The sequence below is a fragment of the Hyperolius riggenbachi genome, chromosome 9 (assembly GCF_040937935.1).
Source record: "Hyperolius riggenbachi isolate aHypRig1 chromosome 9, aHypRig1.pri, whole genome shotgun sequence".
Classification (NCBI taxonomy): Eukaryota; Metazoa; Chordata; class Amphibia; order Anura; family Hyperoliidae; genus Hyperolius; species Hyperolius riggenbachi.
The window spans coordinates 22,774,809-22,846,897 of NC_090654.1; the positions used below are offsets into that span (position 1 = coordinate 22,774,809).

The 72,089-nt window shown below is 46.9% G+C and overlaps 2 protein-coding genes across 2 annotated transcripts; both read left to right on the forward strand.

The window, feature by feature from the left end:
* The first annotated feature begins 12,993 nt into the window (after window positions 1-12,993).
* On the forward strand, window positions 12,994-19,933 carry MIURF (mitochondrial elongation factor 1 upstream open reading frame). Its single transcript, XM_068252115.1, has 2 exons — window positions 12,994-13,079; window positions 19,685-19,933. The coding sequence occupies exon 2, from the start codon at window positions 19,721-19,723 to the stop codon at window positions 19,931-19,933; it is 213 nt and encodes a 70-aa protein (XP_068108216.1). The 5' UTR covers window positions 12,994-13,079; window positions 19,685-19,720.
* Window positions 19,934-21,019: 1,086 nt separating this feature from the next.
* Window positions 21,020-43,044, forward strand: MIEF1 (mitochondrial elongation factor 1). The gene is made up of 4 exons (XM_068252113.1): window positions 21,020-21,163; window positions 23,306-23,486; window positions 38,645-38,898; window positions 41,934-43,044. The coding sequence occupies exons 1-4, from the start codon at window positions 21,020-21,022 to the stop codon at window positions 42,744-42,746; spliced, it is 1,392 nt and encodes a 463-aa protein (XP_068108214.1). The 3' UTR covers window positions 42,747-43,044.
* Window positions 43,045-72,089: the final 29,045 nt, after the last annotated feature.

Below are 72,089 nucleotides of genomic sequence, written 5' to 3' on the forward strand. Positions count from 1 at the left end.
ATTCAATTGCAGCATGTGTTTAGGGACGCGCAGCCTTTCCCCCCACCTTTTCTTAAAGACCAAACTGGACCATTTTCTGCAACAGAGACAAACAGAGCAATGGACATGTTGATGGATCCTATGTCAGCTATAGCATCCATTCTATGCTGAACATGTCAGCTGAGTCTGCTGTGGTAACAGAATGCAAAGTCCTGCTCTACATGACAATGCATAGAAAATGGACATGTCCAGTATGGTCTCCTACAGCTGTCTCGGGAGCCTCTCATTACTAGGAGAGGCGCTCATTACTATCCAGCTACAGATAGTTGGCACTTGTATTGGCCTGAGGAAGCGGGCTCAGACCTGTGAAACGCATTGCCTGTGCAAAATAAACTTTGTTGTCTTATGAGACTGTCATTATTGAGGTAAGCCATCTCACTTTTTTTCGTTTTTTTTTTTTACTAATTTTAACCTAGTTTTATCCAGATCTCGTCAACTCTTCACCCCTGTTGTGCTATTAACCCCCCATCCCGTAGAGCAGTGGTCCTCAAACTAGGGCCCGCGGGCCGACCGCGGCCCCCGAAGGCTTTTACACTAGCCCCCAAACACAAAATGTATAACTTATAGTTGTGGCCCACTGCACCTTTAAATATCAGCGGCTCGCATATAGAATAGCAGTGCTGGACCCATCCATCCACATACTGTAGAAGCCAGCGAGCAGTCATTCGCTGGCTTCCAATCCAATCCAAGTCTGTATCTGGGTTCCCCTTGTCTCTGTGTCTTTTCATTTAGGGTGATAAGACACCCCTTCCCCCATGTTGGGAAGATGTCAGCGCTGTAGAGTATAAGTACTAAATATATATTGTGTATATATATATATATATATATATATATATATATATATATATAATAGACTAAGTGCCTCAACCTTCAAACAAGAAGAAGAAGTACTTTGCATGAGAAAATTTATGCGTGATCAAACACCAAGTTTAAGGCCTCTTTTCCACGGACTGTTGAGCTGTGTGCTCAGCAAGCAGTTACCAGGCAGCAGTGAGCAGATACCAGGCAGCAACAAGCAGTTACCAGGCAGCAGCAAGCAGATACCAGGCAGCAGCAAGCAGATACCAGGCAGCAGCAAGCAGATACCAGGCAGCAGTGAGCAGATACCAGGCAGCAACAAGCAGTTACCAGGCAGCAGTGAGCAGATACCAGGCAGCAGTGAGCAGATACCAGGCAGCAACAAGCAGTTACCAGGCAGCAGCAAGCAGTTACCAGGCAGCAGCGAGCAGTTACCAGGCAGCAACAAGCAGTTACCAGGCAGCAGCAAGCAGTTACCAGGCAGCAGCAAGCAGTTACCAGGCAGCAGTGAGCAGTTACCAGGCAGCAGTGAGCAGTTACCAGGCAGCAGTGAGCAGTTGTGAGCGTTTGAGAGCCATTTCACTGCCTATTCACAGTCCATGGAAAAGAGGCCTTACCCTAGCAAGTCTGACATTGCAAATCTGGCCTAATTGGCTATTCATGAGGCAATGCTCATGCAAATGCATGCACAAACCAATACCACAAAGCAGTCACCCTGCTACATGCTACATTAGCACTATCCGGCTTAGTGCACACCAGAGCGGTTCGGCAGCGTTTTGCGATCCACTTGCGGCTGCAGATACGCTTGGGTAATGTATTTCAATGGGCTGGTGCACACCAGAGCAGGAGGCGTTTTGCTGAAACACATACTCCGGAGGTGAGGCATTTTTTGGATTGCGGAGGCGTTTCTGCCTCCAATGTAAAGTATAGGAAAAACGCAAACCGCTCTGAAAAACGGCAGTTCAGAGCGGTTTTGCAGGCGTTTTTGTTACAGAAGCTGTTCAGTAACAGCTTTACTGTAACAATATATGAAATCTACTACACCAAAAACGCTTTACAAAACCGCAAAATGCTAGGTGAAATGCTACAGAAAAATAAGAAAAAGCGTTTCAAAATCTGCTAGCATTTTGCGGATCTGCTAGCAGTTTTTGGTGTGCTCCAGGCCTCCAGGAGCGCCACGGGGAGGATTCCCAATGCCCCCTTTTTATACAACTGGGGGGACCGCAGGGTCCCAGGCTCTCTCACTGCCTGGAAACCACAGCGGCACCCCGGAGGGGGAGGCTGGGTGGCGTGGACGACCCCCCCCCCCAAGTGTGGCCAGCGCCGGGGAGAGCCGTCTGCACCCACCTCCCAATATTAAAAACAGGCACTTACCTTAACGTCCATTGCGTTCTGCTACATGCGCATTAATTTGGGGGCACCACATGAGAAAGGAGAGAAGCATGGGTCACCCCGAGCTTTAGAGCTCAGGGCTGGCTCACATACAGCACTCCAGAGGGGGGGGGGGGACAGGCGCACTCACTCCAGGGTTCACACCACCGGAGCAAGCCATCCACCACCTGCCTCCAAAGGATACAAACTGCACAAAATGCTTTCCATGAGAAAATTAATGTGCATGTAGCAGAACCCAATGGAAGTTAAGGTAAGTGGCTGTTTTTAATATTAGGAGGTGGGTGCGGACGGCTCTCCCCAGCGCTGGCCACGCTTGGGGGGGGCGCCACCCAGCCTCCCACTCTGGGGTGCCGCTGTGGTTCCCAGGCAGCGAGAGAGCACTTTGCAGTATTGGTTTTTTGACCCTGCATAGTTTGGCATGCGAAAGCAAATGCATATTTGCATGAGCATTGCCTCATGAATAGCCAATTAGGCCGGATTTGCAAAGCCAGACTTGCTAGGGTTAAAATTGGCGTTTGAGCACGCTTACATTTTCTCATGGAAAGCCTACTTCTTCTTGCTTCAAGGTTGAGGCACGTACTCTATTAGATAGATAGATGCGGCGTATGCTACGACGCGGGTTGGCTAGTGTATATATATATATATATATATATATATATATATATATTCTGGTGTATAAGACTTCTTTTTAACTCTAGAAAATCTTCTGAAAATTCAGGGGTCGTCTTATATGCGAGTGTCATTGATGTCGCGTGATACGCCCTATCCGGGTAACCGCCTCTCAGATCTCGCTGCTGAGGACTGTAGTGAAGCGGCACAGGCGCACATGTGCGAGATCTGAGAGGCATGCCCGCGCCGCAAAATGGGGGGGATGCACGCCGCACCGGAAAAATGGGGGCTGCCGCACCGAAAAATGGGCATGGCCATGAAATTTTATGGGGGTGGAGCTAACATAATGATGTAACAGCAAGGCATAAGAAAGCAGTGTTTACGCCATGATGTGGTCAAACGCGGATTTGCATCATGGGTGTGCAGAAACTGTGCGATACAAAAGTTTCTAAAGTTAGCGCTGCAACATAGATATATTCACTCCTTACAATAAACAAAAGTTTGTCACTGCTGGACACAGTATTGTAAATCACAATATTAGTAATTAAACTTCACCACTCTGCTAAAACATAAGTCCAAAGTTCATCCGATAAAATGACAAACAGTCTCTATATCTGTATGCGCTTCTAGTGGGTGTCAGTTCCACCGTCTTCAAAACTCTCTTGTTATAATAGATAGCGCTCCACCATAAATAGCATATGCAACAAGCCTCTTATAAGTGATTGCACTCACCCCGTCCAATTGACCACTGTGAGACTGGTCAGAGATCGCTCATGTATTATCCTCCCCGATCAACACCTCCATTCCACTGCTCCTTCCTGTTACTGCCAGTTCCAGTAATCAAATGGGATGAGAGAATCTCACATAGTACAGTTCCGTTTGTTTAAAATAAAGTTTAATTATAAAAATGCGATGTGTTGGAACAATTACAGAGCTCAGAGTTTTGGATACGGCTCTCCCCCGTGCCTCTCGGTCAGGCTCGATGGGTCCGCTCCGCTCCCACCGTTCGTCCACACACTTGCAGCTTAAAAGCAAACGCTTGTAACTAATGTCCCCACGCTGTGCGCTCCGTGCTTCTGACAGTCCAAGGTAGCTCCACCTACGCGTTTCGTCACTCCGCGTGACTCATCAGGGGCGCCTGGTGAAACGCAATTTCAGCACAAAACGCAATGTGGGCACATTTCAGCACAAAATAAACGCAATGGGGGCACATTTCAGCACAAAATAAATGCAATGGGGGCACATTTCAGCACAAAACGCAATGTGGTCACATTTCAGCACAAAACGTAATGTGGGCACATTTCAGCACAAAACGCAATGTGGGCACATTACAGCACAAAACGCAATGTGGGCACGTTACAGCACAAAACGCAACGTAGGCACATTACAGCACAAAAATGCAACATGGGCACATTACAGCACAAAACGCAATGTGGGCACATTATAGCACAAAACGCAATGTGGGCACATTTCAGCACAAAACGCAATGTGGGCACATTTCAGCACAAAACGCAATGTGGGCACATTACAGCACAAAACGCAATGTGGGCACATTTCAGCACAAAACGCAATGTGGGCACATTTCAGCACAAAACGCAATGTGGGCACATTACAGCACAAAACGCAATGTGGGCACATTTCAGCACAAAACGCAATGTGGGCACATTACAGCACAAAACACAATGTGGGCACATTACAGCACAAAACACAATGTGGGCACATTACAGCACAAAACACAATGTGGGCACATTACAGCACAAAACGCAATGTGGGCACATTACAGCACAAAATAAACGCAATGGGGGCACATTTCACCTGGAAAAAAAAAACATTTACTCACCTGGCAGAAGTCTTCTCTCGCTCCTGGCCGGCGTGCTGCTCCTGGGACCGTCTTGCTCCTCCTCCTACAGTCCCGCGCTGACAGGCAGAGCAGGGCTATGGCAAGATGGCGCCCGAAGCCCTGCACTGGAGACACAAACAGTCTCCAGTACAGGGCTTCAGCAGCCATCTTACCGTAGCCCTGCTCGCCTGCCGGTGTCGGAACACCGGAAGACTAAGGAGGCTGGAGCGGGGCTGCGGGCAATGAACTGGCACAGCGTCTATAGACGCCGCTGCCAGTTCATGAAGATACAGTGGCCAGAGTCCCGAGGCTGGGACGTCCCGCAGCTAAAAGCGGGACGTTTCCCAGGACCTCATGCTGCCTGGGACAGCGGACCCCGAATCCAGGACGCGTCCCGGGCAATCCGGGACGTCTGGTCACTCAAACTTTAGGGAGAGTTGACCAATCCAACCAGTCAATCCCCTGTATACTGTAATATACTGGGTACCACATACAGTACAGCACCGGTATCTGTTCAAATAGCACCAGTATATGATTTTTTTAAATTTTTATTTGATGTGTGTTGGAAGAGGGGTAGTCTTATACGGCGAGAATGTCCCAAACTCTGTATATTAACTGGAAAAGATGGGGGGTCGTCTTATACACCCAGTCGTCTTATACGCTGGAATATACAGTATATATATATATACACTGTATATATAGCAAATATTGTCTTATGCCTGATTGACTGAAGTTCAAATTTTAAAAAACTAGATGTCGCAATTTTTCTGATTGTGAATTTATACCGATTATGCTATTATGATCTGATCACGTTTTTATGGATTATATCGTAAAACATTACACTGGTTATCTTATCTGTGTTTTATATTGAGGCCAACTCATATTAATACAGTATAAATAAGCTGATAAGAGGATTGTATTAACATTTATTGCTCTACTTGGTTCTGCCGTAATTGACGTGGAGCGGAATGGCACACTTGCCGGTGTGATTTCACAAACGTTTTAGGTGTTTACCGTTCTGTACACTTTCCATACATGATTTTTCATGGTCCATCGCAATTTTTTAAGACAGGAACGCGCAATGCGTGGGAAAAAGGCAGAGAGCTGTCTGATTCTAAATTGTTGCAAATAACACAAAACGTAAACAAGACACAGAACGTTTGTATTGTACTTTAACGCAAAACAGCGGCGCTCGTTCTAATTCACCCGATGGGGAATCGCTTGCGTAGTGTAATCAAATGTTCATAGAGGCGGTACACTGTAACGCTCTGTAACTCTTTGTCTAATGTGAACGGTACCATGAAAGTCAATAGACTTTCACGCCACCTTGCTTGTTGCATCCTATGTGTAAAAGGGCCCTAGGTGTATGGAAGGTGTACTGGTTAAAGGGTACCAGAGATCTCATAATTTAAAGAAGCAATACTTACCTGCGGCTTCCTCCAGCAGCATAAGCACATGTGAGTCCAACGCCATCCTCCCGCGGTGTGCCATTCAGCCGCGATCAGCCCGGGTAATTGCTTAGTCGGGTCCAGTCTGGGTCTTATGCACATACGCAGCCCTCCCACGCATGCTCAGAAGACCCAGACTGACGCTACTATTATTATTATTATTATTTAGTATTTATATAGCGCCGACATATTACGTAGCGCTGTACAGTGTATATATATATATATATATATTGTCTTGTCGCTAACTGTCCCTCAAAGGAGCTCACAATCTAATCCCTACCATTGCCATATGTCTATATTATGTAGTGTAAGTACTGTAGTCTAGGGCCAATTTTTAGGGGGAGCCAATGAACTTATCCGTATGTTTTTGGAATGTGGGAGGAAACCGGAGTGCCCGGAGGAAACCCACGCAGACACGGAGAGAACATACAAACTCTTTGCAGATAGTGCCCTGGCTGGGATTCGAACCAGGGACCCAGCGCTGCAAGGCGAGAGAGCTAACCACTACGCCACTGTGCTACTAAGCAATTACCGGGGCTGATCGCGGCTGAACGGCAGACCGCGGGAGGACGGCGTTGGACTTAATAGCTGCATGGGGCTGGAGGAAGCCCCAGGTAAGTATCAATTCTTTAGATATTTGTATCTCTGGTTTCCTTTAACCCCCTTGCCGTTCCAATTACTGTGGCAAGGGGGCAGCGCGGCACTTTAAAAAAAAAATGTTCTTTTAAATCATGTAGCTAGCCTAGCGCTAGCTACATGATAGCCGCTGATAAGCGGCATCCCCCTACCTACTTCGATCGCCGTTGGCGATCTGCGCAAGCAGGAAATCCCGTTCACATGGCCATGGCGACGGGGCGGGATGACGTCACCGACTTCATGGACATCGGGACGTCAGAGGGAATCCCGATCCACCCCTCAGCGCTGCCTGGCACTGATTGGCCAGGCTGCGCAAGGGGTCTGGGGGGGGCGGGTGGGTCGGCGCAGCGCGACGGGTAGCGGCGAATCGGCGGCTAGTGGCGGCGATCGACTTATGCACGCAGCTAGCAAAGTGCTAGCTGCGTGTAATAAAAAAAAATTGTGAAAATCGGCCCAGCGGGGCCTGAGCAATCCTCCTGCGCAGGTTACCCCGAGCTCAGCTCGGGATAACTGGCAAAGAGTTTAAAGGACACCCGAACCAAAAATAAACTAATGAAATAAACAATTGTATCTATCTTCCGTCTCCTAAAAATGACTTTTTAAGATATTAAAAAGTTTTATTTTATGTTTAAATCTAATTTTTACGTTTTAACTGTTTTATTGTTTTTGCTCAATGACACATTCATTAAAGTATGCCATAGCTAAAATCTATGAACTATTGACGCTTTTTATCTCTTTCCTGCTCTCAGAAGCCATTTTCTTCTAGGAAAGTGTTTTATAGTTGGGATTTCTTATCATTGAGGGTCACACTGTAGTCACTTCCTGTATTAGTCAGCCTCTTACATACCTGATATTTAACTCTTTCAGACAGAGAAAGAAAAAAGGAACACAGCATAGTTATTAGTGTGCTTGGCACTGTACATACTAATGTCTATCTCATCATGTCACTCGTCACTTCGGGTATGCTTTAAGGGCTCTGCCTCTGAAACAGGAGACCAGGGATTGACTCTCGGCTCTTCCTGTTCAGTAAGCCAGCACCTATTCAGTAAGGAGACATTGGGCAATATGCAATGATATGGGGGATTTTTAAAAAACACATCCCTCAAGTGGGATCACACCCATAGCATTACATTAGCAAGAGCTTTTCAAATCAAACGTTCAGATAAGCGCTGCTGGTGGGTCCCAGGCCTACGTGTGCTCCCTGTCAAAGAGAAAGAAGGCCACAGTCTCTCCGCCTACTGCACAGTTTAGGAAGCAGTCGCCAAAGGAGGTAAAGGGTGGAGATACCACTGATGTGGTCAGCAGAAGCCAAGCTCGCAACTTTCCCTCTTTTGATGCATTCCTTATTTCCAAACGTTAATATTAGGGAAACCAAATGATGATATAAAGGACTGGTGTGGTTTGAATTATAAAACTACATCTTATGCGTATGGATTCTTTGTGGTATGCATGACTATAGGTGTGGCAGGGGCGTGTCTGGAGGTGTGGCAGGAGCATGTCTTGAGGTGTGGCAGGGGCGTGTCTGGAGATGTGGCAGGAGCATGTCTGGAGGTGTGGCAGGAGCGTGTCTTGAGGTGTGGCAGGAGCATGTCTGGAGGTGTGGCAGGAGCATGTCTGTAGGTGTGGCAGGAGCGTGTCTGTAGGTGTGGCAGGAGCGTGTCTGGAGGTGTGGCAGGAGCGTGTCTGGAGGTGTGGCAGGAGCATGTCTTGAGGTGTGGCAGGGGCATGTCTGGAGGTGTGGCAGGGGCATGTCTGGAGGTGTGGCAGGGGCGTGTCTGGAGGTGTGGCAGGAGCATGTCTGGAGGTGTGGCAGGAGCATGTCTTGAGGTGTGGCAGGAGCGTGTCTTGAGGTGTGGCAGGAGCATGTCTGGAGGTGTGGCAGGAGCGTGTCTGTAGGTGTGGCAGGAGCGTGTCTGGAGGTGTGGCAGGAGCATGTCTGTAGGTGTGGCAGGAGCATGTCTGGAGGTGTGGCAGAGGTGTGTCTAGACGTGTGGCAGGGGTGTGTTTGGGAGGCATGGTGGGGCGTGTCTAGAGGTGTGGTGGAGCGTGTCTGGAGGTGTGGCAGGGGCGTGTTTGGAGGTGTGGCAGGCAGGGTCGGACTGGGACACTAAGGGCCCACCAAGGAAGTTTCAGCCTGGCCCCCCCCCCTCTCCTCCTCCTCCCCCCTATCCCTTCTCCTCCCCCCCCCCCCCCATTTTGGGCTCACATACACATGTACTCTAGAAATTTTGCATGACTTTATGGTAGGGAATAGATTGTGAGCACTTCTGAGGACAGTCTCCAATAGATATTTAAGCAAAAATAAATGGGGGTCACCTCGCACTGGAACATGGGCGTGGTCATCATTGATGAGTCATGGGCAGACTTAAGGGGAAAAAAAACACAAAATAAGCGGTGTTATTCACAGAGATTAGGTCCGACCAGATACGTTTTAGATAAAATAATCAAGTAGTTACATGCCTCATGATAATTCATCAAGTAGTCAAATGGCAGCAGATTTCCTGACAAAATGCAATCAGATTGGCGGCAGATATCCCCACAAAATGCAATCAGATTGGCAGAAGATATCCCCACAAAATGCAATAAGATTGGTGGCAGATACCCCCACAAAATGCAATCAGGTTGGCAGCAGATACCCCCACAAAATGCAATCAGGTTGGCAGCAGATACCCCCACAAAATGCAATCAGGTTGGCGGCAGATACCCCCACAAAATGCAATCGGGTTGGCAGCAGATTCCCCCACAAAATGCAAGTTCCCCCCAGCTTGAAAGGGGGGGGCAGTGGGCACAGATCGGCAGGGAGGGAGGAAGCCTCCCCCCCTCACCTAGCCCCCCCCCAGTTAGGTAGGCAGCTGCAGGTCTCAGCCCCCCATGCTGGAAGGGGGGGGCAGCGGGCACAGAGCGGCGGGGAGGGGGGGAAGCCCCCCCTTCCGCGCTCCCCCTTGTCCAAAATAGCCAGCAGCGGCAGCGAGCGCAGGAATCACTTACCATCCGAGAGTCAGATCGATACCTCTGGTCTGGCCTCCTGCACTGCACTGTCCAATCACGCTCTCACAGGAAGTACTGCGAGAGCGTGATTGGACAGTCAGTGCAAAAGCCCAGACCAGCGGCACGCAGAGCTATCGATCTGACTCTCGGTCGGTAAGCTATTCCCCGCTGCTGCCGCTGGCTGGCTGCAATTCTGGAGGTGGGGGAGCGCGGAAGCGGGGGCCCCTAGGTGAGGGAGGGGGGAGGCTTCCCCCTCCCCGCCGCTCTGTGTCCACTTTCCCCCCTTCCTGCGCTGTGCCCCCGTCCTTCTCAGCTCTGGGGCCCCCAGGAGGTGGGGTGGCCGGGGCCCACCAATGGGACCATTGGCACTTCGGCGGCTTAGTACGAGCCTGGTGGCAGGGGTGTGTCTTAAGGTGTCTCTCTTACTTATCTCAGAAGGCTGGGAAGGTGTGCAGAAGTACACCTATGGGAGGATGTGACATCACTTGCCAGGCTGATATGTCTGCCAGTGGCAGGGAGTGGTGTGACCATCAAGGCATTGAGGTAAGAGGTAAGCAGTGGATGAGCAAGCGGCTTCTGGCGACAAAAACAATGATGAAAGATAATAATGTTTGTTTGTCGTTTATCTCATTAATGATGCCCATACACATTAGACACCAGCAACATTGCAACCGGTACGATCATCTGACCATTCACATTTGTATTTCTTATAATGGTAGTTAATGGGCAGTTGTACAGGTTGTCCATTGCAGGGATGTGTGCCCGGCGGACATAAAGGGTTAGTTACCCATAATTCCGCGTCCTCCCTGCACTCCAAATAGCTTGCACCGTCCTATTGGACGCGTTGCAAGCCTCATCACCACGCACTTCCTCCTTCCAGTGAGGCTTGCAATGCGTCCAATAGGACGCATGCAAGCTATCTGGTGCACAAGGAGGTGGAAATATAGGTAACTAACCCCTTCACTCCCCGCCGAACACTTGAGTTAATTGATGCTAATTTGAATAATGAATTCGAGTGTTTACACACTCATGATTACTCGTGAGAGCATCCCTGGTCCATTGTTGACAAGGGAATCCTAACAAAGTTGTTACTTCCAAACGTTCATCTGTGTCTCATATATCTTCAGATTGTATCGGTACTAATGCCGTTGGAGCGCTGCCCGTTAATCTAATGGCACCACATGCGTTACAAAGGTAATGTGCGCGTTGCTATGGTAACATCATGTGGAATCACAGATATACCTCGACATCCCGGATCTCTCCTCCTCCACCATGGACAAGGTCTCCGCCTGCCTCACATCCATTTCCTCCTGGATGGTCGCCAGGTTCCTGAAGCTTAATCTGGAAGAGACTGAGCTTCTGATACTACCGCCCCACACAGCTGCACTCCTCCTAGTTATGCATATCATGATCGGAAACTCCTCCTCCATGCCCTTGTCATTTCCCACCTGGACTATTGAAATTCCCTTTTACCATACCTCCCCCTGTACCGGATCGGTGCCCTTCAATCGGTAATGAATGCAGCAGCCAGACTGATCAACTCCTCTCATCCCCTCTACAACGCCCCTCTGTAAAGCTCTCCACTGGCTCCCCATCCTCTTCAGGAAAAATTATGTGCTTGGACTACAGATCAGTGCACAGGACCTGCAGGACCTGCCCGACCTACATCTCCGATCTTGTCCACAGGGACATACCGGCCCGCCCCCTTGGATCTTCCAACGACCTGCGCCTGGTCGCACCGTGCACTTCTCACTCCCGCGTGCAATGGCAGGACTTCACTAGGGCCGCCCCTACTCACTGGAAATCACTCCCTCCAGCCATCAAACTTGCCCCCACCTTAAAATCCTTCAAACAAGCCCTTAAGACTTAACTTTTGAAGCTCACAGTGACAGTACTGGTAAACTTGCCTTGCGCTATCTGCAATTTTGCTGCGCCCACTAATTTGTAAGAAATAGTGGATCCAGCTGGAAAGACTCTCCTAAAGTTGCACACCAGGATCCTCGGACCTCCTTGCTCTGGGGGCTTCAGCTTCAGGCACAGAGTTCGCTTCTGCCACTGCCTCTGTTCGTGCAACTGCATCTGTTCGTGTTTCCGACTGGGTCCCCTACTTATTAATCACTTGAGGATTGCGGTGTTAAACCTCCCTAAAGACCAGGCCATTTTTCATAAATTGGGCCACTGCAGCTTTAAGAGCTTGCTGCAGGGCTGCACAACTCAGCACACAAGTGATTCCATCCCCCTTTTCTCCCCACCAACAGAGATCTCTGTTGGTGGGGTCTATTCGCTCCCCCGGTGTTTATTTTATTTTTTTTACAAATATAATTTTATTTTTTTTTTATAAAAATGCCTATTTTTTAAAAAAAATTCTTTGCCTCCCCCAGTCAGCGTATCACTGCGATCGGCTGTGATAGGCTTCATCCTATCACCGCCGATCGCTTCTGTGTCCCCAGTACAGCGCTGCCTTAAGCTGGCCACTAACGGTCCAATTTCTAGCGAAAAATCGTTCGAGCGATCAGAAATTCTGATCGGACGAAAAATCATTCACTGCACCATCAACTAACCAATCTTTGCTTCCTATCTATCACGACCACCAAGAAAATCCAAATTTTCGTTCGCCGAAAATTCATTTGGGCGACATTTTTTTCACTCGTTCATAATCGATTGTGTCCACCCATGGAGATTATTTACAACCAATCCGATCAGAATTTCTGATCGCTCGAACGATTTTTCGCTAGAAATTGGACTGTTAGTGGCCAGCTTTAGATCGCAGCGTGGGCTGTACAAGTAAAAGTCTCCGAGCGGCGAGACTGAGGGCAGAGCGGAGCTCTGCCTTCCAAGCAGGCGATGCGTGCGCAGCCTGCGCGCAATCTCCTGCTAGCCCCATAGAAGGCCATTTACGCCAATCGTCGTGGAGCGGTCCTGGGGCTGCCGCCGCGTTCACGCCGATTGGCGTGGAGCGGTCGGCAAGAAGTTAAGCAAAGGTTTAGATGACTTTCCAGGGCCAGTTGCGGACGATGTGGAGGAGGACGGTGATGGATCAATCAGTCATTAAAGAGTTACAAATGAGGAAGGAAGAGGGACAGGGGCTTTGGGTTCCTGAAGGGGGACTGTCCCTGTAATAGAGGGACCTTTGGGAGGCTGCTATTAGTAATATACTGAACATGTAATTTGCACAGAGCTGCCTCCAGTCCTCCCGCGCTATCCCAGCACGCACCGCGCCGCAGCCGCTCCCTCCCCCCGCCCCCTCTATGGTCTGCACAGACCGGAAGTCTTATCACACCCCCTATGAGAGCGGAACTGGGACATATTACCGGCGACCCTGAGCGGAGGTAACGTGCGGGGGGAGAGGGGGAGGCTGTAGTGACCCGGAGCGACCCGTCCGGCTGTGCTGCTTCCCCCTTCATGAGTGTGGGGTGGACTACAAGTCCCAGCGGTGCAGTGGGCAGCCATGAGACGGAATGCACAGAGCAGTGGGGGGGGGGGGACCTCGGAGGCTTCAGTTCTGGGCCAGGCAGAGCAGCAGCACCCACCAGGCAACCTAGGCAGGTGCCTGGGGCCCAGTGGGGGTCAAGGGTCCCCCAGCCACCTTCTCTGACCTCGCTCCACTCCAGCCTCCCAAACAGACTACACGGGGGCCCAAAATCTACTGCCTTGCCTAGGGCCCCCATTACATCTTAACCTTTTGCCGACCGCTCCATGCTGATTGGCGTAAACGTGGTGGCAGCCCCAGGACCACTCTACGCTAATTGGAGTGAAGTGCTAGGGATGGAGATTGCAGGGGATCGTGTGTGCCGATGCGTGTGCATCCCCGCTTGAATGATGGAGCTTTGCTATGTTATCAGCCTCCCAGCGTCAATTGCCGCTAGGAGACTGTTAGATGGCGAAACTGCGTCTATTTACATAGTACAGTGATCTATGGCAGAGCTCTACTGGGGACAGCCATGTGACATGGCTGTCCCCCTGAGACACACAGGAGCGATCTGCTGTCATAGGCTGAAGCCTACGACAGCCGATCGAGCTGATTGGCTGGGAAGAGGGAGAGGGAGGGGGTAAAAAAAATAATAAAAAAATAGGGAAATATATTGTAAAAATAAAAACCTAAATTTTTGTCAAAAAAAAAAACACACTGGGGGAGCGATCACGGCCCACCAACAGAAAGCTCTGGTGGTGGGCAGAAAACGGCAGGGGGGGGGGGGTTACTTGTGTGCTGAGTTGTATAGCCCTGCAGTAAGCTCTGAAGCCCAATCTACACGATACGATTCGTTTGCGATTCTATTTACGATCCGATTAAATTTGACTTGTCCGATCGGGATTCAATTTAATTTGCCTCTGCAAAACAATGGCAAATCAAATTGAATCGAATCCCGATCGGACATGTTAGATTTAATCGGATTGTAAATAGAATCGTAATCGTATCGCACAAAGAACCGTATCGAGTAGATGGGGCTTTAAAGATGCAGTGGCCTAATTTGAAAAAATGGCCTGGTCACTAGGGGGGTTTAATACCATGGGCCTTAAGTGGTTAATCTATCTCTGGAGCCAGGGCACTATTAGCATGGGATTTGTATGTCCTTCCTATGTTTGTTCTGAAGCCTCACATTACACACAGAGTTACAGATTGTCCAGCAAGACCATGGAGCATTACTCACAGACAAGGCATGTTGCCTGGCAGGGATCGGCACTCTAACCTTTGTGCAACATTCCACAGATTTGTTAGTAGCCTACAGGCTACCAACCTGTTCTGATGCTATCTGGAGCAGCTGGGGAAAACAATGCTCTCGGTCGCATCGCTGGCTGGGGAGTCGGGGCTGCTGTACACACAGCAGAGGCGGTTGTTCTCACCCACATCAGCTGAGTTTAATCTAGTGTGTGCGCAGGGTTTATAGCACTCATCTCCAAAGTCACAAAAACATACTGATGAGTTATTTAATCCCCACCCAAACAGTTTGGCTTCAGACTATAGAAAGAAAGTTACAGCTATGACAGCATTAGATTGTGAGTTCCTCTGAGGACAGTCAGTGACAAGACTATGTACTCTGTAAAGTGCTGCAGAAGATGTCAGTGCTATATAAATACATAATAATAATAATATGGTAGGACATTAGGCTATGACTATGGTAGGATTAGATTGTGAGCTCCTGAGGACAGTCAGTGACATGACTATGTACTCTGTAATGTGCTGCAGAAGATGTCAGTGCTATATAAATACATAATAATAATAATATGGTAGGACATTAGGCTATGACTATGGTAGGATTAGATTGTGAGCTCCTGAGGACAGTCAGTGACATGACTATGTACTCTGTAATGTGCTGCAGAAGATGTCAGTGCTATATAAATACATAATAATAATAATAATATGGTAGGACATTAGGCTATGACTATGGTAGGATTAGATTGTGAGCTCCTGAGGACAGTCAGTGACATGACTATGTACTCTGTAATGTGCTGCAGAAGATGTCAGTGCTATATAAATACATAATAATAATAATATGGTAGGACATTAGGCTATGACTATGGTAGGATTAGATTGTGAGCTCCTGAGGACAGTCAGTGACATGACTATGTACTCTGTAAAGTGCTGCAGAAGATGTCAGTGCTGTATAAATACATACTAATATGGTAGGACATTAGGCTATGACTGTGGTAGGATTAGACTGTGAGCTCTTCTGAGGACAGTCAAGTGACTTGACTATGTACTCTGTAATGTGCTGCAGAGGATGTCGGTGCTATATAAATACATAATAATATGGTAGGGCATTAGGCTATGGTAGGATTAGATTGTGAACTCCTCTGAGGACAGTCAGTGACATAACTATGTATTCTGTAAAGTGCTGCAGAAGATGTCAGTGCTATATAAATACATAATAATGATAATGTGGTAGGACATTAGGCTATGACTGTGGTAGGATTAGATTGTGAGCTCCTCTGAGGACAGTCAGTGGCATGACTATGTACTCTGTAATGTGCTGCATAGGATGTCTGTGCTATAAATGCATAATAATAAAATGGGACTATGGCATATAGTTTGGTTGAAAAATTTGACACAAGTCCATCAAGTCCAACCAGGAAAAAAAAACAAGTCACCTGCATATATCCCAGGTGATCCAGAGGAAGGCAAAAAAAACTTACAAGGCTTAGGCCTGTTCGCCTTTAAAGTGCACCTGAGGCAAGTCCAGCAAATGGATGTACAGTGGGTTGCAAAAGTATTCGGCCCCCTTGAAGTTTTCCACATTTTGTCACATTACTGCCACAAACATGAATCAATTTTATTGGAATTCCATGTGAAAGACCAATACAAAGTGGTGTACAGGTGAGAAGTGGAATGAAAATCATACATGATTCCAAACATTTTTTACAAATCAATAACTGCAAAGTGGGGTGTGCGTAATTATTCAGCCCCCTGAGTCAATACTTTGTAGAACCACCTTTTGCTGCAATTACAGCTGCCAGTCTTTTAGGGTATGTCTCTACCAGCTTTGCACATCTAGAGACTGAAATCTTTGCCCATTCTTCTTTGCATAACAGCTCCAGCTCAGTCAGATTAGATGGACAGCGTTTGTGAACAGCAGTTTTCAGATCTTGCCACAGATTCTCGATTGGATTTAGATCTGGACTGTGACTGGGCCATTCTAACACATAGATATGTTTTGTTTTAAATCATTCCATTGTTGCCCTGGCTTTATGTTTAGGCTCATTGTCCTGCTGGAAGGTGAACCTCCGCCCCAGTCTCAAGTCTTTTGCAGACTCCAAGAGGTTTTCTTCCAAGTTTGCCCTGTATTTGGCTCCATCCATCTTCCCATCAACTCTGACCAGCTTCCCTGTCCCTGCTGAAGAGATGCACCCCCGAGCATGATGCTGCCACCACCATATTTGACAGTGGGGATGGTGTGTTCAGAGGGATGTGCAGTGCTAGGGCTCGTTTCCACTGTTGCGGTGCGGAATCGCCTGGATTCCACCGCTGATGAAATCGCATGCGGATGCGATTCCCCATGCGTTTTTTGATGCGAATTCGCATAGGTGAGGGTATATGCGATTTTAACCATGTCACTGCCTGTGTGAATTGACATCGGTACCTATGCGAATTCGCAGCAAAAAACTCATGGGGAAAACGCATGCGATTTCCCTATTAAATACATTGCATGCGATTTGCATGCATTCCACTCTCAGGCGAAATCGTTGGCTCTTTTGTGCGTTTTTTCACCGCTGAAAAAAACGCACATCACCAACGCAACAGTAGAAACAGGCCCATTCACTTGCATACCATGTGCGAATCCGCATGCGTTGCACGCATGCGGATTCGCGATAGTGGAAACAAGCCCTTAGTTTTCCGCCACACATAGCGTTTTGTATTTTGGCCAAAAAGTTCCATTTTGGTCTCATCTGACCAGAGCACCTTCTTCCACATGGTTGCTGTGTCCCCACATGGCTTGTGGCAAACTGCAAACAGGACTTCTTATGCTTTCTGTTAACAATGCCTTTCTTCTTGCCACTCTTCCATAAAGGCCAACTTTGTACAGTGCATGACTAATAGTTGTCCTATGGACAGATTCCCCCACCTGAGCTGTAGATCTCTGCAGCTCGTACAGAGTCACCATGGGCCTATTGACTGCATTTCTGATCAGCGCTCTCCTTGTTCGGCCTGTGAGTTTAGGTGGCCGGCCTTGTCTTGGTAGGTTTACAGCTGTGCCATACTCCTTCCATTTCTGAATGATCGCTTTAACAGTGCTCCGTGGGATGTTCAAGGCTTTGGAAATCTTTTTGTAGCCTAAGCCTGCTTTAAATTTCTCAATAACTTGATCCCTGACCTGTCTTGTGTGTTCTTTGGACTTCATGGTGTTGTTGCTCCCAATATTCTCTTAGACAACCTCTGAGGCCATCACAGAGCAGCTGTATTTGTACTGATATTAGATTACACACAGGTGCACTCTATGTAGTCATTAGCACTCATCAGGCAATGTCTATGGGCAACTGACTGCACTCAGACCAAAGGGGGCTGAATAATTACGCACACCCCACTTTGCAGTTATTTATTTGTAAAAAATGTTTGGAATCCTGTATGATTTTCGTTCCACTTCTCACGTGTACACCACTTTGTATTGGTCTTTCATGTGGAATTCCAATAAAATTGATTCATGTTTGTGGCAGTAATGTGACAAAATGTGGAAAACTTCAAGGGGGCCGAATACTTTTGCAACCCACTGTATATTTACCTGGGGCTTCCTCTGTGTCTGTCCAGTCCCATCTGCTCTGCCGCAGTCAGACAGGTAGTACTGTGCACGCGCGGCTCCTTGGTTGAGGTTCTGAGGCTGAGAGCGTTCTGCGCCTGTCTCTCTCCCTGCTGTTCATAAACCTAACCTCCTACTAAGTTTGGGCACATGGAGTGTGGGCCAGTGTTGCCAACTCATCCCTTTAATTACTGACACATATGAATTATACAGGTTTTGTGGCTCGGTAGATGCAGTTAAGGCACGGATTATATGCAAATAGCCCCAGAACCTGTATAACTAAGACGTGTCAGTAATTAAAGGGATGAGTTGGCAACTCTGGTGTGGGCTTATTGGGGGGTGCATAATAAGTAGTAATACTGAGTATCTACTAAGCGATTATTGATGCCCACCTCTAAAGCCCTCGTATACATGTTGGTGTAAACTTGGCAGAGGCTGCCTAGAACCCAGCATGTGTACAGCAGCCCCAAACCCTCTCTGTATTTATCCACTATTGCCAAAACGATGTCCTGAGAGCATTGTTTCCCCCACTTTCCACATCCACTGCATGTCATCCCCGCCCCAAAACGCGTGTATGGGTCCTAAAGTGATCCAAGCAGCATTTTTAGCCACCACAGCCTCTCAAAAACACATTAAAAATGCATGCTAACAATGTGGCTCATTACTAAAAAAATCCATTCTACCTCTTTTTATATTTCAATGTTCGTTGGATGCTTTTATTACCCCATTTCTGCGGCCTGCTGAGTGTCCGCAGAAAGTTTAAGGCCCTGTTCACATCTGAAATTAGCTTAGTGCTACTGTTTTGCCCAAGTGATTTTACTACGATTAGCGCAGTAAAAATTACTGGACACTTCCACGATTCAGAGCGATTGTGATCAGCTCTTTAAGCACTGTACCGCGATTGCTCCAAAATAACGTATTTTGCAATTGTTGCTAATTGCAAACCGGCCACGATCGGCACCAGACGCGTCAGTGAGAACACTGCCATAGGTGAGAATAGCACTAGCGCTTTAAAAAACGCTAGCCCTTTAGCGGGAATCGCCCTAGTGTGAATAGGCCCTAACAGTTTAGAGAATTCACACTTGATTAAATGCATACCTTCCTCTGGATAAATAAGGGCAGAGGGAAGAAGATGGGGAAATGGCAGCTACAGCTATTAGGAATCAGGACAAACTGCTAAAAAAAGCTGCTTGGATCCCAGTAAACGGCCAAACTCCTATTCCCCTTCCCTTTTTTTACTCCCTGCTTGACACTTAACCACAGTGTCCCTCCATCCAACAGGAACTCCTCTCTCGCTCCTAACCTCATGCACAGACCTCATCACCTTTAAGATGCCTAAACCTAACCCTTTCTCCCTCTCTATTGTGCAAACAGGTAGAGGTCGCCCCCTCTACCTGTTTGCACAATATTCTGTTGGACTGAGCGCCTCCCATTCACTAAGTGCTTTTGAACATAAAGAAAAAGAGAAACCCCCATGAAGAGATGGGCTAGTCCAAAACCTGTCAGAATTGTACTAACTACTGTAAGTAACAGCAGCATAGGAGAAAAGTAATTTATAGCACATTTTACTCGTTTTAATGTACTTTGTGTGTTTTCATGCATTTTCAATGTTACAATCTTTTTCACGATAGTGATCTTTTAATGTGGATAATGGCTAGTCCTTTGCAGCAAACCTTCATTACCGTTTCCCCGTGTGCTTTCCGCAGACTGGCAGGCCCAGCCCCTCTCCCATCACCCCTGCCATGGCAGGCTGGTCCCGCGAGGCAGTCCTGACGCTGTACCGTATGTTGCTACGGGAGGGACGCAAGCTTCAGTTCACCGACCGCGACTACTACGCCTCTTGCATACGCCGGGAGTTCAGGAAGAATCAGGCGCTGACCAGGCCGGAAGACAAAGAGAAGCACCTGGAGAAAGGACAGTTCTTCCTCCAGACTAAGCTGGGAGGGCTGGTGTGAATTCCTCTGTATTCACAAACAGGTGAATAACTTGATAAATTCTATAGATACGCACGCAAAGGCTCCTGGCACACGCCGGTCTGCTAGACCTCATCACCACAGCAGGAGAGGGTTTTCCCTGTGATGCTTGGGGGGGGGGGGCGCGCAGAGATGTTCCAGTCCAAAATTTCGCCTAATTTAGATGCAAGATAATAGAGCCATAAACTGGAAAGACCAATGCCACCCTGCAGCGGGTGTCTATGTAGGATCTGAGCATAATTCTAGCCTGTTAAACCAGATTTAAAGGAGTACAGTAGGGGGGAGGTAGTGGGAAAAAGTTGAACCCGGGGCTTCTAATGGTCCCCCGCAGACGTCCTGTGCCCGCCCAGCCACTCACCGATGCTCGGCCCCGCCTCCGGCTCACTTCTCCGGGGCCAGAGCATCGGTTAGTGGCTGCGCGGGCACAGGACGTCTGCAGGGGACTATTAGAAGCCCCGGGTAAGTTCAGGTTGTTTTCCCCCCTACAGTAGTCCTATAAAGGATCAAATATATATATTGGGGCAAGGATTTGTTTAGAGAATGTAATGGGTAACAAATAGAATAAATGCAGTAGTTTGGGTAATAATATCATTTTACAGGCCAAACAACTTCCCAACCATGAGCCCTTATGCTGTAATACCCAGGTCTTAAAATTTATTTACGCCAGGTAAAATCAAAATTGGCTTCAAGCATTTTTATCATGTGGCGTAAAATATCCAATGGTACTTTTTTTTTTTTTTAAGGCTTCATGATTTAAATTCTTAGGTCATGGTTTGCATGATATCTGAGCATAAGCCACTTGTCACTAGGGGGCAGTGAGAAGCTATAACAGAGGACTTCTGCTTTCAGTTTCTATATTTTCTGCTAGTAGAGAGAGATCAAAGCATTCCAAGAATTTACAGCACAAGAAGTTCTGCCGACTGAGGTCAAAAGCAGCACACTTATCTCAAGATAATTCCATTGAAGCTGCTACTGGCTTAAATTGTCAAACACTTTATTTTGCATAGAAGAGTTGTGCCTTTTGTTTTTGCTTGAAGTTATAATTTGTTGTTCTTCTTATAGAACGCCATGGCGGGAGCTGGCGAAAAGAAAGGCAAAAAAGACGACAATGGCATTGGAACCGCAATCGATTTTGTATTATCAAATGCCCGACTGGTCCTGGGAGTGGGAGGAGCTGCCATGCTGGGAATTGCCACTCTGGCAGTAAAGCGAGTAAGATGAAATGATGATCACTAATTTTATTGTTCAATTAAAGCGTACCTTAGAGTCTGAAGCCTAAAAAATTACCTGTTTTTAATAGCCACTCCTCTTCAGCATTAATGCCATGACTGAAACGCCGCATCCCCACGGCAGAACGAGGCCTTAATTAACCCGAAATCCCTGGGGAAAAATTTGAGGCTCCTTCCGGGTGGAGGCAGAGCTTTGTGCAGTAGCTCTGCCTCTGCTCGCGTCCAGCAGCGCGGATCTCCGCCTCCTCCCACCCCTCTGTCTTCTTTCACTGAGGGGAGAGGCGGAGACTGACTGTACTGGAGGCAGAGCTACACCGCTAAGCTCTCCCTCCCCCGGGCAGCAAAATCCGTGACCTGGAAAGTGGTGGAATTTTGCCCCAGGATTTTGGGAGGATAAAACCTCGTTCTGCTGCGGGGATGCAGCGTTTCAGCTCTGGCATTGATGCTGAAGAGGACTAGCTATTAAATTTTTTTAGGCTTCAGACTTTGAGGTAAAAGCAAACCTGAAGTGAAAATAAACTTATGAGATAATGAATGTGTAGTACAGCTTAGAAATAGAACATTAGTACCAAAGAAAAGAGCCCCATATTGTTTTCCAGTACAGGTTACAGGGAAGGTCCAAGTAAAATATAAAAAATGAGTTTCACTTACCTGGGGCTTCTACCAGCCCCATGCAGCCATCCTGTGCCCTCGTAGTCACACACTGCTGCTCCAGTCCCCCGCTGGCAGCTTGCCGACCTCGGAGGTTGTCGGGCTGCATTGCGTACATTTTTACGCATTCCCGCTAGTGCAGAAACATTAACACATACATTTTTACGCGTTACTGGTTCAACATGTAAAAATTTACGCACAGGATGGCTGCGTGGGGCTGGTAGAAGCCCCAGGTAAGTGAAACTCATTTTTTTTTATATTTTACTTGGACCTTCATTTTAAAGAGAACCCGAGGTGTGTTTAAAGAATGTTATCTGCATACAGAGGCTGGATCTGCCTATACAGCCCAGCCTCTGTTGCTATCCCAAACCCCACTAAGGTCCCCCTGCACTCTGCAATCCCTCATAAATCACAGCCGTGCTGTGAGGCTGTGTTTACATCTGTAGTGTCAGTCTCAGCTGCTCCCCCGCCTCCTGCATAGCTCCGGTCCCTGCCCTCATCCCTTTCCTCCAATCAGCAGGGAGGGAAGGGATGCAGGCAGGGACCGGAGTTCTGCAGGAGGCGGGGAGAGCAGCAGACTGACACTATAGAGATAAACACAGCCAGCTCTGACAAGCTGTTTGTCAGCAGCGTGGCTGTGATTTATGAGGGATTGCAGAGAGCAGGGGGACCTTAGGGGGGTTTGGGATAGCAACAGAGGCTGGGCTGTATAGGCAGATCCAGCCTCTGTATGCAGATAATATTCTTCAAACCCACCTCGGGTTCTCTTTAAGAAAAAAAAACTTCAGTTATCTATGCAAAAGAGCTTCTCTGAGTGGAATAGATTTTTTGTTTACTTTGGTTGCCCAAAGTCACTGGTTTGGCAAATATACACATCATTTTTTTTTTTTTTAGTTTTTTTTTTTACGTGGTACTCCGGAGGTACTTGCTCCGGTTGCCCATGTTATGGGGTTAGTTGAGAGGCGCATATACGCGTCTTTTTACTTCATTCCCAGTTTGTCCTTTGCCAGTTATCTCATGGTTGTTGCCTTGTACCTATGCTGTTATTTAGAGGAACTGTAGTGAAAATAACACGATTAATAAAATTGCTTATTTTATTTTCAAAACACATTTATAAATTATATATTTATTGTTTGTCCATTGTAATATCTTTCCTCTCCCTGATTTACATTCTGACATTTATCACATGGTGACATCTTTAGTTCTGCCAGGTGATCTGCAAACTGCTCGTTTTCTAAAGCCAGTAGAAAATATACAAGTGTTCCAAAATGCTCTGGGAGGAGAATTCCACATAGCTAAAGAGCCCAGGTTAAGCATCACTAGGAGGGCGGGGCTACAGATCAATATACAGAAATGTATAGATATATGAAGCTGATGCTGAAACCAGGATAATTTACTGCATTCCACTATACCTTATGTCACAACAGGGCCTCTTTAATAAGAGATTTGACGTGATTCCTTCTCTCTTGTTCAGATGTACGACAGAGCAATCAGCGCACCCGCTAGTCCCTCCCGCTCCAACCAGTCGGGCAAACTGAGCTGGGAGGAGCCGAACTGGCTGGGCTCATCCACAAGACTACTAAAACAAGACATGAAGACGTCAGTCAGCCGCAGTCTGCAGACACTACCGACGGACAGCTCCGCGTTCGAACCAGGTGAATTTATTACAGAGCCTCCTCTTAATGGGAGGAGGGGGAGGGAGGGTAAAATTTAAATAGCAAGAAGCCTCTGGATGGTCCCGAAGCCTCTTTGAGCCCCACCCTTCTGCACGAGACTCTTACAAGCACATACAAACTAGGCATGTGCAAGCAAGGTCCACATGCATGCCCAGTAGAGTGGAGCGCTCATGCACGGAGGAAGACAATAAAGTGCACAAGTGGTTTCGCTTTAATGAACATGTTCACACCTTACTTGTGCATGCCCAGTAGAGTGGAGCCCTTGTGCATGGAGGAAGACATTAATGTGCACAAGTGGTTTCGCTTTAATGAACATGTTCACACCTTACTTGTGCATGCCCAGTAGAGTGGTGCGCTGGTGCATGGAGGAAGACATGTGCACAATTGGTTTTGCTTTAATGAGCATGTCACACCTTACTTGTGCATGCCCAGTAGAGTGGAGCCCTTGTGCATGGAGGAAGACAATGTGCACAAGTGGTTTCGCTTTAATGAGCATGTCACACCTTACTTGTGCATGCCCAGTAGAGTGGAGCCCTTGTGCATGGAGGAAGACAATAAAGTGCACAAGTGGTTTCGCTTTAATGAGCATGTCACACCTTACTTGTGCATGCCCAGTAGAGTGGTGCGCTGGTGCATGGAGGAAAACATTAATGTGCACAATTGGTTTCGCTTTAATGAGCATGTCACACCTTACTTGTGCATGCCCAGTAGAGTGGAACGCTCGTGCACGGAGGAAGACAATAAAGTGCACAAGTGGTTTCGCTTTAATGAGCATGTCACACCTTACTTGTGCATGCCCAGTAGAGTGGTGCATGGAGGAAGACAAAGTGCACAAGTGGTTTCGCTTTAATGAGCATGTCACACCTAACTTGTGCATGCCCAGTAGAGTGGTGCACTGGTGCATGGAGGAAGACATTAATGTGCACAAGTGGTTTCCCTCTGAGCATGTTCACACCTTACTTGTGCCTGGTCCGGATGCGCTCATACACGGCAGAGGCACAACCACAAACCCAAATCAGGCACACAGTGCTGGTGCTAAAATGGTCGGCGCAGGGCTACGACAAAATGAGGTGAGGCTGCAACACTCTGAACAGCTACAGCCTCCACATTCCTGTAAAGTTTAGGCTCCGTAACCTGCAGCTGGGGTCAGAGGAGCCGCGTCGGGACTCGTCTCCACTTGCCATGAGATGGAGGAGGTCGCACAGCTGGCAGCTCTGAGGCTGAAATGCATCCTCTGCTCTCCGGAGGTTACACAGACACATCATTTAGTTGGCTGACAACAGAAGTACACATCCATCTAGTTATTACTACAACTCAGAGGGATATTGGTAATCGCCGTTTGTGCAGGAGCAGGGTGAACCATTTTTTGGCTTGACCCTGCGGCAAGATGGCCCGCGCTGAGAATGGAGGCGGTTCACCTGCCCACTGTTGCACCTTCTGTGTGCCCTCTCTTTCTCCATTGCTGCCAGGGGCGCCTGTACCACCTGACTCCGCCATACGCATGCGATGTCAGTGTGGTATAGGTGCCCGGCGGCGATGAAGAGAAGGCACTGGACACAGGAGGAGGCGCGCCAGTGGACAGGTGAGCCTGCATTGCTCTGCACGGCCCAGGGGGTACCTGTTACATGGGGTGACCAGCTGGGTGCCCGTCTGTGGTCAGGAAAATCAAACGTTGACACCACCATGCACCCGACCAAGTGCTTATCCGCATGTATATGTATCACAGGACCGATCTCCACCAGATTTGTTCATTAAGATTGAATCTGTGGGATATAGAGACCGCAAATTGAGTAATACATGGGCACCTTTACACTGATATTCTGACTTCAGCAATTTTAGCAATGACTGTAACAAGTACTCTGCTCGTGGTACCGTGACTACTGACAGGGCCCTGGGGCAAACTTAAAGGAAAACTTAAGTCAACTATAAAAGTCAACTATAGCAGCATATGGGGCGATATACAGGCTGGGAACGCGAAGAATCACTCGCGTTCCCATGCCTGTCGGCCGGTGTCGGCCAAACCGGAAGTGTTCGCCAGCGGGTGCAGGAGCATCTGAGCGGGGCTGTGAGGGCACCGATCGGCTGCTGGGGGCTGAGGGGAGCCCCAGGTGAGTAAATCTCATTTTTTATAGTTCACTTAACCACTTGCCGACCGCCTACTTCATATTGGCGGCAGCAAAGTGGCAGCCCCAGGACCACGTAACGCAGATTGGCGTCAGGTCCTGGGGCACTCTCTGGCCAGGGATCGCGCGCTGGGATTCGCGCGCATCCGCCGGCAATAGGCTCCGCCCACCCGCGACGTCAACCCGCCGGCCAATCGGAAGCGCCGGCGGGTTGTTAACCCGACGATCGCCGGATAGTAAGCGTATAATACGCTTTGTAATGTTTACAAAGTGTATTATACAGGCTGCCTCCTGCCCTGGTGGTCCCAGTGTCCGAGGGACCACCAGGGCAGGCTGCAGCCACCCTAGTCTGCACCCAAACACACTGATCTGCCCCCCCCCCCCTGCCCCCTGATCGCCCACAGTACCCCTCAGACCCCCCCCTGCCCACCCCCCAGACCACCGTTTGCACACAATCACCCCCCTAATCACCCATCAATCACTCCCTGTCACTATCTGTCAACGCTATTTTTTTTTTTAGTCCCTAAACTGCCCCCTGCTCCCTCCTGATCACCCCCCCCCACCCCTCAGATTCTCCCCAGACCCCCCCCAGACCCTCCCCGCCCCCCTGTGTACTGTATGCATCTATCCCCCCTGATCACCTGTCAATCACCTGTCAATCACCCCCTGTCACTGCCACCCATCAATCAGCCCCTAACCTGCCCCTTGCGGGCAATCTGATCACCCACCCACACCAATAGATCGCCCGCAGATCCGACATCAGATCACCTCCCAAATCCATTGTTTACATCTATTCTCTCCTCTAAACACCCACTAATTACCCATCAATCACCCATCAATCACCCCCTATCACCACCTGTCACTTTTACCCATCAGATTAGACCCTTGCGGGCACCCAATCACCCGCCCACACGCTCAGATTGCCCTCAAACCCCCCCTTATCGATTCGCCAGTGCATTATTTACATCCGTTCTTCCCTGTAATAACCCACTGATCACCTGTCAATCACCCCCTGTCACTGCCACCCATCAATCACCCCCTGTCACTGCCACCCATCAATCAGCCCCTAACCTGCCCCTTGCGGGCAATCTGATCACCCACCCACACCAATAGATAGCCCGTAGATCCGACATCAGATCACCTCCCAAATCCATTGTTTACATCTATTCTCTCCTCTAAACACCCACTAATTACCCATCAATCACCCCCTATCACCACCTGTCACTGTTACCCATCAGATTAGACCCTAATCTGCCCCTTGCGGGCACCCAATCACCCGCCCACACCTCAGACCCCAGCCCTGATCACCTCGCTAGTGCATTGCTTGCATCTATTTCCCCCCTCTAATCACACCTTGAGACACCCATAAATCACCTCATGTCACCCCCTAGCACACCTACCCATCAGATCAGGCCCTAATTTGCCCCGTGTGGGCTCCTGATCACTCGGCCAAACCCTCAGATCCCCCTCAGACCCCCTTCCGATCACCTCCCCAGTGCATTGATTGCATCTATTTTCCCCTCTAACCGCCCCCTGAGACACCCATCAATCACCTCCTGTCACCCCCCTAGCACTCCTATCCATCAGATCAGGCCCAATACATCCTGTCATCTAAGAGGCCACCCTGCTTATGACCGTTTCCACAAAATTTTCCCCCTCATAGACCACCTGTCAAAATTTGCAGATGCTTATACCCCTGAACAGTCATTTTGAGAAATTTGGTTTCCAGACTACTCACAGTTTTGGGCCCGTAAAATGCCAGGGCAGTATAGGAACCCCACAAGTGACCCCATTTTAGAAAGAAGACACCCCAAGGTATTCTGTTAGGTGTATGATGAGTTCATAGAAGATTTTATTTTTTGTCAAAAGTTAGCGGAAATTAGATTTTTATTGTTTTTTTCACAAAGTGTCATTTTTCACTAACTTGTGACAAAAAATAAAATCTTCTATGAACTCACCATACCCCTAACGGAATACTTTGGGGTGTCTTCTTTCTAAAATGGGGTCACTTGTGGGGTTCCTATACTGCCCTGGCATTTTAGGGGCCCTAAACCGTGGGGAGTAGTCTAGGAAACAAATGCCTCAAAATGACCTGTGAATAGGACGTTGGGCCCCTTAGCGCACCTAGGCTGCAAAAAAGTGTCACACGTAGTATCGCCATACTCAGGAGAAGTAGTATAATGTGTTTTGTGGTATATTTTTACACATACCCATGCTGGGTGGGAGAAATCTCTCTGTAAATGGACAATTGTGTGTAAAAAAAAAATCAAAAATGTGTCATTTACAGAGATATTTCTCCCACCCAGCATGGTTATATGTAAAAATACACCACAAAACACATTATACTACTTCTTCTGAGTACGGCGATACCACATGTGTGACACTTTTTTGCAGCCTAACTGTGCTAAGGGGCCCAAAGTCCAATGAGTACCTTTAGGATTTCACAGGTCATTTTGAGACATTTGGGTTCAAGACTACTCCTCACGGTTTAGGGCCCCTAAAATGCCAGGGCAGTATTGGAACCCCACAAATGACCCCATTCTAGAAAGAAGACACCCCAAGGTATTCTGTTAGGTGTATGATGAGATCATAGAAGATTTTATTTTTTGTGAAAAGTTAGCGGAAATTGGATTTTTATTGTTTTTTTCACAAAGTGTCATTTTTCACTAACTTGTGACAAAAAATAAAATCTTCTATGAACTCACCATACCCCTAACGGAATACCTTGGGGTGTCTTCTTTCTAAAATGGGGTCACTTGTGGGGTTCCTATACTGCCCTGGCATTTTAGGGGCCCTAAACCGTGAGGAGTAGTCTAGAATCCAAATGCCTCAAAATGACCTGTGAATAGGACGTTAGGCCCCTTAGCGCACCTAGGTTGCAAAAAAGTGTCACATGTGGTATCGCCGTACTCAGAAGAAGTAGTATAATGTGTTTTGGGGTGTATTTTTATACATACCCATGCTGGGTGGGAGAAATCTCTCTGTAAATGGACAATTGTGTGTAAAAAAAATCAAATAATTGTCATTTACAGAGATATTTCTCCCACCTAGCATCTGTATGTGTAAAAATACACCCCAAAACACATTATACTACTTCTCCTGAGTACGGCGGTACCACATGTGTGGCACTTTTTTGCACCCTAAGTGCGCTAAGGGACACAAAGTCCAATGAGTACCTTTAGGATTTCACAGGTCATTTTGCGACATTTGGTTTCAAGACTACTCCTCACGGTTTAGGGCCCCTAAAATGCCAGGGCAGTATAGGAACCCCACAAATGACCCCATTTTAGAAAGAAGACACCCCAAGGTATTCCATTAGGAGTATGGTGAGTTCATAGAAGATTTTATTTTTGTCACAAGTTAGCGGAAAATGACACTTTGTGAAAAAAAACAATTAAAATCAATTTCCGCTAACTTGTGACAAAAAAAAAAAAATCTTCTATGAACTCACCATACTCCTAATGGAATACCTTGGGGTGTCTTCTTTCTAAAATGGGGTAATTTGTGGGATTCCTATACTGTCCTGGCATTTTAGGGGCCCTAAACCGTGAGGAGCAGTCTTGAAACGAAATTTCTCAAAATGACCTGTGAAATCCTAAAGGTACTCATTGGACTTTGGGCCCCTTAGCGCAGTTAGGGTGCAAAAAAGTGCCACACATGTGGTATCGCCGTACTCAGGAGAAGTAGTATAATGTGTTTTGGGGTGTATTTTTCCACATACCCATGCTGAGTGGGAGAAATATCTCTATAAATTGACAATTGTGTGTAAAAAAAATAAAAAAATTGTCACTTACGGAGATATTTCTCCCACCCAGCATGGGTATGTGTAAAAATACACCCCAAAACACATTATACTACTTCTCCTGAGTACGGCAATACCACATGTGTGGCACTTTTTTGCAGCCTAACTGCGCTAAGGGGCCCAAAGTCCAATGAGCATCTTTAGGCTTTACAGGGGTGCTTACAATTAGGCACCCCATAAAATGCCAGGACAGTGAACACACCCCACAAATGACCCCATTTTGGAAAGAAGACACTTCAAGGTATTCAGAGAGGAGCATAGTGAGTCCGTGGCAGATTTCATTTTTTTTTTGTCGCAAGTTAGAAGAAATGGAAACTTTTTTTTTTTTTTTTCTGTCACAAACTGTCATTTTCCGCTAACTTGTGACAAAAAATAAAATCTTCAATGAACTCACCATGCCTCTCACTGAATACTTTGGGATGTCTTCTTTCCAAAATGGGGTCATTTGGGGGGTATTTGTACTATCCTGGAATTTTAGCCCCTCATGAAACCTGACAGGTGCGCAGAAAAGTCAGAGATGCTTGAAAATGGGAAAATTCACTTTTTGCACCATAGTTTGTAAACGCTATAACTTTTACCCAATCCAATAAATATACACTGAATGGTTTTTTTTTTATCAAAGACATGTAGCAGAATAACTTTCGCGCTCAAATGTATAGGAAATTTTATTTTATTTGAAAAATGTCAGCACAGAAAGTTAAAAAAGTCATTTTTTTGACAAAATTCATGTCTTTTTTGATGAATATAATAAAAAGTAAAACTCACAGCAGCAATCAAATAGCACCAAAAGAAAGCTGTATTAGTGACAAGAAAAGGAGGTAAAATTCATTTAGGTGGTAGGTTGTATGACTGAGCAATAAACCGTGAAAGCTGCAGTGGTCCGAATGGAAAAAAAGGCTCTGGTCCTTAAGGGGTTTTATGACTGCAGTCCTTAAGTGGTTAAAGGGATGAGCAATCAAAAAAACAACCGCTCGACTGCACTGTGGAAGGCAGTGCTGGACCATAGGCAGCCAGGCCTGGACACTGTAGTAAAGAAGAAAGATGCGGTCCGCAACAAGTCTCTCCACAGTCTTGTAGTTTATTTAGGACGTATCCTCACAGCAATTAAGAAAAGTACAAGGCTGACATGTTTCGGGCCATACAGCCCTTAATCATAGCACATTTTATTAAAAAAAAAAAACACATTGCAGCCTCCCTGGCAAAATAAATAAACCGCCAGGGAGGTTAAAAGGAAATAAATACGGCAGCCTACATATATCTCTCACTACAGTTCTCCTTTAAAGGAAAACTTAAAGGGATACTGTAGGGGGTTGGGGGAAAATGAGCTGAACTTACCCGGGGCTTCTAATGGTCCACCGCAGACATTCTGTGCAGCCACTCACCGATGCTCCGGCCCCGCCTCCAGTTCACTTCTGGAATTTCTGACTTTAAAGTCAGAAAACCACTGCGCCTGCACGCCCGTGTCCTCACTCCCGCTGATGTCACCAGGAGTGTACTGCGCAGGCACAGACCATACTGGGCCTGCGCTGTGCGCTCTTGATGACATCAACAGGATCGAGGACACGGCAACGCAGGCGCAGTGGTTTTCAGACTTTAAAGTCTGAAATTCCAGAAGTGAACCGGAGGAGGGGCCGGAGCATCGGGGAGTGGCTGCGCCAACACAGGATGTCTGCGGGGGACCATTAGAAGCCCCGGGTAAGTTCAGCTCATTTTCCCCCAACCCCCCTACAGTATCCCTTTAAGTTTTCCTTTAAAGGAGAACTGTAGTGAGAGATATATGTAGGCTGCCGTATTTATTTCCTTCTAAGCAATACCAGTTGCCTGGCTGTCCTGCTGATTCTTTGCCTCTATTACTTTCAGCCATAGACCCTGAACAAGAATGCAGCAGATCAGGTGTTTCTGACATTGTCAGAACTGACAAGATTAGCTCCATGCTTGTTCCTGGTGTACTTCAGACACTACTGCAGCCAGATAGATCAGCAGGACAACCAGGCAACTGGTATGGTTTAAAAGGAAACAAATATGACAGCCTCCATACACCTCTCACTACAGTTCTCCTTTAAAGAGGAGCTGTCAGCCATACTATCTCAGGCAAAACAAACATAAGTAGATAAATGCTTGTTCTACTTACATGACGTATTGCACTGTTTCTACGGTCTTCTTGGCATTTCCCATTTTAAGTGTGGCTATTTTGAAGCCAATCCTGATGTCATTTCCTCCCTTACTCTCCTCTGCCTGATTGTGTATGCATTGCCCGCCCTACACTATAGAAAGTGCATTGTCTCAGCATGAGAAATATTGGCCAATCAGAGAGGAACAGAGGTGTGGGAGGGGAAAACAGGAGGGAAAGAGGCTTAAGCCAATCAGGCTGCATTAGTTAAGTCTGAGGGGGAAGTAGAGAAGCAAAAAAGGACAACCCAGCATGCCCTGCAACTTCCTTTTTGTGTACCAAATAAGAGTCAGGTAAACTAGGGAATGATAATTAATTAACAAGAAAAGTAATAGTGATTTTAACTTTTGGATTGCCTGGTTAGCATCCTTATTACTTCTTTACCAGATAAAAATAAAGAATTGATTTTTGATTTTATGCCTGACAGTCACACTTTAAGCAGGAGGACACCAACCCCTCCCATGGTCATTACCCCACTGCTCCCCGGGGCCCCCTCATGTTTAGCAGCATTAATCGCTCACACGTCTCGATGGGCGCGGTAAACATGCGCTGGGTAGAGAAGATGCAGACGTTGTGGCAAGAGCACATGGATGGATGGTGTAGGTGCCCCCTGCTGAGACAGGTGAGTGGTTTATGCTGTTCCATGTGAGGGGTCCCAGGGAGCAGTAGGGGGAGATAAAATGGCAGGGTACAGTGGTGCAGTGGCCCCAGCAGAGATCAGGGGCCTTGGGGCAATTGCCCCCTTGCTGCTGACCCTGACTTGTGACCTGCACATTCCTGGTCACTGGCTCAGCCAGAGATAAATGCAAAGGAAGTCACACAGTAGTCAGGCCAGTAACGTTTATTTGTAAATGCAGGAAACTAGGACACTTCCCTTTATTTGCTGCTTTGTTGTTGTGGTTGTGGAGTTTCTGTAGATGGCATTTCACATCTCTCAGCAAAGTCCAACAGAAGAGCCAGCAAGATAAGATAAGAAGCTTTGTACATCCCTGGTGTAGGTGGGTGTAACCGATCTCACATGCTCACGTGTTTCCGATCGGTGTTCTGTTACGTGCACAGAGTAGCATTTAGTGTGAGCACTCATCTCAGTCCTACACCTCCACACTAATGCTGCACTAATGCTGCATACACACTTGAGATAAAAGTCTCTGGAAAATGAAAGATCACAGACCAATGTTACCCCCTTCCATGTAGTATGAGAGCCATACTCTACACAGTCTATTCTATGGAGCTGAACTCCCCATCAGATAGAAATCTTTGCAAGATGCTGCACACAAAGGTGCTGTACACATGCAACAGATCAGTATCTGCAAAAGATCTGTTCCTGCAATAGATCCATTCCTGCAAAATGCATTCATAGTCTATGAGATCTGCAGATCACCATACACACCTTACTGATTACAATTCCTCCTCCGATTTGTAGGAATTCTGGCACTGCCTATTGCCGGGTGCAAAATTACCCTTTTGTTTTTACTCATTTGTGCAGAGCACAGCTGAAAGTCCGCTAACCCAAATCAGGCACACAACTCTGGCGCCAAACGATCAGCACAGCACCAAAGTAATCTGCATGGGGCCTTGGACTAGTAATACAGAATACCTAGATAGCTCACTCAGAGCCATTAGGAAGGTATAGGGGGCTAAATATTCCGAAGTGATGCAATATGGGAAACCACAGGTGTCCCCTTAAAGTGAACCTCAGGTGAAAGTGATGTAGAGGCTGCCATATTTATTTCCTTTTAAACCATACTAGTTGCCTGGCTGTCCTGCTGATCTATCTGGCTGCAGTAGTCTGAAGTACACCAGGAACAAGCATGGAGCTAATCTTGTCAGCCCTGACAATAATGTCAGAAACTATTAAACACACTAGCTGTCTATGCATTGCACAGTAATGTACATCAATTAACAAAACACTGGACAATCCTGTTATGTTTCAAAAAAAGAGTATTACAAATATTGCATATAAACACACTTGAAACCCCACAGACCATCTTAATCTATTGCACTCACCCCCTATATCCCGTTTAGCAAAAGTGGTATAACTGGACAAGCAAAATATATAGCCTGCGCTCAATTCCCGAATGTAATAATGTTTATTTCAATGTCCCTTGGAAAGGTTTTATTTATCTTCTTTATATAGATTTTAAGCGCTTGTTCAAAAATAGTTTGCAAAGAGTCCATTTGTCAAAAATCCTAGGTCTGCTGGGATCAATAATTTATAGTGATAGTGTCCATAAAAACAAACATTTAATTTTGGCCACACTTCAAGGAGTACGCCGGTACTCTTGCTAAAGCCCGTTCAATGTCCTTATTGCCACTTAAAGTATTGGTTCGTTCTCACTGATCCCCGTGGTTTTCAGGAGCGAGGTTAAGCTCGTGGGCGTCCCCACTTACTTCAACTGAGACCTCCAGCCCCCCCTCCCCCCATTGTAGAGGTTAGGCTCTCCGTGGCTTCAAAACTGCCTCTCCACCGCAATCCACTCGCTTCAAGTTGTTGCGCAGTTTCTCCGGCTTGGAAGCGCCGCTTCCAAGGGCTTCCCTGCTGACTCCTACGGTGACCTGTGAGGTCTAGAATTATCCAACGCATTTCACTCGTTTACACAAGTTTTTTTCAAGGCATAGACCATAAATCTGGCTTCAAGTGCCCTCTAGTGGGCTTATATAGGCTTAGTTCATGCATGAATAGAAGCTTTTCAAGGGACATTGAAATATACATTATTACATTCCGGAATTGAGCGCAGGCTATATATTTTGCTTGTCTAGTTATACCACTTTTGTTAAACGGGATATAGGGGGCGAGTGCAATAGATTAGGGTGGTCTATGGGGTTTCATGTGTGTTTATATGCAATATTTGTAATACACTTTTTTGAAACCTAACAGGATTGTCCAGTGTTTTGTTAAAGCGGAATATAACCCTGCATTTCAACTTTGCTCTAAAACATTATTTACAGCATATTATATGCAACCAGCATTTTTTTTTTTACTAGACCAGCATTGGAAGGGTTAAACACAGAGGTTTAAAGTTCCATGGAGAGATATGCAGAAGTTCAGATAGATACATTTATCTAAATAGAATGTAACAAGTGATACATGTTACACACTCTTTGGCTGTCCTCCAGCTCCTTCTCAGTCAGAGAGAGTGAGTAACATTCCACACTTAGATACATTTATGTAAACAAAATGTATCTATGTAAGCTTCGGATGCTTCTAAGTTCTGTATAGGAACTTTGAAGCTCTGTGTAACCCTTCCAATGCTGGTCTAGTAAAAAAAAAATGCTGGTTGCATATAATATACTGTAAATAATGTTTTAGAGCAAAGTTGAAATGCAGGGTTATATTCCGCTTTAAATAATGTCAGAAACGCCTGATCTGCCGCATGCTTGTCTATGACTGAAAGTGCAAGGATCAGCAGGACAGCCAGGCATCTGGTATTGCTTAAAAGGAAATAAATATGGCAGCCTCCATATCCCTCTCACCTTGGGTTCACTTTAAAGTGTAACTAAGATTTTTGAAAGTAAAGGTTTTATACATACCTGGGGCTTCCTTCAGCCCCCTTCACCTGATCGCTCCCTCCCCTCGGCCAGTTGGTGCAGGTTTAGTGCGGCTGAGAGCGTTCTGCAATTGCACAGTAGTACTGTGCAGGCGCAGAACGCTCCCGGCAGGGCGCGGGCTGCCGGGCTACGCATGCACAGTAAGAACTGGCTTTGAAGTTATCAGGAGCCATAGCGGGAGGAGGCGGAGGACAGCGGCGAGGGACACATCAGGCAGAAGGGGGCTGGAGGAAGGAACCTCTTTTTACCTTTGTTTTTAACAAATCTTCAGTTCCGCTTTAAAGCTGAATTATTGCAGATACCTTCTCTTTTAAAGGGGAACTGAAGAGAGAGGTATATGGAGGCTGTCATGTTTATTTCCTTTTAATCAATACTAGTTGCCTGGCAGCCCTGCTGGTCTATTTCTCTGCAGTAGTATCTGTTTAAAACCAGAAACAAGCATGCAGCTAGTCTTGTCAGATCAGACTTATAAGTCTGAACCACTGAAACACCTGATCTGCTGCATGCTTGTTCAGGGGCTATGGCTAATAGCATTAGAGGCAGAGGATCAGCAGGGCTGCCAGGCAACTGGTATTGTCTAAAAGGAAATAAACATGACCGCCTCCATATACCTCTCTCTTCAGTTCCCCTTTAACCTGCTGAGCGGTCTGGACGAGCTCAGCTCGTCCAACACCGCCGGAGGCTGCCGCTCAGGCCCTGCTGGGCCGATTTTAATGAAATAAAAAGCAGCACACGCAGCCGGCACTTTGCCAGTCGCGTGTGCTACCTGATCGCCGCTGCAGCGCGGCGATCCGCCGCGTGCAGCGGCGAAAGAGGGTCCCCCCAGCCGCCCGAGCCCAGCGTAGCCGGAACAAACAGTTCCGGCCAGCGCTAAGGGCTGGATCGGAGGCGGCTGACGTCAGGACGGCGGCTGACGTCCATGACGTCACTCCGCTCGTCGCCATGGCGACGAGGTAAGCGAAACACGGAAGGCCGCTTATTGCGGCCTTCCGTGTTGCGGCCTTCCGTGTTACTTCTGGCCGCCGGAGGCGATCGGAAGAACGCTTCCGGAGCGCCCTCTAGTGGGCTTTCATGCAGCCAACTTTCAGTTGGCTGCATGAAATAGTTGTTTTTTGTATTTAAAAAAAACCCTCCCGCAGCCGCCCTGGTGATTTTATCAGAACGCCAGGGTGGTTAAGAAGGCAAATTATACTTGGTGCTGCTTTTTAGTAGGAGGACTTGTTCAGTCTGTTAGCAGCCTATACTTTCCTAGTGGTTCTGGATCTGTCTGGGTATACTTCAAAACATTTAGGGCTCGTTTCCACTATCGCGAATCTGCATGCGTCCAACGCATGCAGATTCGCACATGTAATGCAAGTGAATGGACCTGTTTCCACTGTAGCGTTTGCGTGGTGCGTTTTTATGAGCGGTGAAAAAACGCACAAAAGAGCCAACGAATTCGCCTGCTAGTGGAATGCATGCGAATCGCCGCTAATGTATTTAATAGGGAAATCGCATGCGTTTTTTTTACGCGTTATTTTACGCGATTACGCATGCGATTCCGCATAGGAACCAATGTAAATTAACACAGGCAGTGACATGGTTAAAAACGCACATAGCCTAACCTATGCGAAATCGCATGCGTAATCGTGTAAAATAACGCACCTGCATGCGATTTCTTCTGCGGTGGAATCCCGGCGATTCCGCACCGCTACAGTGGAAACAAGCCCTTACAGTGGTGTGAAAAACTATTTGCCTCCTTCCTGATTTCTTATTCTTTTGCATTTTTGTCACACTTAAATGTTTCTGCTCATCAAAAAACGTTAACTATTAGTCAAAGATAACATAATTGAACACAAAATGCAGTTTTAAATGATGGTTTTTATTATTTAGTGAGAAAAATAACTCAAAACCTACATGGCCCTGTGTGAAAAAGAAATTGCCCCCTGAACCTAATAACTGGTTGGGCCACCCTTAGCAGCAATAACTGCAATCAAGCGTTTGCGATAACTTGCAACGAGTCTTTTACAGCGCTCTGGAGGAATTTTGGCCCACTCATCTGTGCAGAATTGTTGTAATTCAGCTTTATTTGAGGGTTTTCTAGCATGAACCGCCTTTTTAAAGTCATGCCACAACAGCTCAATAGGATTCAGGTTATGACTTTGACTAGGCCACTCCAAAGTCTTCATTTTGTTTTTCTTCAGCCATTCAAAGGTGGATTTGCTGGTGTGTTTTGGGTCATTGTCCTGCTGCAGCACCCAAGATCGCTTCAGCTTGAGTTGACGAACAGATGGCCGGACATTCTCCTTCAGGATTTTTTGGTAGACAGTAGAATTCATGGTTCCATCTATCACAGCAAGCCTTCCAGGTCCTGAAGCAGCAAAACAACCCCAGACCATCACACTACCACCACCATATTTTACTGTTGGTATGATGTTCTTTTGCTGAAATGCTGTGTTACTTCTACGCCAGATGTAACGGGACATGCACCTTCCAAAAAGTTCAACTTTTGTCTCGTCGGTCCACAACGTATTTTCCCAAAAGTCTTGCCAATCATTGAGATGTTTTTTTAGCAAAATTGAGACAAGCCTTAATGTTCTTTTTGCTTAAAAGTGGTTTACGCCTTGGATATCTGCCATGCAGACCGTTTTTGCCCAGTCTCTTTCTTATGGTGGAGTCATGAACAATGACCTTAATTGAGGCAAGTGAGGCCTGCAGTTCTTTAGATGTTGTCCTGGGGTCTTCTGTGGCCTCTCGGATGAGTTTTCTCTGCGCTCTTGGGGTAATTTTGGTCGGCCGGCCACTCCTGGGAAGGTTCATTACTGTTCCATGTTTTTGCCATTTGTGGATAATGGCTCTCACTGTGGTTCGCTGGAGTCCCAAAGCTTTAGAAATGGCTTTATAACCTTTACCAGACTGATAGATCTCAATTACAGTACTTTGTTCTCATTTGTTCCTGAATTTCTTTGGATCTTGGCATGATGTCTAGCTTTTGAGGTGCTTTTGGTCTACTTCTGTGTGTCAGATAGCTCCTATTTAAGTGATTTCTTGATTGAAACAGGTGTGGCAGTAATCAGGCCTGAGGGTGACTACAGAAATTGAACTCAGGTGTGATAAACCACAGTTAAGTTATTTTTTAACAAGGGGGGGCAATCACTTTTTCACACAGGGCCATGTAGATTTTGAGTTTTTTCTTCTCACTAAATAATAAAAACCATCATTTAAAACTGCATTTTGTGTTCAATTATGTTATCTTTGACTAATAGTTAACGGTTTTTGATGAGCAGAAACATTTAAGTGTGACAAACATGCAAAAGAATAAGAAATCAGGAAGGGGGCAAATAGTTTTTCACACCACTGTATGTCACAAACTAGCATTTGTCAAAGTTTTCTGTTTCTTCCACATTATACATCCCGTGTAGTGACATGTACAGCTTGCTTGCTCTCCTTACTACAGGCAAAACAAAAACTTGGTAGAACTTTTTGACAGTTTATTAAACTTTGTTTTGATCAGATCCTTTCCGGCCCAAACCCCCGAGTCGCAAGTCTCAGACAGACCTGAAGAAGACGCGCTTGAAGCTCTCCCTGCAGGAGAAACTGTTCAGCTACTACAAGAAGCACGTGGCCATCCCTCCCGGCGAGCAGAGCTGTGCCAAGCAAGCCGCCATAGACATCTGCGCTGAACTGCGCAACTTTATTCACAACAAGTTCCCTGACATGCCTCTGAAGGACATGCACCTGAGCGGGAGCCTCTATGATGATCTACAGGTAACAGTCTATTGGATGTTGGATCACCATTACACACCTACAGATACTGGTGTACCTCTGCACAGTGCTACGGATATTATGGGTACCTCTGTGTGGGGATACGGTTACTGGGGTACCTCTGTGTGGGGATACGGTTACTGGGGTACCTCTGTGTTGGGCTACGGATACTGGGGTACCTCTGTGCGGTGCTACGGCTACTGGGGTACCTCTGTGGTGGACTACGGATACTGGGGTACCTCTGTGCGGTGCTACGGTTACTGGGGTGCCTCTGTGCGGTGCTACGGATACTGGGGTGCCTCTGCACGGGGCTACGGTTACTGGGGTGCCTCTGCGCGGTTCTACGGTTACTGGGGTGCCTCTGCGCGGGGCTACGGTTACTGGGGTGCTTCTGCGCGGGGCTGCGGTTACTGGGGTGCCTCTGCGCGGGGCTGCGGTTACTGGGGTGCCTCTGCGCGGGGCTGCGGTTACTGGGGTGCCTCTGCGCGGGGCTGCGGTTACTGGGGTGCCTCTGCGCGGGGCTGCGGTTACTGGGGTGCCTCTGCGCGGGGCTGCGGTTACTGGGGTGCCTCTGCGCGGGGCTGCGGTTACTGGGGTGCCTCTGCGCGGGGCTGCGGTTACTGGGGTGCCTCTGCGCGGGGCTGCGGTTACTGGGGTGCCTCTGCGCGGGGCTGCGGTTACCGGGGTGCCTCTGCGCGGGGCTGCGGTTACCGGGGTGCCTCTGCGCGGGGCTGCGGTTACCGGGGTGCCTCTGCGCGGGGCTGCGGTTACCGGGGTGCCTCTGCGCGGGGCTGCGGTTACCGGGGTGCCTCTGCGCGGGGCTGCGGTTACCGGGGTGCCTCTGCGCGGGGCTGCGGTTACCGGGGGCCTCTGCGCGGGGCTGCGGTTACCGGGGCGCCTCTGCGCGGGGCTGCGGTTACCGGGGCGCCTCTGCGCGGGGCTGCGGTTACCGGGGCGCCTCTGCGCGGGGCTGCGGTTACCGGGGCGCCTCTGCGCGGGGCTGCGGTTACCGGGGCGCCTCTGCGCGGGGCTGCGGTTACCGGGGCGCCTCTGCGCGGAGCTGCGGTTACCGGGGCGCCTCTGCGCGGGGCTGCGGTTACCGGGGCGCCTCGGCGCGATGTAGGTGCCTGTGCAAGAGAATGTATTCTTTTGTACCATGACCCTGGCTTTTAAGTTATCTGTAGGGATAGCTGTGGTTCCTGGATGACTGATTTCTGTGAATGCATTTGTATGAACATTTGCAAATGTGAATGTCTAAAGGGTTAACACTCTGCTTCTCAGATACATATCCCTGTCCTTTTTTTCCTGCTTCCAAGCACATCACCTTTAGGCCTCTTGCACACTGCAAGCGATTCAGATTCCGCTTTTTAATCGGTTTTTACTTCCGATTCAGATTTGCAGTTTGCTTCCTGCACGCTGCAAATCGGAATCTGAATCGGATGTAAAATCTGATTAAAAAGCGGAATCTGAATCGCTTGCAGTGTGCAAGAGGCCTTAAAGCGGACCTGAACTCAGAACTTCCTCTCTGCTCTAAAAGATATGCAACAGCAAACAGCATAACATTTAAAGGGAACCTTAACTGAGAGGGATATGGATGTTTCCCTTTAAACAATACCAGTTGCTGGCAGTCCTGCTGATCTCTTTGGCTGCAGTAGTGACTGAATCACACACCTGAAACAAGCATGCAGCTAATCCAGTCTGACTTCAGTCAGAGCACCTGATCTGCATGCTTGTTCAGGGGCTGTGGCTGAAAGTAATCCAAATCCATATCCTTCTCAGCTTAGGTTCCCTGTATTGAGAACGATATGGAGGCTGCCATATTTATTTCCTTTTAAGCAATGCCAGTTGCCTGGCTGTCCTGCTGATCCTCTTCCGCCAATACTTTCAGCCATAGCCCCTGAACAAGCATGCAGCAGATCAGGTGTTTCTGACATTGTCAGATATGACCAGATTAGCTGCATGCTTGTTTCTGGTATGATTCAGACACTACTGCAACCAAATAGATCAGCAGGGCTTCCAGGCTACTGCTATTGTTTAAAAGTAAGTAAATATGGTAGCCTCCATATCCCTCTCACTTCAGTAAAGCTTGTATGGTACCGTTCAGATGTGAATTTAGTATTAGTTGGGCTCTAGTGGTAGTGCAACCTTTCATATTAACCACTTGAGGACCACAGTGCTAAACCCCCCTAAAGACCAGGCCTTTTTTTTTTTTTTTTTACTAAAATGGCCACTGCAGCTTTAAGGCCAAGCTGCAGGGCTGCACAACTCGGCACACCAACCAACAGGGCTCTCTGTTGGTGGGGTCTGATCGCTCCCTAGTTGTGTTTTTTTTTTTGTAAATATTTTTCCCTTTATTTATGTACACCCCGCCAGCCAATCCCTGTGATCAGCTGTCATTGTCATTTTTTTTCCCCCCCAATGAGGGCCCTTTTCCACTAGCGGCGTTTGCGATGCTGAATCGCAAAATCACAAACTGCTAGTGATTTTGAAATCGCTACGGTTTGCTTTTTAACATAGGAATCGCGGTAGGTAATTTCCACTACCGCGATTCGTTTTTGACTCAAACGCGATCGCACCGCGGAGCGATCTTTGCCGCGATTTTGCTATGCAGTGCATTGCATAGCAAAATTGTGAACGCAATCGCCGGGAAGTTTCCTGCACTTGCGATTCAGCAATCGCTAGCATTTAGCGCGAACGCTAGCGGAAAAGGGCTCAGCCAGCTTATCACAGTGATCGGCTGTGTCCCCAGTACAGCGCTGCTGTAGATCCCAGCGCTGTACTATGTAAATAGACTGCATCGCCGTCTACCAGTCTCCCGAGCTGAAGGTGGGGCGGAGCTCCGCCCCCCAAGCAGGAGAGGTGCGCGCAGCCTCCTGCAGTAGCCGGCCCCAGGACTTGACGCCAATTGGTGTTAGGCGCTCCTGGGGCTGCTGCTGTGGCCACGCCCATTGTCGTTAGGAGGTAGTTAAACTAAAAATAGATGCAAGCTAACTTGTATTTTCTTAATTGACATGTATGTTCCTTTCTCCATATTCCAGGTAGTGAAAGCGGATCACATTCAGCTAATGGTTCCTCTCTTGATAGAAAACAATTTATGGTCATGTGTTCCTGGAGAAGAGACCATTTTGAACTTGCCAGGATTTTGCCTGCTGCGTAGAGAAAACGTTGAGTACTTTCCTCGCGGGACTAGTTACTGGGACCGGTGTGTGGTAGGCGGCTACCTATGTCCGAAGGCGGTGGTAGCCACATTTGAGAAGGTAGTAGCCGGTTCTATTAACTGGCCCGCCATCGGCAGCATGTTGGGTTACGTGATCCGACCGGTCGTGCCGTGCGAAAGCCTTATTCTCGAGGTCCAGTATGACGACGAGCAAAGGCTCTTCATTGACTTCCTTCCATTAGTGGTGCTCGGGGAACGCATGGCAGTGGCCAAATCCCACCGACTGCCTAGATACGGCAACATGTGGCGCCTGAGTCTACGAGGACCAGAAACTGCCACGTTGATCGGCCGGGATCAGCAGGATTCAGGATGCCGATGCCTCTGTCTGAAAGTCCTGAAGGCCATTTGTCGTTACAATCCTCCCCTCTCTCATCTGACCGCTTCCCACCTCACCAACATACTGCTTCATATATCTGAGAAGGAGAACGACTGGTCACAGGGGTCCTTAGCCGACCGTTTCCTTCAGTCTCTCCGAGAGACCGTTGGCTTCCTCGAGAGTGGAGAGTTGCCTTCAGCTTTGGATCCCAAGGTGAATTTGTTTTCAGAACTCTCGGCAGAGGAGGTGGACGAGATGGGCTATTTTCTGTATTGCTCCTTGTCGGAGCCAGACGTGCTCCTGAGGACAGAAGAATGACCATGTGTGGTGGAAGTGTGGTGAGAATGGGAGGGAGGGAGTCAACCTTACCGAGTCACGAGGGTGATGAACTCTGAAAAACCATCCATCCAACCATGCAGTCCAGCTAACCATACTGTTACTAGACAATGCCAAAACACATGAATTGCCTACGGATACTGAGTCAGTAACTATTCAGCCTCTCACAGCCGCTCTCAGGAAAAGAACGTCCACGTAGAAGAGTTGAGTTATAGCGTCACATTTTCTTTTGTATACATTTTTATTTCAAAGTGAATGGGAACCGCATTTAAAAAAAAATGAAGCAAATACTTACCTAAGGAGAGGGAAGGCTCTGGGTTGTATAGAGCCTTCCGTCTCCCCTCTAGGTGCTCTATCCTGTGCTGGCTCCCCCCCCCCGTTTCAATCCCCCGCCGAAAGGGTATTTGGAAGTCTTCGGAAGCCGTGTCCTCCTGAAGACGTGCGGCTCCATACTGCACAGGCGTGAGCGTGCAAGAGAGCGTGCTTGTGCAGGCGCAGTACAGGGCCGCCCTTCTTCAGGAGCACTCGGGCTCCCTGAAGACTTCTGAAGCCTCCTTCGGCCGGGTAAAGCAGTATTTGACTAATTTAGTCAAATCATCAAGTACTGCTACCGGGCGAGCCAACACTGGAACGAGGGGACCAGGAGAGGAGCCGGAAGGCTCTATAGGACCCAGAGCCTTCCCTCTCCTTGGGTAAGTATCTGTCTCATTTTTTTAAATGCAGTTCCCATTCACTTTAAAGACCTAAAGCCTTTATCAGCATTAACTTTTCTATTTAGATGACCAACCAGATTGATTGCTCGATGAAATCAGAGAACCTGTTTTAAATCTCGTAATAGTTTTTGCAGTCTCTTCAAATAATTTCAGGTTGTTTTTTTTAATCCATGTCATCACTTCACAGTCCAGTATTGCCAACTATAGACTAGGGATGGTCAGTGAGACTCAAATCATTTCCAGTTAATGCAGCATTATGCACATTTTGTATGTAAACTTCTGCAGCTTGAAAATGGACCAATCAAATTCTACCTCACCCTACAAGACTTGATTGGTTCGTTTTCAAGCTGCATCAATTTGCATACAAAAAATGCATAACGCTGCATCAGTTCGAAATTATTTGCATTGTACATCATGCAGACAACTGGAAAGCCTGGTACACACGAGGGGGTCCGAAACCAACTTTCCTTATCATCCACATTATTGATTGGAAGTGTCTTCCCCCCCCCCCCCCCCCCCCCCCCGCCTTCCTCCTGCTTTTTTTCTGTGCCCAGCAAGGTCTGGTTTGCACAAACACTTGGCATGTTATGTGCATGACCGGTCCGTACTTGCTGTTATTTTTTATTTTTCCCTGCTTGGAAAACCAGTAGTAGCATTCACTCACAATTAAAGGACACCCGAGGTGAAAATAAACTAATGAAATAAACAATTGTATCTATCCTCCTTCTCCTAAAATGAATTTTTAAGATATTCCACAGTTTTATTTTATATTTAAATCTACTTTTTAAGTTTTTACTGTTTTATTGTTTTTGCTCAATGACACATTCGTTAAGGTATGCCAGAGCTAAAATATATGAACTATTGACCCTTTTTTATCTCTTTCTTATTTCTCTTTCTTCTTTTTTTTATCTCTTTATAATTTCTTATCAGTGAGGGTCACACTGTAGTCTGACTCAGGACTGAGTCAGTCCTTAAATACCTGATGTTTAACTCTTTCAGTCAGAGAAAGGAAAAAAAAGGAACACAGCCTAGTTATTTGTGTGCTAGGCACTGTACATACATGTCTATCTCATCATGTCACATGTCAGTTCAGGTATCCTTTAAAGGATCACTGCTGTGAACATTTGTAAACTTTACAATACATGTGTATTAGTTGTGCATATGTTTGTAAAAGGCACTATAAATTATCTTTTCCTTTGTTCCTGTCACTTGCAGTAGGCAGTGGAAATGTGACAAATCTGACAAGACTTGGACTAATCCATCTCCTCAGAAGGCATTCTCAGGAGTTGCTTTGTTTTCAAAAGCATTCCCTGGATGGCAGTGGCACGCTCCAATTCCAGAATAGCGCGTACAGGAGGCGGCTGTCTTTGCAGTACCCTTGTAAAGGTCCTTCCCAAGAACTACATTTGAAAAGAATAGACAATACTGAGAATCCCCCATGAAGAGAGAGAGCAGTCCAAATCCTGTCAGATTTTTACTAGCTACATAGGAAAAATACATTTGTAGGGCATTTTGCTCTAGGACAAATGTACAACTAATACAAATTATGTTTACATTTTCACAATACTGAAGTTGTCCTCGTGTGTACCAGCCCCTAAGGGAGGAGCTCTGTAAAAGCAGCGCAGGAGATTTAGGCGCAGCCAGCACCACCATAGGCTGTAATAGGAACTACTGCTACAGCGGCACCGTCAGAAGACAGAGCACAAATTACGATAAAGATACTGTAATTCTTCCGCCAGCGCTAACTGGAAGCCGAATTACATCATTCCCACAATGCACACTGACTAGAGGGGAAATAGTGATTAACGCCACTGGGTCTTGTGCAGGAGCAGGGTGAGCCATTATCGGCTTTTCCGTGCGCCGAAGTCTCCTGGCGGCTTAATTACATGTATGCCTAAGGAAAGCCAATATTGTGCACGGTCACTACGGATTCTTCTGATCTCCGTCACAGAAACTGTTGTCGTTTTATCAGTTGAGATGGTTAACACCGTTTTCCTTGCTCCAGTGTGATCTGCAAAGTTTGTTCTCCAGCTGTTAAGGAACTACTAGTCCCACAATGCATTGCAGGAGTCTGACAGCCACAGTCATGATTCATAAAGGCAAATGCATTGTGGGACTTGTAGTTCCTTAAAGGGAACCAGAGACACCAGCAAAAAGAAGTTATACATACCTGGGACTTCCTCCAGCCCCATAAGCCTGGATCGCTCCCACGCCGCCGTCCTCAGCTTCCTGTATCAGCCAGTTCCAGGTCCAGTAGTTTCGGCCAGTCGGCGGCAGCACACGCGGCCAATTGTCCGCATCACAGAGGCTCCCGACATACCCTTACGTGTGCGGCTGCATACTGCGCAGCCGCACGCGTAAGGATATGGAGGGAGCCCCTGATCATGCGGACAATTGGCCACGTCCGCCGGAAGTGACGGGACCCGGTACCGGCCGATCCAGGAAGCGGAGGATGGCGGCGTGGGAGCGATCCAGGCTTATGGGGCTGGAAGAAGCCCCAGGTATGTATGAAATCTTTTTTCTTTTTCTCTGGTTCCCTTTAACAGTTTGCGAGCCAAGTTTTCAGATCACTGCATCTGGTGTGTATCCATCAGCTTGTAGGTAGCAGATAATTACTGTTTTAGTAAAGCATTCAGCCTGAAAAGAATGTTTACATTAGAAGAAGAGTCCAGTCAGTTTTTTACCACTTTTTTTTTTCTCCCATGTCAGGATATTTTAAATGAATTATAAAAAGTGGAAAAACGTAATCCAGCGCTGAGCTCTGCAACACTTAAAGCACACCTGAAGCGAAAAAAATCTTATAGAATGAATTTTATGTGTTCAAGTTCAGAAATCCATTGTGAAGCTGCGTTTCCCTGCAGCTGTGCACCTATTTATACAGGCTTAAGACCTCTCCACCCTATTGTTACCTGTTGTTCGAGATGAGCTCTTAAGATGGCCACACATCTGGCGATTTTGCAGCCGATCGACCATCCGATTCGATAATTATCAAATTCAATGAAAATCCAATGCAGCGACAAGCATGCCTGATCGACTATTCCATGTACTATATTAATCAAACATGCTCATAAATCTCTGGCCGATGTGGTCAATCAGGTGTGCGACCGTTATAGCGTGAGATATAGCAATAAATGCAACTGAGGCCCCTTCCCCCCCCCCCCCCCCCCCCACAACTGGTAATGTGCTCCCCCCTTCACTCGTGGCCCGCTTGATGTCATATGCACCGGCAGCATGTGGGGTGTGTTTGTGGAAGCAGCTGGATATCAGCAGCGGATGGCCAGACTGGCGAGGTATTTTAATGGAAGGGGGGGGGGGGGCAGCAGTGAGGCGGCGTCACGAGGCTGAATCGTGACGCACGAGAGAAATGGATCCCCGGGAGACTTGGGAGCAGGATACAGCCGGTATTCGTCTCACCCTGATCCTGCACAAGTCCCGGCAGTGGTAATTACTATTCCCCCTCCAGGTCCACGTGGGTGGTGCGAAATGATGTAATTCTGCTTCCAGCTATCACTGGCGGTCGAGTTAGTGTTTTAAAAGTAACTTCAGCTCTGACGGCACCGAAGTTACTCAATATCCGCCGCTATACCCATAATTCCTATTACGGTCTATGGTGGCGCCGGCTGCGCCCAAATCTGCGCTGGATTTGACGTGATCGCGATTCCTGGAAGATTTCATGCTGAAATTGATCGGGAAACGGTCTGCGGTGTATGGGCAGCTGACAGATATCTCTCTGATCAGATTCGATCAGAGAGAGATTTGTCTCATGGTCAAATCTGCCCATCATAACTACATGTATGGCTCCATTTAGCATTCCCCTGCCACGGTCCACATGTGTAAAGATTTAGGTTGTGATAGGGAGAATGCGGAACGAGATTCTGAATCAGAACTCAACACTAAAACATACACCACAACAATTGATGGTCAGTGAGATGCTAAAATTTCCAAGTTAGTGCATGCGATTGGTCCATTTCTAAACTGCGTAATTTTGCATAACAGTTTGCATCAATCCATGCAACATGCCACTCGCAGCAGTTTTCAGGCAGTATTTTGCCATCTTTGCCTACTAGACTTCACCTTCCATCATAGTTTGACTCAAGATATTTTGTTTATAGGACATAAAACAGTTCATGCAGCGGAATCCATTCTCCGAGGTGTTGTGTATGAAGTCATCGTGTAGTTTATGCAGTGCTGAGCTTTGTGTCAGTTTGAGAAGAAGTAACACGACGCAGCAGACAAGCAGCTTGTAAACCTCTGCAGCGTAGTAGAGTGTGTCGTGTTCATCTGAATCACATGCTGGCACGACAGTTACTGGTAATGTTATGTTTGTGCCGTTGTTGACTCTGACTCACTTACGCCTACTTCAGTGTGTCATGACTACTCTCTGCTGCCTACACACGCCGCCTGCATTCTGGCAGCTGGATGGTTGGCAAAGATTTTTATGTTTCCAAAATTGTCTACATTGTTTCTAGACATTGGTATGCAATGATTATTTCTTGGTGCTGTTAAGTTATATGTGTAAACATGTCACTTGGCGGCTGGTACAGGCTGGCTGTCTGCTCTTTGTGAACTTTGCCAGCACGAGTGTTTAACCGAATATTGAGACAGCTGCTATTTACAGTAACTACAGAGGGTTTTCCTCTTAATGGACACCTGAAGTGAGAAGGATATGAAAGCTGCCATATTTATTTCCTTTTAAAAAATACCAGTTGCCTGGCAGTCCTGCTGATCTCTTTGAAACAAGTATACAGCTAATCCAGTCAGATTTTTGTCAGAAATATCTGACCTGCTTGCTTGTTCAGAGTCTATGGCTAAAAGTATTAGAGGCAGAGGGAGCAGCAGGACAGCCAGGCAATGTGTATTGTTTAAAGGATACACTGAACATAAAAATATGCATTACTGAAGTTACATGGGGCTTCCTCCAGCCCCCATAGTCTGCAAGGTCCCTTGGCTTCTTCTGGGACCCTCCCTTGTCCCTCTGGCAGCTCCGTTACCTGCACGACCTGGCTGGGTGTCCTGTGCATGTGTGGTCTATCCACACGCCCATCTTGAACGCACTCTAGTCGCTGTGAGCGTTCTGCACATGCGTGGTTGTGGAATGATCCACGCATGTGCAGAGCGCGCATGGCAACTGACGTGAGCATTCTGCACATGCGCTGTTAAATGTCAGCCTCCATGTCGCTCTCAGGTCAGGTGTGCACTACAGAGATGTCAGTCGGGTTGAGAGATACTGAATCCTTCTTGCTTGCATCATAATCATCAGGAAGTACATTTGATAGGCACAAATTCCAAACCATAGATTGTACAATTTGCTAGGGATAATCAAAGAGCTGCAAATCCCAGTTGAAGCAGCATTGTGCTACGTCTGCATGCAACAACACCACCACATAACATTTATAAAGCGCTTTTCTCCCGTAGGACTCAAAGCGCATAAGCTTTTCTCAGACCAATAATTGGTTGACTGGTAAATTTTGGTGCAGAGGAAGAACGCTTCAGTTCAGAAATGCCAGGCTAAAAAGGTGGCTTTTTAGTCTGGATTTGAGTAACTCCAGGGATGGAGCTGTCTTTACTGGGTGTGGTAGGGAGTTCCAAAGGGTAGGTGCAGCATGACAGAAAGCTCTGGCTCCAAAGCTTTTGAGGTGCACTCTGGGAGTGACCAAGTTTATGGATCCTGCTGATCTGAGGTTGTGAGAGGTGTGGTGCAGCTTCAGCAAGTCCTTCATGTATCCAGGGCCCAGATTGTGCAGGGATTTGAATGTCAGCAGTCCAATCTTGAAGCGTATTCTCCATTCTACTGGTAGCCAGTGCAGTGAGCGAAGGATCGGTGTAATGTGACAGTGGCGAGGCTGGTTTGTTAGCAATCTGGCAGCAGTATTCTGCACTAATTGCAGGTGACGCAGGTCCTTTTTGGGGAGGCCAGCATAAAGGGCATTGCAGTAATCCAGCCGTGATGTGATGAAGGCGTGGACTAGGGTTGGAAGATCCTCTGGGGGAATCAGATGTTTAATTTTTCAATACTCTTCAGGTGAAAGTAGGAAGATTTGACTACAACCGAGATTTGCTTTTCTAAAGCTCAATTCCCCATCACCAAGGTCGGAGCGGGTTGTCTGAATTCCCAATTCTGATTGGTGTTGATTTAGGATAGAGCTGTTTTGATGGCAAGCACTGGGATGCACGTTTATGTAGCTTGAAAATGGACCAATCGCATTTTACCTCCGCAGCATTTGATTGGTTCATGTTCAAGCTGAATACATTTACATACATTTGCATAATGCCCGCATCGACTCAAAATTATTTGCATCCCATTGACCATCCCTACCCTGTAGTTCTGTTTAGAGCAGTGATGGCTAACCTTGGCACTCCAGCTGTGACAAAACTACAAATCCCATCATGCCTCTACCTCCCTAAGTGTTGCTTAGAGCTGTCAGAGTATTGCAATGCCTCATGGGACTTGTAGTTCCACCACAGCTGGAGTGCCAAGGTTAGCCATCACTGGTTTAGAGCCATTTTTTTCTGTTACACTCCAGTAAAAAGAGGCATTCACTCATCTTCCCAGTCAGGCCAGCAGGTGGAGCACTGCTCAGACAGGACAACTTAATTTCATTTGTAACAATTAACACCTTCTTGATTTAAAAAAAAAAATCACTATATTATAAATAATAATTTTTAGTGCCAAACTTGATAAATAGACCAAAAATTAAAAAAAAAACAATCAATATACATTCCCTTAAAATAACAGCAATGGCTTTGTGTGATGGTACCGCGAGTGAATGAGCGAGATAAGGAAGCGGACAGGTGTATACTGGTATTAATCTCATCACCCCACATATGAAATGTCAATGTGTATTTAGCATATAATATCATTGTGCCGTAATACTGATTATTCCTCGTTCTGTACACAGATCATGCCTTCTTTCACCAGGATAACAAAGCAAGTCGTTATATCGTGCTGTGTTGTGTGTATGTGGAGCAGCCCGCACTATGGTCCAGTATGACCCAGCCTAGGGTTGCAGTCACTTTTCACTTTTTAAATAACTTCTCCATGCCGGATATGCCAGATTACTTATGCGCTTCCATTTTCTAGCCTGACAGAACATTCATAAGTAGCTCTGTATGTGAAAGAGAATATGTTCTGATAAGTGGCTTCTTATTCCAGTCTGTTCCTGATCATCCGTCATTGATCATCCCTAATCTATACATACTGATTTTAAAATGGAGAAACTGCCGGCAATGGACCTACACACTGAAAGAGGCCTTCAATAGAAATAAGCATTCTGATAGGTTGCTCCGGGAATCTTTACTACTGGTTGTCTGACTGTTCACCGTGTTATCGGGCCTGTCACAGCTGGTAATCCGGTCAACACAAAAACATTCTCTGCACACAACTCTTCTGGACCTGGCTTGGCGTATCCTGGCCTGCTTGTTTTTGAAGAACAAGCTTCTGTTTAAAGGACAACTGAAGCGAGAAGATTATGGAGGCTGCCATGTTTATTTCCTTTTAAACAATACCAGTTGCTTGGCAGCCCTGCTGGTCTGTTTGGCTTCAGAAGTGTCTAACACCAGAAACAAGCATGCAGCTAAACTGTCAGATCTGACAATAATGTCAGAAACACCTGAGCTACATATGCTTGTTCAGGGTCTATGGCTGAAAGTATTAGAGGCAGAGGATCAGCAGGGCAGCCAGGCAACTAGTATTGTTTAAAAGGAAATATACATGGCAGCCTCCATATACCTCTCCAATTGTCCTTTAAAGTGAAAAGAAACTTATGAGATAATACATTGTATGTATTGGTACCGCTAAGAAATTCAGTAGAACATTGGTAGCAAAAAAAGTATTTTCTTCCAGAACAGGAAGAGTTAAAAAAAAATTCAGTTATCTGTGCAAAAGTGCCTCTCTGAGCTATTCGTGTACAGTCGTGTTTTCTGAAGCACTAAGTCCTGGTTCACACTACCAGAGCTTTTTTTTTTTTTTAGCGCTCACGATTTGAAAAGCTCGTGCTTAGGCAGTGCTGTGGGGGATTTTTATAAAATCACATCGCTCCAGTGAGAACACACACACAGCATTACATTAGCAAGAGCTTTTACAATCACAAGCACTTAGAAACCGCTCTTAAACAGCCAAGAAACAGTGAGAGACAGCTTGAGATAAGGTTTGACTCCAAGAAGGTTCAAGGGGTCATTATTTCTGGTTTGTTTTATAGCTTAAAACACAGTGTGTTTTTTAAAACTGCAACTGTGACAGTATGATGCAATGTTATATAAAAAAGCAAGCTATATAACTGAAAATAAAAATATGAAACTACTTTTCTTTGCTACTAATGTTCTGTTCATTATTTGCCTATACATACAATTCATTCTTTTTTTCTTTTCTTTTTTTTACTTCAACTTTGCTTTAATGTAATTTTTTGTTTGTTTTTGTTGTTTTTAAGAACACCTAGTGCTTCCATGCATTCAGCAGATTTCATTCTTGTCTGATGCTTTTTTTTTTTTTGACAAAATATCAAAACTGGGCAAGGACAGTCATGGTTCTAATGAAATGAATGAAGAATAATGTTACCAAATTTTCCCTTTCGTGTTATAGTCCATCACTGTGATAACAAGGGTATCAGTTGTAAGCTGGGAACAATGTGACCTCAATCTCTTCGGTCTCCTGCATTGAGCATTAGGCAGACGTTTTATTGTGGAGGATGCGGGCATCACGTGAGGTTGATGGTGCTCCCCCGTCTATCTTACTCGGTATTGGAATATTTATCCGTGTAATGGAATGTGAGGAGGTAATGGTGCATGTTTTATTTGATTTTCATGAGAGAGTGGGTTTCAGTATGCACTATAATCAATAAAGGACAATTTATTTAAAGTTCTGGCTGTGTCGTTTTTGTGAATCGTGTTGGTTTAGGTGGGAAGGAATCAACTTGATACTCTATTTTACCCGGAGTTACTGAGTACCCTCAAAGTGAACCAGAACTCCTAGGAGTGTGTGAGGTGCTACAAAGGACCAAAACGCCTCCTTACTAAAATGCTATGTAAAGCAGAAGTTTGACTTCTTAAAGGGAACCAGAGATGAACGATTCACACAAAATAAACTTATCAGTCGATAACTTGTAAAGAATAAATGCTCTACCTGATAATTTCGCCACTTTGGTGTGCCTTTTTGAGTGTTTATCTATTATTGCTCCAGGAAATATCCAATATGGCCGCCAGCTCATCTCCCTTCTGCTTCCAGGTTATAAGCTGTTCTGGATGCGCTGTCTAGGCTCTATGAGACTATAGACAAGCAGGGCTGCTGCAGCCTTTCATCTGTCTGCTTTCAACTTTATTATTCTGGTATGCTGTGTGGCTGCTTGTAGGAAGTGTCTCTCATAGAAATGCAACTGCATACAGTAGATAATGACTGGCTGCACAGTGCACACAGATACACTTGTGTGTGTCAGAGCCCCTCCCATGTTAACAGCTCTGAGTAGGAAATCTGAGCCAGGAGGAGGCATGCTTGGGCTTGAAAAGACTCCACAGAAGAGTGACTCAGCTGTAATGATTCCAGGTCAAACCTAGACTGAGCCAGTCGGAGGATTCTCATCACAGTTGATAACAGATAGATTAGACTGAGAAGAATGAAACTAAAAGCAGGGTAGGTGTTTACTGTCATGTTCCCACTGATAAATGTAATAAAATACATGAGTGCTTCGTCTCTGGTTCTCTTTAAAACAGCAGGTATTTGCAATTATTTAGGTTGGTGTGAGCATCTGAGGTGCCCCACAATGCATCACTGCTGAATATGCAAATCATCCCTTATTTGCATATTGTGGGGCACCACTGCTCACTCCAACCTGAGTAATCACAAATACCTTCTGTTTTATAGAGAACCTAAACTGAGCTTAAAGGGAACCAGAGACGCCGGCCATAGAAAAAGAAAAAAGAAGTTGTACATACCTGGGGCTTCCTCCAGCCCCATAAGCCTGGATCACTCCCACGCCGCCATCCTCCGCTTCCTGGATCCGCCGGTACCGGGTCCCGTCACTTCCGGCGGGCGCGGCCAATTGTCCGCATGATCAGGGGCTCTCTCCATATCCTTACGCGTGCGGCTGCGTAGTATGCAGCAGCACGCGTAAGGGTATGTCGGGGCCCCTGTGATGCGGACAATTGGCCGCGTGCTGACGCCGACTGGCCGAAACTACGGGACCCTGCTGTTTTAAAGAGAACCAGAGACGAAGCACTCATGTATTTTATTACATTTATCAGTGGGAACATGACAGTTTAACTTACCTGGGGCTTCGGCCAGCCCCCTGCAGCCGCCCTGTGCCCCTGAAACGATCTTCCGGTTCTCCACAGTGGCTCAGCTTAGATTTCGGTGACTCAGCCAAGTGGATGGCCACTGCGCCTACGTGGCCCTGGTTGAGTGCGTCCTCAATCGTGCTTCTGTTGCTGGGAGCGTGATCGAGGATGCTTGCAGCAGCCAACAACTGGCCCAGTAGCCAAAAAGGAAACTGAGCCGCAGCGGGTTCCACTGGAGGATCGTTCCGTGACAGCGCGGACACAGGGCGGCTGCAGGGGGCTGGTAGAAGCCCCAGGTAAAAAAAAAAAATGTAAGTTCAGGTTAGGTTCCCTTTAAGAAGGCACATTTCTGCTACATTTTGCCAACAATCTGTAAGCAGCAGGCCCCACTGTGTGTAGTTTCAGTGCAGGGCCCATGCCGATAGAATGCAGATATTGAAAAACCACATTACATACTTTATCGTACCACACTTGTGCTGACCATACGTTAAATGTTATCTGTACTTTGAACACCAGAGGGCGCAAGAGAATTAAAGAAAACCTTGTATCTCCTATTGCATTAAAATGTGTTGAAATAAGTAGCAGAAGTTCTTGTATTACTACAGAGCACTTCTACACCAGAAAACATAGAAACTCTTTCCAGTGAACAAAAACGAAAAATGAGTCCCCGGATGTGGTTTAGTCCACACTTCTTAGCAGAAATCGCTTCCAGTAATCGTGCAATATGATAGATAGAATCTAACAAGGATATACATTTAAAGAGAAACAGTGACCAAAAATTGAACTTGATCCCAATCAGTAGCTGATACCACCTTTCCCATGAGAAATCTTTACCTTTTCACAAACGGATCATCAGGGGGCGCTGTATGGCTGATATTGTGGTGAAATCCCTCCCACAGTGTGATGTGGGAGCCTTGTTGCATTGTGGGAAATAACAGCTGTTTCCAACTGCCACAAAAAAAAAGCAGCATCTCCTTCCAGTGACATCACTTGCAACACAGCAAAGATCCTTCTATTACTTACAGATTAAACATATTTCATATTTTTCTGTTTTTATGATAACATTTTAACCTAGACTTCGTAGATTGTGAAATCAGATTGTAACATATATTCTATCTTGTTTTGTCTGCCTGAAAATGCTACACAGGCACGAGTGTGCGCAGCGGCAGAGATTGACCGAATCTGCGGGTCTCTCAAGTGTTCTGCAACAGCAGCGTGCAAAGAGGTTCTACATAAGAGAAACCGTAACCAAGAATTGAACTTCATCCCAATCAGTAGCTGATACCCCCTTTCCCATGAGAAATCTATTCCTTTTCTCAAACGGATCATCAGGGGGCGCTGTATGGCTGATATTGTGGTGAAACCCCTCCCACAGTGTGATGTCAGGACCATGGTGCTGACATCATACTGTGGGAGCCTTGTTGCATTGTGGGAAATAACAGCTGTTTCTAACTGCCAAAAAAGCAAGTAGCATCTCCTTCCAGTGACATCACCCGCCAGCAGTAAAAATGTCACCATGTGATAAATATCAGAATGTAAATCAAAGAGAGGAAAGATTTTACAATGGGCAAACACTGACTAAATCATTTATACATAATTATTGTAAAAATGAAGCATTACATTATTTTCACTGGAGTTCCTCTTTAAGCTATGTCATATTGCTGGAAAAGGTATGTGAACCTGAAACAATCATAAGGTCTAAAAATAACATACTTACCCAACAGGAAGGAAGCCTCTGGATCCTCCTGCAGACCACCGCCTCTTCCCAGGACCCTCCTGAAGATGGTGTCTGCGCTCCTCCTCGTGCACAAGCACAGCCATCCCTGCGCAGTAACACAGTGGCACTCATGTGACGGCAGCTCCGGCTCACTGCCAGCTGTGGCCAAGCTGCTGCTATCAGGATTTGTTTTCAAGGGGCTGCACGGTGGCATAGGGGTGAGCCTTGCAACGCTGTTCCGGGTTTGAATCCCAGCGGGGGGCACTATCTGCATGGAGTTTGTTTGTTCTCCCTGTCTGTGGGCTCTATTCATAAAACCTTACTGCAAGTTTTCCGCTCAAAACAGCAGATTTTCCCGTCCATTTAGCAAAGTCGGCATTCATAAAAGCTGTTCCCGCATGAAAATCTACAATCCCCCAGCAGAGCGAGAAATTTCCGCCTTCTCCAGTGTTTTTCTAGATTTATCTAGAAAAAAGTAACAAAATGGCCAATTATAAAGATTAGAGGAAGCGGTATGAGGACGGGAAATACCGCTTCCTCTGATTTTGCGGATTACATACAAGTGAATGGGACAGACCTCCCAGAGAGAGCAGTGCACGGAGGGACTCTGCCGGCTGAAGTGTTTCCGCATGCCTTCCGACAGCTTACCGCCAGCCTTCAGCGGGAGATCTCCGCTCTTGCATCGCAGCTTTCAAGATTTCTTTGAATGACCACCCAGAAGTGTAAAATACCGCTGCGGTATTTTCCCTCCAGGAGTTTTCTCGCAACAACTTTTTTATGAATAGAGCCATGTGTGGGTTTCCTCCGGGCACTCAGGTTTCCTCCCACATCCCAAAAACATACAGATAAGTTAATCGGCCTCCCCCTAAATAACATTGCCCTAGACTACATTTGAGTATAGTAGGGATTAGATTGTGAGCTCCTTTGAGGGACAGTTAGTGACCAGACTAAAGAGTTGGGCAATAGCCTCTGAGGCAGCGGCCTAGGGGGAATGCTGTAGGGCACGGGGGAAGCAGATGATCGCAGGCAGCGATATGCTAACTAAATTCTCCACTGAGACTGTACAGAATGATCATCTCAGACAAAGGTTATCTAGTGTTTATACAAGGCTTAAAGAGACTCTGTAACAAAATTTACATATTTACCTTTCCTGGCTCCAGCGAACTTTTTTTAGTTACAGGTTTTCTTTAATCTAATTTTATTTCAAGGATGTAATGTGTACTGAGATTTTCTGGTCTAGTCAAGTGCTCAGTAGTGACTGGCCTAAAATATACAATCTTTTGGAAACCTTATTTTATGCGAGTACAGATGGCCCGTTACTTACAATGACTTGTTAAGGTGCTCATACACTAACGCGATTTCCTGCCGATCACTGTGATCGAATCTAGTGTGAAATTGATCACGCAAATGCCGACCGATCGACTGATTTCCATCTGAAATCGATCGATTCCGTCGATCTGTCCAGGCGGAAAATTTTGCTAAATCGCCAGCAGGTTGGGAGCGCGTCACTAGCAGCGTTCGATGCGGCAACGACCGACGCAGCAATAATCTCACCTGTCCAGCTAGCGCAAGTCCCCGGGTCCCTGCTGCCTCTCACTTCTTCCAGCATCTTCTCTTCACTTCCTGTCCTGTCCTGTGAGAAAGCGAAGTTCAAACAGTAGAGGGCGCTGTACTGTTTTAACTTTCTGCTTGTGACAGGACGGGACAGGAAGTGAAGCGAAGATGAAGTACGCTGGAACAAATGAGAATGCAGGGACGCGGGGAATCCCGCCGGCGGACCGGTAATTGCGGCTGGCCAGGGGAGTAGGCGGCAGCTCTACAGGTTGTGAATTGATTTCATGCTGAAGTCGATTCAAAATCTACTTTCAGTGTATGGGCAGCCATTAGATCCCTCTCTGATCAAATTCGATGAGAGAGGGATCTATCTGTTGGTCGATCTGATGGCAATCGACCAGTGTATGGCAGCCTTTACACTTCTGAGAAACAAACAAACCCTTCCTCACTAAGCAATAAAAAGGCAGCTTAAAAAGAATCTGTAAGGAAAAAAAGAGCCCCCAGGCAGTGGCGGCGCCAGGGGGGTGCTTGGGGGTGCTCGAGCACCCCCTAGAATTGTCCAAGCACCCCCAAAGCACCCCCTGGAGTGAACTGACTTCAGGCGTCTAAAAGACGCCAAGTCAGTTCACACACCGGCAGCACGGAGCAGCAGGCAGGGCTACGGTAAGATGGCCGCCCGGAGCCCTGTTCTGCAGACTTCGGGCGGCCATTTTCCCGTAGCCCTGCTCTCTGCATGCAGGCAGGAAGTCTCGTCGTGACGTCGGGAAGGAAGAGGATCGTGGGCGCGCGGGCGCTGCGCGCCACAATGAGGTCGGGACTCGGGACGGGAGGTCGGGAAAGAAGGTCTTCTGGCTGTAGGTGAGTAAATGGGTTTTTCTTTTCTTTTTCAGGTGATGCGGATTGTGCATATTGGGGTCATATCTGCTACGGATTGTGCATATTGGGGTCATATCTGCCACGGATTGTGCATATTGGGGTCATATCTGCCACGGATTGTGCATATTGGGGTCATATCTGCCACGGATTGTGCATATTGGGGTCATATCTGCCACGGATTGTGCATATTGGGGTCATATCTGCTACGGATTGTGCATATTGGGGTCATATCTGCTACGGATTGTGCATATTGGGGCGATATCTGCTACCGATTGTGCATGTTGGGGTCATTTCTGCTACCGATTGTGCATATTGGGGTCATTTCTGCTACCGATTGTGCATATTGGGGTCATTTCTGCTACCGATTGTGCATATTGGGGTCATTTCTGCTACCGATTGTGCATATTGGGGTCATATCTGCTACCGATTGTGCATATTGGGGTCATATCTGCTACCGATTGTGCATATTGGGGTCATATCTGCTACCGATTGTGCATATTGGGGTCATATCTGCTACCGATTGTGCATATTGGGGTCATATCTGCTACCGATTGTGCATATTGGGGTCATATCTGCTACCGATTGTGCATATTGGGGTCATATCTGCTACCGATTGTGCATATTGGGGTCATATCTGCTACCGATTGTGCATATTGGGGCCATATCTGCTACCGATTGTGCATATTGGGACCATATCTGCCACCGATTGTGCATATTGGGACCATATCTGCCACCGATTGTGCATATTGGGACCATATCTGCCACCGATTGTGCATATTGGGACCATATCTGCCACCGATTGTGCATATTGGGACCATATCTGCCACCGATTGTGCATATTGGGACCATATCTGCCACCGATTGTGCATATTGGGACCATATCTGCCACCGATTGTGCATATTGGGACCATATCTGCCACCGATTGTGCATATTGGGACCATATCTGCCACCGATTGTGCATATTGGGACCATATCTGCCACCGATTGTGCATATTGGGACCATATCTGCCACCGATTGTGCATATTGGGACCATATCTGCCACCGATTGTGCATATTGGGACCATATCTGCTACCGATTGTGCATATTGGGACCATATCTGCTACCGATTGTGCATATTGGGACCATATCTGCTACCGATTGTGCATATTGGGGCCATATCTGATAACGATTGTGCATATTGGGGCCATATCTGATAACGATTGTGCATATTGGGGTCATATCTGCTAACGATTGTGCATATTGGGGTCATATCTGCTACCGATTGTGCATATTGGGGCTATATCTGATAACGATTGTGCATATTGGGGCCATATCTGATAACGATTGTGCATATTGGGGCCATATCTGATAACGATTGTGCATATTGGGGCCATATCTGATAACGATTGTGCATATTGGGGTCATTGGACGTGTTTTTTGTTAAAATCTGCTCACATTACGTGTATTTTCTTGAGAAAACCTGCACAATTATGTGAATTTTCTGGGAAAAGGGTCACCAAAACTTGGGCCCTCTGTCTTTGCGTTGCACTTTTAAAGGGAACCCGAGGTGAGAATAATATTGAGGCTGCCATATTTATCTCCCTTTAAGCAATACCAGTTGCCTGGCTGCCGTGCTGGTCCTCTGCCTCTTATTCTTTCAACCATAGACCCTGAACAAGCATGCAGCAGGTCAGGGGTTTCTGACAATATTGTCAGAACTGACAAGATTAGCTGCATGGCTTGTTTCTGGTGTAATTCAGTTCACTACTACAGCCAAATAGATCAGCAGGGCTGCCAGGCAACTAGTATTGTTTAAAAGGAAATAAATATGGCAGCCACCATATCACTCTCACCCTGGGTTCACTTTAAATTACAGTTAGCCCCGCCCTCATCCGGTCATGACCACGCCCATTTTTTCGCCGCGGCGCGCTTCGCGCGCCGCAGGTTGTGGCCACACCCATTTTTGGCGCGGCGCGCTTCGCGCGCCGCAGGTCGTCAGCTCCCCCGGAAATTGGTCCAGCACCTGCATAGCACCCCCTAAAAAAATTTCCTGGAGCCGCCACTGCCCCCAGGGGACACTTACCTTGGGAGGGGGAAGGCTCTGGATCCTAATCAGGCTTTCCCCGTCCTCTACAGCCTCCGGGATCCAGCACTGGCAGGCAGCCCCTCGAACAGCGTTCAGCAATATTTACCTATCCACGCCCCTGCGCAGCCGCAGTACAAGCTCCCCCTCTGGCTCCGGCGGACATAGCTGAGCCCGATCGGGTCCGCTCTACTGCGCAGTAGCGAGGTTTGGTAAATATTACCGCACGCTGAAGCCTCTACTGCGCCTGTGGCTGATTTTGGGGGGCTGCCTGCTCTGGATCCCCAAGTCTAAAGAGAGCGCAGGAGGGCTTATTAGAATTCAGAGGCTTCCCCCCCTCCCAAGGTAAGTATCCCACAGGTGCTCTTTTTTTCCTCACAGATTCTCTTTAATAATTTACACACTGAGTTTTCCAATGAATGTAACATTCACAATTTATAAAGGAATTTTTCCAAAACTTGGAATACTTGTTAATGTTCTAATTTGTGTGTTTTGGAAAGGTGCTCTATAGGAAACACATTAGTCTAGAATAGTAGTAGTTAAATATATCTGAGATCACTGAGAATAGTAGCAGTTTTGTCTGTAAGATCACTAAACTCACACTTCCTGTTCCCCCCTCTCACTTGAATGACAGTTCCTCTTATTTTCAACTTCCTCTTCCCTTCCTGGTAATTCTGCTTTCTACATACCCTCTTATCAGTGTTCATTATCCATTGTGTTATTTTTAACTGCTTGACATACCGTACTTTTCGGACTATAAGATGATCCAGACTATAACTCTATAAGATGCTATCAGATACTGCCTCAACGGCTGCTGTCCCCCTTTCCCCCTGGTTCCCCATGCAGTTATCCTCTACCTGTCCGGTGACGGCACTCCCCACGTGCTAACACAAGGCAACCACATGGGGCAGAAATCCGGAAGAAGAGTGCAGACACCGGACTGGTAAAGTATAAGGCCCGGTTCACATTACCGTTTTTTTCCAGATTGGAACCGGAACGTATACTGTACAAACGGAACGGATGTGAAAGGATCCAATGTTAACCTATGGATCCATTCACATGCGTCCGTTGGTACGGATACGTTCTGTATGTTCCGGTCCTCGGACCTAAAAATTGCTGCAGGCCCTCATTTTCTGGACTGTTCTGCCCAGCGGAACAGATCCGGACAAAATGCAGCAGCATTGGGGCAATGTAAAACGGAACGTTTCTTCACACTAGTGAAGAAATGGACCGTTCCATAGGGGATGGTGGCATGGGCCGACGTGAACCTGAGTGACGGGAGGGTGAGGAGAGGGTGCAGCAGCCGGGCAGGTGGGTGAGGGAGGGCTTATACATACCTTATCTTCTGTAGCAGCCGGCGGTAGAGGCTTCCATCTTCTTCCACGTCATGTGACTACATGACACATCATGTGACTAGTCACATGACGCGCTGTGTAGTCACAGCGGAAGAAGAGGAAGCCTCTACCGCCGGCTGCTACGGAAGATTAGGTATGTATTTGCTGAGTGAAAATGGATCCGATCAATCATTGATCAGATCCGTTTTCACTATGTTAACCGGGCCACGGATAGAGCCATCCAGATCCTTTTGGCTCATAAACACAATGTGAATTGGGCCTAACTTTTATAACATTTTGTTGGAAGATAGCGCTACATGTCATTCTGATGATCTATTTATATATTTTAAATTTTTTTTGCATGAGCTTCAGTCAGAGGGCAGTCATTTATTTGTTCTATGTACCGGTCAAAATACTATTAACTGGGACCCCAACAAGGAGCACCATCACAGCTAACAATACTGCAGATCCTCATCGGGGTATTAGCTGTTTAGTGGACAGAACTTCACCCACTACATTCATGGTTTCTAGTGGGGTATCATTCTGTAACAGAAGATGTTCTGTAAAACTGTTGTCTGGTGCAATAACTGAACTCGTAAGATCTTTCTCTATAACAGAATGGCCAGTATCACCATTCTGAGCCCCTCCCCCTCCCATACATTTCCATGGTATCTAGTGCTTTCCCCCACCCTATTTGGCTTCCCTGGTGACCTAGGACTTACCCTCCAATATAGTTTCTCTGGTTGTCCTAAGTGGACCAGACATAATGCAAAGTGGGGAAACCACCTGAGGGCCAAATCTGATGGCTCCAAGGGCCAGATTTGGCCCACGGGCCAGGGTTTGACATGTATGTCCTAATGTGTGCTGGAACAATGATAGATTTGCACCGTTCCTGAATAAGACTGTGTGCGGACTCCTCTTTCAATGGTTTTGACTTCTAGCAACAAAACATGAGACGTAGTGCAGTCAAGACTGATGATGAAGACAGGAAACAATCCTGTAGAGCAAGGGTGTCAAACTCAATCACTAAAGGGGTTAAAATCTACAACATAGTTTAAGTCACGGGCCAAATTGTTTAATAAATCGGACCTAAACTCAGAACGTCCTCTCTGCTAGTGTGTGCTGGAACAATTAAATATTTGTATCGTTCCTGAAAAAGACAGTATCTGCGCAGACCCCTCTTTCGATTGTTTGGATTCTACTGCTATTGGGATCCTGCAACAGCAACCACTCCTGACGTGTGATTCTTTCGATTGGTTGTTGCTAGAAGTCTCCTCTCTGTGTTGCTTGCTGTCTTCTGCATTTTACTGATTCAACTTTTTACACACTTTGGATCAATGTGTGAGAGCAGTGGCATAGCTATGGAGCTATGGGCCCCGGTGTGAGTTTTACATTGGGCCCCCCCAAGCACTCTATATATGTAACACTTGATAAGGCGCAACAAAGCCTTCCAAGGTCATCTACAATATTAGAGGTGAGGGCTCATTTCCACTGTAGCGGTGCGGAATCGCCTGGATTCCACCGCTGAAGAAATCGCATGCGGCTGCGTTTCCCCATGCGGATTTACCCGCGATTTCGCATGCGATTTCGCATGGCAAGGAGCCAGGCGAATTTAACCATGTCACTGCCTGTGTAAAGTTCCATTGCCTTTCATGCGAAATCGCCTGCGAAATCGCGGGGAAATCCGCATGACAAAGCCGCATGTGATTTCCCTATTGAATGCATTAGCGGCGATTCGCCCGCATTCCTGACGCACGCGAAATCTGACGACCCTGTCGTGCAGATTTTTCCAGCACCGAAAAACGCCGCCGCACACGTGGAAACAGCCCCATCCACTAACATTGAGTATGCGAATCCGCATGCAGTGCCCGCATGCGGATTCGCTATAGTGGAAACGAGCCCTAAAAGAGGGGATGGGGAACAGTTTGTTAATGATTACTACTATTCAAAGCATCTTTAGAAGTGATTATTACCAGCACAGGAGCAATAAACAGCTAATACTTTGGTTGAGTAAGGGCCTGATGGGGCCCCTCTGGCCCAAGGGCCCCGAAGCGGTTGCTACCTCTGCAACCCCTATTGCTACGCCACTAGTGATGGGTCGTTTGCGAACGAGCCGGCTCTTTGCTGCGAACGACAAGAGCCGATGCCTCAGCCGCCCCACACAGCTCTGATCTGCTCTGTAATAAAGGGCGCTGAGGCATGCTGGGAGATGTAGTCCTCCTCCCGCAGCTTGTAGGAGTGTATGGGGCGGAGCAGAGCAGTAGCAGGAGGGATTGCACCAGTCAGAGAAGCAGTCTGGAGTTGTCATGAAGACGGGGGCGGGGCTTTTACTCCGATTCTGAGTGGTGTCTAGTGATATTTAATGAAGAGCCGATTCAGAGCCGTAAGAGCCGGCTCTTTAATGGGAGCCGATTCAGAAGAGCCGATTCTCAGAGAAGAGCCGGAATTCCCATCACTATACGCCACTGTGTGAGGGGTGTCCTTCTCCAAACTGGGGTACTATGATTTTATGGAAATCAGATAGCACCCTAAACTCTCTCTCCTTTAACCACTTAAGTATCAGTGGTCTCTGCCCCCTTAAAGAAAACCTGTACTGAAAATAAAAGTCAAAATAGGCATACACAAGTCATACTTACCTTCCATGTAGTCTACTCCTCAGTGTCTTTCTCCTGTCCTGCGTCCTATTTGTTCACTATGATCAAGGGAATTTTCCGTCCTCCATTTTGAAAATAGCCATTACCCATAACAGCTTTCTGGTCAGCACACAGTTAAACTGTAACATCGCCCACTTGAGCCATAGGGAAACATGGACTATCCCTGGTACATCAGTTTTCCTCTCAGCTATAACTGACAGCAACTGATATATAACTGACAGCAACTGATATATTTCAGATCTGACAAAATGTTGTCAGAACTGGAAGGGATTATTGTCAGAAGAAAATGGAACGCTTCTGAGAGGAACTGATGGCAAGGTAACTATGCAATGTTCATTTGAAGTTACCTCATGTGTCTATTTTAAATATTTTTACTCAGTACAGGTTCTCTTTAAGGACCAGAGACCGCTGGTACAGAAACGGCAGAATCTCTACAGAATACTGACGAATCGTCACACGTCAGGATCCTGGGCCACCCACTCTGCCGTCTCTATGACGGCAGAGTCATGTGAGCCGGTCAGGAGACGCTTTTATTGGCTCCTGGCCATGTCTATCAGTGTAAGCCAATGGGAGCCGCTTACATTGATAGACATGGCCAGGAGCCAGTGAAATCTGCTCCTGACCCACTCACAGGGCTCTGCCGTCATATAGACAGGCAGAGCAAGTGAGCTGCGGCAAGAGATGGCGGGGATTAAGCGGCGAGATCGGCGGGAGCAACGGAAACGGCGGATGCGCGCAGTGGTAGCTAATTGAAATCTACACCCTGCCAGCCAGGTGACCACCAAAACAGGGCGTAGATTTCCATTTGCTTGGGCCTAAAGTAGTTAATCAGGCTCTTGTCCACACAAGGGGGTTTGCTCATTGATGCTTGGAGTCTACCAACGGTGGCGAAAAAGCTCTGGATCAAAGCGGGGCTATGTCGCTTCGGGGTCGCCCGCCCCCAGTGCTGGTCGCAGCAGCTTTTCATATTACTGAACTCCTTCAGCACATGGTGCAGCAGATGAACTGTAACATTCAGCTGCCTATAGCATATTAGGGGCAAGGGTCTGTCAGGAGTCCAGAAACTCATTGACCTTTTATACATACCCACTAATTACAAGCAAACACATCACAGGTGAAGATGGTTCCGTGTAATAACATTAAAGTGATACTAAAGCAGAAAAAAAAAGATATAATGAATTGGCTGTGTAGTACGTATATTTACTAGAACATTAGTAGCAAAGAAAATATTCTCATATTTTTATTTGCAGTTATATAGTTTTTCTTATAGCATTGCGTCATTCTCTAATATTTGCAGTTTACACACTACTCAGCATTCTAAATGATTTTACAGAGCAGGCTAGTGACCTTTTGAACTGTCCTCTGCAGAGAAAAAGAAAATACAGGGACTGACAGTTGAGATAACAAGCTTCAGAAGACAGAGCTCTCTGCCACTTTGAAAGTCGTGGAGCTCAATGGCTCTTTTGCATAGATAACATCGTAACTCTTTCTGTACTGGAAACAATATTAGACTTATGTCTCTGCTCCTAATGTTTTATTTCTCACCAATACTATACATACAAATCATTATAGCATCATTTTTTTTTTCGCTTCAGTGTCTCTTTAAAACCTGTTTGTGTCAAGTTGTGTGCAGGTTATCAGGCCAAATCACCAGGGTATGTACAAGGTAAGATTTATACCTTTTCCGCCCCAAGGCCAAGTATGAAGGGGCCACAGTGCCCCTCCCATTCCACATGCAGCCCCTCCCTTTCATGTGCAATTACCTTGGGCATCAGTTTCCCTTTACCATGTGTTGCTCCCCATTTGGAGCCTTCTCTTTCATATGTAGCAACCCCTATTTCACACCCAGGTGCCCCCTTTGGCTGCAGCCGCCCAAGGCCCGGGCCTTTGCGGCCTTTCCAGAAATCCGGCCCTGGGTAGGTATACTTTTGATCAAGGTCATTTGGGTGGTTTCTGTAGTCATTATGCTTTAAAAACACTTACTGTATATTCCTGCGTATAAGACTACTTTTTAACCCTTGAAAATCTTCAGAAAAGTTGGGGGTCGTCTTATACGCCGGGTATCATTGATGCTGGGTGATACCCCTATCCTGTTACAGTCTCTCAGATCTCGCTGCTGAGGACTGTAGTGAAGCGGCGCAGGCGCACATGTGTGAGATCTGAGAGGCAGAGAGGGAGGTAAATAGGATACAAGGGTGGGCCAGAGGGGTGAAAGAGGAGTATTTTATGGGCACAGCGCAATCTATTCTTCCATACTGCTCTGATAAACAGGGAGACAAGGAGAGCTGACCAATCCGCTTAGGGAGAGGGAGAGTTGACCAGTCCAACCAGTCAATTGACTATACACTGTTATATACTGGGTACCACATACAGTACAGCGCCAGTATATGATTTTTTTCAAATTTGGTGTACGTTGGAAGAGGGGTAGTCTTATACAGTGAGTATATCACAAACTCTATATTTTAACTGAAAAAGTTGGGGGGTCGTCTTATACACCCAGTCGTCTTATACGCCGGAAAATACGGTATTTGACAATAAATGGCTTCAGCCAACCACTAACCACGAGTGAAAGAAAAAGTTTTTGTGTTGTCATTCATATTTTATGAAAAATTGTGAAAAAAACATACATTCTGCCAACGCATGAGCAAAGCTGTAGATCAGGAGACAGTCTGTGGGAATATGGGCTCAGTGGGGGACATTTATCAAGAGTGTCTGAGACATAATATTGATAGTGCAGTTTCCTTCTAAAGGTAGCCCCACACGATACAATAAAATGATCCGATTTTACAGCAATTCGATAAAAACGATCGGATCTCCCGAAAAAATTGAAAGCTTTTTTTTAATTCAACTGAAAAATCCGATCGGATTTCTTGTTTTCTTCAATTTTTATTGATCCGGAATGCCAGATATTTTTCTTCAATCTTTCTAAAGGTTGTATGGTGTATGTTAGATTGTCAATTTATTAACAGACACACCCTAGCAATTTTGTCAGAGTATCCAAACATTTTTATCATAATTGGGGAAAAATTGAACATACGTGTGTGGTAAATTGAACATACGTGTGTGGTAAATTGGTCAGATTTTTGAAATGTTACAATTAGTCAGAAAAATTGATTGCAATTCTTAAATTGAACAGATATTTAAAAAATGGTATGGTGTGTGGGCACCTTAACTCTGTTGTAAAATAGGAGAAGTTAGGAAGGTTCCTCAGACAGTGCAGTGTGTGAGGGAAATTGCTGTTGCCTAGGTAACCAATACACCTGCTGTCAGAGCCGGGACAAGGTCCTCCAGCACCCAAGGCTGAGACACTAAAGTGCGCCCCTCCATCCCTCCCACCCCAGCCATCACACACTGATTGCTATTAGACTAAGAGGCCCCCATGGGCCCCCAACACCTTAATCTCTAGTTATCTGGCTTGCAGTCACTGCCATGTATCCCCTTTTCTTATTTCTCTCTGCTTCAAACACAATAAGGGAATGATAGTTGACCGAGTTGGGAGCCCCCTCCTACACTGCGCCCTGAGGCTAGAACCTCTCTCGCCTTTGCCTCGGCCCTGCGCCCCCTCCTACACTGCGCCCTGAGGCTGGAGCCTCTCTTGCCTCTGCCTCGGCCCTGCCTGCTGTATTGATATCCGCAGGCTCTGAGGAGGAATTAAGCAGGGGGGGAGGAGCCCTTCACAAATCATTCCTATCCTAGCCTGCACTGCTGCACTGTTCTGTAGAACTGCTATCAAGCAGTGCACTTCTTGCACTTTTCTTAACTATAGTGCAGCTCTATAAATTCTTGCTAAACTGCCACTATTACGTAGGATTTAAAAAGTTTCTTATTATCATGCAGAACTGTTCCCCTGCTTGTTAGAACTGTTTAAGAATAAAAAAAACTGTCGGTAATGCTTTGATAAATCTGGCCCAGAGAGTTCACAAATGTCCTAAACACACTGCACAGAAACGTTTATTAAAAAAACCATTTGTGATGGAATTAATATTTTTTCTAAATGTCAGCTAAATAATCCTGTTCTGAGTCACATCTAGTTTTCACGCCTGATAGTATCGCTTTGTTGGCGTTGTTACAGCCTGAAGCCATCGAGTACTAGGATACCGACCAGCATTCAGCACACAGAAACCATGCAAACAACAACACTGCTGCTAGCGTAGCGTTACAAAGCTTACTGCGAATAAGCAAACATTCTTTACTTCAAAAACTTTAAACACGTTAAAGCGGTACAAGGCTTGAAGAACTTTACTAGGAGTTCTGGTTCACCATGAGCTTGCTGGGTAATCTGTAAAACTGGAAGAACAAATAGACTGAGGTCAAAAGTCTAAAATTATGACGCTGTTTGTTGTTACTAAAAGCACCATTGTCGTCTGTCCACTGAAATTTGTCATTACAGCTCAATGCCTCTTGTATAAAGAGCGTGTCCAGCTCATTTTAGGAGTTATGCAAAAGCACAATTTGGGAAAAGAGGTGTGTAATAAAACTGGATTAATAGCACAATAAAAATCTTAAAAAAAGGAGGTGGCTTACCTCAATGACGAGATCTTTGTGTAAACAAAGAATTTTTTATTTAGCACAGGCAATGCATTTCACGGGTCTAAGCCCGCTTCCTCAGGCCAATAACAAACAGTGCCAATTGCAAATAGGCGATCGGCAAAGGGAGCCTATAGCGAAACATACTCTGTTGGAGGGGTCTAGACAGACCGTATATGGTTTATACTATAGTGCAAACCTGTCACTTTTACCAAGGAGAGCGACCATACCTAGGCATGGCCGGTGTGGTGAAATTTTTTGCAACTTTATCAGATTTTGCAACCGGTTGCACTTATTTATAGGTATAGCTATCAGAAAGTGCAACCTAACCATTGACTTTAACCTATCTGTATCAGAAAATGCAACCCAACCAAACCCTATTCTCACACAGAACCCTCCCCTCTTGTTCAACTAATAACCCCCCCTGGAGGGAACAATCCCCCCTCTTGCTCAACTAATAACCCCCCCTGGAGGGAACAATTCCCCCTCTTGCTCAACTAATAACCCCCCCCCCCTTCCTAGGGAACAATCCCTCCTCTTGCTCAACTAATAACCCCCCCCCCCCCCCCCCCGGAGGGAACAATCACCCCTCTTGCTCAACTAATAACCCCCCCTGGAGGGAACAATCACCCCTCTTGCTCAACTAATAACCCCCCCTGGAGGGAACAATCACCCCTCTTGCTCAACCAATAACCCCCCCTGGAGGGAACAATCACCCCTCTTGCTCAACTAATAACCCCCCCTGGAGGGAACAATCACCCCTCTTGCTCAACTAATAACCCCCCCTGGAGGGAACAATCACCCCTCTTGCTCAACTAATAACCCCCCCTGGAGGGAACAATCACCCCTCTTGCTCAACTAATAACCCCCCCCTGGGGGGAACAATCACCCCTCTTGCTCAACTAATAACCCCCCCCCCCCTGGAGGGAACAATCCCACCCTCTTGCTCAACTAATAACCCCCCCTGGAGGGAACAATCACCCCTCTTGCTCAACTAATAACCCCCCACCCCCCCCAGGGGAACAATCCCCCCTCTTGCTCAACTAATAACCCCCCCTGTAGGGAACAATCCCCCTTCTAGCTCAATGGGATGTGTGGTTGCAAAAAATTACAGGCGTGTTAACAGAGAGGAGCCACACCTACACAGTCATACACTGTCCTCTATGGCAAGTTGCAAAATATGATGGGTACCAAAAATTTTCACTACACCGGGCCACCCTGAATGGAGTCGGGTTTGTTGTCTCCACCTGATTCCAGTGGTCGCTTGCCCCTCTGAAACACACGTTTGTGAGTAGTGCATTTACTTTGCCTGTTGGTATCCTTTGAATGTAAACATATTGCGCAATTGGACTCCCGTTCTTTTGCTTCCTGTGTCTTTTTCTCCAGGGTGCCAAGACACCCCCACCACTGAGAGTTATGTAAAAGTTCCACTTAAAGATAATCTATATTTTTTTTTTTAAAAAAGAGCCCCTGGGGAATATTTACCTCTGGAGACGGAAGCCTCTGGATCCTAAAGAGGCTTCCCCCATCCTGCTCAGCCATCTGGACCCAGCGCTGGCAGCCCCCCTCCCCCGGACACAGAGCGGCAATCATATTTACAATTGCCACAGCGCACGTGTGCAGTAGCGGCTTTCTGCTCAGGCTCCAGCAGAAATAGCTGAGCCCGATCGGGTCTACTGTAGTAGAGTTGACCCAATTGGGATTAGCTATTTCGACCAGAGCCCAGGTGGAGAGCCGCTACTGTGCTGTGCATGTGTGTAACCTGACAAGAACAGCCTCAGGGGTTCCCAGTGCTGGATCCCCTCTACTGAGGAGGACAGGGGAAGACTCATTAGGATCCAGAGGCTTCCGCCTCCCGGGGTAAGTACCCCCAGGTGCTTTTTTTTTTTGGTTACAGATTCTTTTTAAAGTACCACTACCGTGAATAATTGTCCCAGAGCAAAATGCACTGTAAGTGACTAGTTTCTGAAGTTCTTGGGAAGAGATGCAAAAACTTCCCACTTTCTACAAAAGTAGATTAAAGAAGTAGATGAAGAAATGAGAGTTAAAAGGTGCGAGCACAGCACAAGCTGGCCAGCAGGGGGCCGCTGTACTCACACTAAATCAGCGCTGGGAAAACTATGGCCCGCGGACATGATGCGCTGGATCTCCGGCCCGCCAACAGGTGGCCAGCGTCCTCTCCCCCTCCCTCCCTGCGAGCAGGCAGTGGGGGACTTGAAACTCTCCTAGATCACAGATTCCCGCATTGCGTCTCCATGGCAACAGGGCGTCGTATAACGGGACGTGCCAGCTTATTACACACTGGCATGTCCCGACCTCTCATCATGTGAGGCCCTGTTGCCATGGAGACATGATACAGGAATCAGCGATCAAGGTGAGTTTCAAGTCCCCCCCCCTCGCAACTCTGCAAGTTGGAATTTAAGGAATGTGGCCCGCTATCCGCAGCATACAACCCGGGCCGCTTAAACTTTGCCCAGCCCCAGCCCTGCACTAGATCCTTGGCAGAAGCAGTTCTCATCAGCCACACCAGCTGAGTTATTATTATTATTATTATTTAGTATTTATATAGCGCCGACATATTACGCAGCGCTGTACAGTGTATATATATATATCTTGTCACTAACTGTCCCTCAAAGGAGCTCACAATCTAATCCCTACCATTGCCATATGTCTATATTATGTAGTGTAAGTACTGTAGTCTAGGGCCAATTTTTAGAGGTAGCCAATTAACTTATCTGTATATTTTTGGAATGTGGGAGGAAACCGGAGTGCCCGGAGGAAACCCACGCAGACACGGAGAGGAGTTTCATCTAAGACATGAATTATTATGCTGGAAATACACAGTTAGATAGTTTCTTATCAATCGAGCCGCTGATGGCTCGATTGATAATTTCCTACAGGTCCGATCAGCGAGGCGCTCGATTCCCTGCTCGATACCCGCGGGCGTACAATGGGAAAAAAACGAGCGGAAGATAAGGAGCGCCAGCTGGGACGAGCGGGGATGTGCCGGGATCGAGCCAGCGGTTCGATCCGGCGCATAAATCTAACTGTGTATGCCCAGCCCAGATGTCTTTACCGTCTGCCTACACCCCCTTAAGGACCAGGCCATTTTACATGCGGGGGGGGGGGGGGGGGGCAGACGAATCCCCAGTGTAGATAGCTAGGTATGGTGTCCGCAGTGTAGCCAGGTGTCCCCCAAATTGTCAGCAGCCTTTACTCATCTTCCTGGGTCCTGTGATGAACAGCTCTAGCCCCATCCGCACTGGCTGGCATTCCTGCTTGCACTGCCGCTCAGTTCCGGGTCACGGCTTCATGATGTCATCAAGCCGGGACCCAACACTTAAAGAGAATCTGTATTGTTAAAATCGCACAAAAGAAAACATACCAGTGCGTTAGGGGACATCTCCTATTACCCTCTGTCACAATTTCGCCGCTCCCCGCCGCATTAAAAGTGGTTAAAAACTGTTTTAAAAAGTTTGTTTATAAACAAACAAAATGGCCACCAAAACAGGAAGTAGGTTGATGTACAGTATGTCCACACATAGAAAATACATCCATACACAAGCAGGCTGTATACACCCTTCCTTTTGAATCTCAAGAGATCATTGTGTGTTTCTTT

Coding starts and splice junctions, on each gene's coding strand:
- MIURF (XM_068252115.1), top strand. CDS start 19,721: ATGGCAGGCTGGTCCCGCGAGGCAGTCCTGACGCTGTACCGTATGTTG.
- MIEF1 (XM_068252113.1), top strand. CDS start 21,020: ATGGCGGGAGCTGGCGAAAAGAAAGGCAAAAAAGACGACAATGGCATT. Junction 21,164..23,305: donor CCACTCTGGCAGTAAAGCGA/GTAAGATGAAAT, acceptor TCTCTTGTTCAG/ATGTACGACAGAGCAATCAG. Junction 23,487..38,644: donor CAGCTCCGCGTTCGAACCAG/GTGAATTTATTA, acceptor TGTTTTGATCAG/ATCCTTTCCGGCCCAAACCC.